The 72,089-nt window shown below is 39.5% G+C and overlaps 3 protein-coding genes across 4 annotated transcripts; 2 read left to right on the forward strand and 1 right to left on the reverse strand.

Moving 5' to 3' along the window:
- Positions 1 to 1,145: 1,145 nt before the first annotated feature.
- On the reverse strand, positions 1,146 to 8,071 carry hormad1 (HORMA domain containing 1). 2 transcript variants are annotated; one of them, XM_062991718.1, is made up of 16 exons: positions 7,974 to 8,071; positions 6,638 to 6,722; positions 6,381 to 6,525; positions 4,651 to 4,714; positions 4,492 to 4,528; positions 4,378 to 4,398; positions 4,248 to 4,274; positions 4,021 to 4,088; positions 3,786 to 3,937; positions 3,495 to 3,652; positions 3,321 to 3,410; positions 3,100 to 3,151; positions 2,845 to 2,897; positions 2,185 to 2,265; positions 2,039 to 2,083; positions 1,146 to 1,331 (listed from the first exon to the last, which is right to left on the reverse strand). In XM_062991718.1, the coding sequence occupies exons 2-16, from the start codon at positions 6,668 to 6,670 to the stop codon at positions 1,242 to 1,244; spliced, it is 1,116 nt and encodes a 371-aa protein (XP_062847788.1). In that variant the 5' UTR covers positions 6,671 to 6,722; positions 7,974 to 8,071; the 3' UTR covers positions 1,146 to 1,241. The 2 variants fall into 2 exon arrangements, with proteins under 2 accessions (XP_062847788.1, XP_062847789.1); XM_062991719.1 differs by lacking the exon at positions 6,638 to 6,722 and having other exon boundaries at positions 7,974 to 8,038.
- A 7,038-nt stretch (positions 8,072 to 15,109) lies between these two features.
- On the forward strand, positions 15,110 to 33,963 carry ensab (endosulfine alpha b). Its single transcript, XM_062991720.1, has 3 exons — positions 15,110 to 15,267; positions 33,228 to 33,350; positions 33,460 to 33,963. Exons 1-3 carry the CDS (start codon positions 15,214 to 15,216, stop codon positions 33,631 to 33,633), a joined length of 351 nt encoding a protein of 116 aa, XP_062847790.1. The 5' UTR covers positions 15,110 to 15,213; the 3' UTR covers positions 33,634 to 33,963.
- Positions 33,964 to 47,010: 13,047 nt separating this feature from the next.
- On the forward strand, positions 47,011 to 51,550 carry mcl1b (MCL1 apoptosis regulator, BCL2 family member b). The gene is made up of 3 exons (XM_062992478.1): positions 47,011 to 47,523; positions 50,504 to 50,754; positions 50,872 to 51,550. The coding sequence occupies exons 1-3, from the start codon at positions 47,148 to 47,150 to the stop codon at positions 50,986 to 50,988; spliced, it is 744 nt and encodes a 247-aa protein (XP_062848548.1). The 5' UTR covers positions 47,011 to 47,147; the 3' UTR covers positions 50,989 to 51,550.
- The last annotated feature ends 20,539 nt before the right edge of the window (positions 51,551 to 72,089 follow it).

Below are 72,089 nucleotides of genomic sequence, written 5' to 3' on the forward strand. Positions count from 1 at the left end.
TGTTGTAGAAAAGTGGACAACTTTAAATATCTGCACTTCCAGTTCGCTTATAACGTTGGTTTAGCGACTAACCTTTAGTATTTTCGACATACCTGGAATCCAGAGTTTTAATCATTGCTCTGAAAGCTTCTTTCTCGACTGTCTTTAGAAAAATATTATATAATTTGGTGCCTACTGAAGCCTACAGCTGTGCTACGGTATTAACTGTGCTACGATACGGCGGTATTTGAAAAATCCATATGGTATGAGAAATCATATATAATATACCAACTGTACCATCATACCGCCCAGCCCTACTACACGGCACAATAGAGTAAATATCAGATTGTGTATAGGCAACCCTTCAACTACAACAACTATATCTGATACTGATGTGTGATTACACCATTAGAGCCTGGATTTATATCATATACTCATGATGATGTGTTTATTAGTAGGAATGTCAAAACAGACCATAATAACAAAGATTTTATGTCAGTATCACTGGAACACAGGCAGAAAGCCAACCAAAGGCATCTCACAGTGGCATTCGGCTAACAGCGGCTCAGACAGATAACCACTAATGATTAGGTTTTACTGGTCAATACATTTCATTATCAGATCTGTATTAAACTGTTGCTGAATTGTTAGTAACTATGTATAAAGATCTGCCATGATACACAGAACTGTATGTGGATCATCTAGCAAGTGTGCTAGCTAATAACCAGCTTAAAAATGCCTAATAAGACAGAATACTAAAGCAAGGCCTGAACTGTACAGACGCAGACCGTTTAATTCAAGGCTGTTGAATAATGCTGTTGCGCCATCTAGTGGACGGTCGTTACCATGACCATTGCTGGCCAAAATGAAAGCATGAGCATTGGAAATAAGGATTTCTTTATTTATTGGAAATAAGGATTTCTTTATTTTTAAAAGGCTAAACTGTTTTAAAAACAGTAAATTTAACAGTAAATTAAAATAGTAAAATTAAACAGCAAGTGCTAGATATTGACTACAAAACGATTTGCTGAATAAAATGCACTTTATAAATATAAACTTTTAAAATCCATACACCACTCTAAGTTTGCAGCCACATCCCTTAAACATAAGCATTTACTTTTCACAACCATATTTTTTAAATAAGAGAAATTATTGCTATTAAAACATTTTTGGTTTAGAGTAATTTATTATATTATGTATGTTAATGCCTAAGGAATATAATTGAGCTCTTCTGGTCATACTGGTAAGTGGGCAGCAAACTGTCACTGGTTTTCTTTAGGCACACTAAACTTTCGCCTCTTTGGAGCAGCAGGCTGAGGATCTTGACTGAGTGGAAACCGAAACTGAGAAACCTACAAGAACAGGATACATAGATTTTAAAACGGTCAATAGCACCGATATGAACTGCTGTGTTAGCTGTGCTCATAGTTCCTGCCATGGCATCATATGGCATGAGTACTAAGAAAAACTAAGGCCTGTGTTTTCCCCCTTTATCTCCCAATCTGGTCATTTCCAATTCCCAATTATGAATCCACCGTCACTTGCACAACCCCCTGATCTGAGACCCGGATCAACACATGCCGTCATCAATATATCCACTCTGTGACCGCTTTTTATCACCTGTCAGTGTTAGGTTCCTACACAAATTTGTATCACATATAGAGGGAAGCAAGCTCCATGTGGCCTCCCTGAACTTGCGCAGGTCGAACGCTCAGCTAGGTCTGGTTCTGCTGAGATTCGAACTCGCCACCTAAGCGCCCATTACATTTTTAATCCACCTGGTGGGGTTGGGTGATAAGACACCATATCTAATCTGACATTATAAATTAAAATTAGAGTTTTGGACGCTGTATTTAAAAGTTTTTATGAACAAAAAAAACCCTACATCATGATATACAATCCCATTTCATTCACCAGGATAGAAGATTTTGGATATACTGCTTACACCTACTCATTGTGTTTTTTTAAATGTTTGCAAACTGCTCTGGATAAACCATATATGCCTGTTTTATGCTACTATTCTCCATTTCAAGGCTTTACCCGAAAGCTTAGGGCTTACCACTTTCTTTCCTGTGGACGGCGCCAATACATCAGCTTTTCCATCCTGCAATTTCAGAACGAACATTTAATTCACTTTCCAACAGACATAGAAAATAAGGAAATATATTAACCGTGATTAAAGTTGACTTATTAACTGTTTATTACCGAGTTCTTGATCACTCGGCCGCTTCGTGTTTTCCTAGTGGCCACCTCGAGTTCTACTGTATTCTTCACAAGGCTGTCCTCCTGTAACACAGGCACTAATCAATCAGATGATCCATTAGAAAGCTTCAGGTTCTGACCTTGACATTTAGTAAATAGTTAATGATAATCTTTAATAAAATACATTTATGCATAGTCCATTGCACTACTGGTAACAAAGTAATAGGAAAATGTCTAACACTTCACTTATTATACACACCTGCAATTCCAATGTTAAACATACCAGCAAACTTGTCCACTCAAAACACCGGGCACAAATACAGATCATAGCACAACACAGCAACGCGGCAGCAGCATAACGCATATAATTGTGTTCATTTTAAATATCAAAATGACTTAGTTTAGTGCATTAAACAGGCTGATTTGATAGTTTTCAAAGTATGGTGTAAAAACCTCCAGTGAACTGAATCTTGAATTTTGCTTCAACGATCAGAGTGTAGGGCCTGAATTTGTTATTAAAAGCATATATTCAGACGTATACACTCAGGAGTAGCTGATCATCTAACAGACAATGAATGAATGAATAAATAAATGCTGTTTTTTTCCATTTTTCAGGTAAATTTAACCTAATGTGTGGTGTTTAACCGCTTCTGTTAAATTTACCTGGATGAGATGTGAACTCATTTGGGAACAAAACATCTCCTCTTTGCTCAAGTCTGTTCATGTCAAAACACAAAAAGAACCAGGTATATACCAGATGTATAGTTACATTCGTATCCCTGTTTAAAACTTTTAAATTAACAATGACATCGGGATTAGGACAAATTTTAATGTGCTACAGATTTACATAGGTGACACATAAAACAAACATTAAACGAATGCACTTGTGTTTGGATCAAACAATCCGAATCGACGTACCTGAGTTTTCAATGCCGGTGTCAATAACAACATTTTCTTTGCCTAAATATTCCTATTTACAGAGATTACAGAGAGGGCAAATTTAAGTACAGTACAGATATAATCTTTAGTAAACACAGTAAAATCATTTTTAATAACTTTTCCAGGATTTCCAAGACAGTGAACATCATTTAACTCCTAAATCTATTAATACCAGATAATTAACATGCAGGAGCACTCACTTGCTGCATGTCAGACTCCGGTTCAATTTCTTCTTCATTCATTTTCAATGCCCATCTCTCTCTGGCACATACCGGCTCATCATCATCTACCTGCAAGCACACATACTCGAAAATCTCTTCTCTCATATTCAGTCCTAGTTCTATCAGAATGCCAGAGTAAAATTTCAGTATCACCTGTTCCAGTCTCTCTCTCTCAGTTGTGATGTCCACTCTGAGGGTGTGGAAAGGTGTGACAACTTCTCCCATGGTCAGATTTACAGGTTCCTTCTCGAACACCAGCGTGCTGTTCTCGCCCTCTTTAAAGCCAGGCGGCTGGTAGTCATGTGGAGTCACTGCCATACAAGTGAACAGATAAAAACAACCTTTCGAGACAGCACAACATTCAGTGCTACAAATATGGAGCAAATGCATTTAATGATTTCAAAGCAAACCAAATCAGATCACAAGGGTTGCCTTTTTATTCACCATCATCATAGTACGAGAGCTTCATGTTGATACACACGCTGTCAGGGAGCGGGCCGAGGTTCTGCATCAGCGTGTAGAGCTTACGCACCAGCAAAATGCTCGCTTTCTTTATATCGTTGCAGTCCATCTTTGTCACATGCTTCTGGTTTTTGCTGACAATAAAAGACTCATTTCAATAATTTACTTGTGTAAATGTTGTGTGGATAACAATGTTTGCATATGGTAAAATCATCACCTTTCCAAATTCAGCTGAGGCCCTTTTTCAGTGTATTGAATTCGGAACTGGTAACATTCTGTTACTTTCTACAATGACAAATATAAATGTAAACGAAAGGAAATAAATATTAGAGGAAATGGAAATCATTCATTTATTTTTATATATTGTTTTTATTTTAATACAAAATACAATCGCATGGCACCATAGTGCAACTAAAGAATAAAAAAAAAATGAATGGTTCATACATGTGGGTATTCTGGATCAGAGTACATCTAGGAAAATACAAACAGTGGATTTTAATGAGACAAAGTAACAGGAAACCTTAAATGAATTAGTAATAAATGATTAGCTATTCCATTATATAAGTGTACTCACAGATAACAAAATCACACGAAGCTGTTGAATACAAAACAGCAGCACATTAGTTCAATTACAGTATAATTAATATCATTGTTTAATCTTGTACTTTTAAAGCAATGACTAACTTACATATCGCTTCTGAAGTGCATCGAAGCATCCATGCAACCTGTAAATCAGAAAACTCTTTCTTGACATTGTTTTCATTTAACTCTTTTGAAACAGACGATATTAATCTAGTTTTCCGTTGTTGGGATGACATTATCAACGTTAAAACAACTTAATACTAACCACTGCACGATCTGACTCGCACCAGGGCACGTCCGTTCCTCTCGAAGGATCATCACTTTCTGTTCTGTTGTGGGTCAAACATATTGTTTAATTGACAACCTTGGTTAAAAACATTGTATCTCAATTTCAGCTTAGACTATGAGTGTATATAAGTATGACATGTTAAGAAACAGCCTCATACAAGTAGAATACTCATTTCCTTCATTTATAATCTATATTGCTTTTTGAGAAGGCACGGTGCAGTGGGTAGTGCTAGACTACTGGTGTCTATTAGTGGTTATTAGTGGCATACACCGTGTTTGACATTGAGATCAGGCACCAAATCACAATCAAGACACATCAAATGTGTTATTGCAGGCATCAAATAAAAAATGTGTTTACTCAGTCATTTTCTTATCCGCTAATCCAATCAGGGTCGCGGGGGTGGGGGGTGCTGGAGCCTATCCCAGCTTTTCAGTGGGCGCAAGGCACACAGTGACACCCTGGACGGGGCGCCAGTCCATCGCAAGGCAGACACACACACACACACATTCACCTACAGGGCAATTCAGTGTCTCCAATTAACCTGACTGCATGTTTTTGGACTGTGGGAGGAAACCGGAGCTCCCGGAAAAAGAACCCACACAGACACGGGGAGAACATGCAAACTCCACACAGAAAGGACCCGGACCGCCCCGCCTGGGGATCCAACCCAGGACCTTCTTGCTGCGAGGCGACAGTGCTACCCACTAAGCCACCGTGCCGCCCAAAATTTGTTTATATTTACAAAATACATTTAGGTTGGTCAGCCAAAACATCGTATACTTTTGACAGTAACATAGAAGTTCAAGAGAATTACTTCATCACAGATCGTTGTTTTGATTCAATTTTTTTTTTAAATGTCTCAAGTTTGTCTGAAAATTTGGTTTGTAGGAGACAAACAGGGTAAGACACCTGACTACTGACTGTTTTAAGTACACGTACATAAATTATGTTTATAATCAGACTGTATTATTAGTATTAGACATATACAAAGCAGGTGTTGCCTAGTGGTTAAGAAACTGAACTAGTAATCAAAAGCTCGCTGGTTCAAGCCCCACCACTGCCGGGGTGTCACTGTTGGGCCCTTGAGCAAGGCCCTTAACCCTTAGTTGCTCAGACATTATACTATCACAGTACTGTAAGTCGCTTTGGATAAAAGCGTCCGCTGAAAATGTAACATAACATTATGACCACCTTCCTAATATTGTGTTGGTCCCCCTTTTGCTGCCACAACAGCCCAGCAACTGTGATGCTCTGTGTATTCTGACACCTTTCTATCAGAACCAGCATGAACTTCTTCAGCAATTTGAGCTACAGCAGCTCGCCTGCCTCATCAATGAGCCTTGGCCGCCCATGACCCTGTCGCCGGTTTACCACTGTTCCTTCCTTGGACCACTTTCTAAAGATACTGACCACTGCAGACCGGGAACACCCCACTAGAGCTGCAGTTTTGGAGATGCTCTGACCCAGTCGTCTAGCCGTCACAATTCGGCCCTCGTCAAACTCGCTCAGATCCTCACGCTCGCCCAATTTTCCTGCTTCTAACATCAACTTTGAGGATAAAATGTTCACTTGCTGGCTAATATACCCCCCCCACTAACAGGTGCCGTGATTAAGACATAATCAGTGTTATTCACTTCACCTGTCAGTGGTCATAATGTTATGCTTCGACAGTGTGTATTGAGTGTGTCAGTGTTTGTTTCTTATACCTTCAACATATTTGCACCCGTAGGCTTTTTCGGGGAAAAGTCCTCGAAGGTAAGTGATGCTGGAGACACCAATTGCCAGTAGTTTCTTCACAACTACTAATGACTGCTGCTCTGTAGCCACTAACCGTGGCAGCATCTGTGAACTCTAAACATAAAGCATGGTTTGTTTCATTTTGGAACGCTTATTATATAATAACAGCAATGATACAAGAAGAAACATAGAGCTCAATAAATAAACAAGCTACTTAGCAGGATACCTGATTATTTCGGACTCGCTGCTCACAGGCCATGTTGATGATGAAGTGAATGAATGGTAACCAAGCGGGTCAACTGGCTTAATTTCTGACAAAAAAAGCCATGACATTAAAACCACCTCCTTGTTTCTACACTCACTGTCCATTTTATCAGCTCCACTTACCATATAGAAGCACTTTGTAGTTCTACAATTACTGACTGTAGTCCATCTGTTTCTCTCCATGCTTTTTAACCTGCTTTCACCCTGTTCCTCAATGGTCAGGACCACCACAGAGCAGGTATTATTTAGGTGGTGGATCATTCTCAGCACTGCAGTGACACTGACATGGTGGTGGTGTGTTAGTGTGTGTTGTGCTGGTACGAGTGGATCAGACACAGCATCGCTGCTGGAGTTTTTAAACAGCGTGTCCACTCACTGTCCACTCTATTAGACACTCCTACCTAGTCGGTCCACCTTGTAGATGTAAAGTCAGAGACGATCGCTCATCTATTGCTGCTGTTTGAGTCGGTCATCTTCTAGACCTTCATCAGCGGTCACAGGACGCTGCCCACGGGGCGCTGTTGGCTGGATGTTTTTGGTTGGTGGACTATTCTCAGTCCAGCAGTGACAGTGAGGTGTTTAAAAACTCCCACTCATACCAGCACAACACACACTAACACACCACCACCAAGTCAGTGTCACTGCAGTGATGAGAATCATCCACCACCTAAATAATACCTGCTCTGTGGGGGTCCTGACCATTGAAGAACAGGGTGAAAGGAGCTAACAAAGCATGCAGAGAAACAGATGGACATAACACTTATGATCATTAATTGAAAATGAATGATTAATAATTATAAGGCAGATTGGTGAAATATGACTAGCCAATGATCTGTTAGATTTGCCACATCTTAGTCAGAAATCATTATTTTATTAGGTAAAAGTTAGTAATGAAAGTCTGTTTTTACATTTATAGTCTAAAACACAATTTTACACGACTTAGATACTGTTCGTTTGGAATTTTAAACTGGGCATGCGCGGTAGATCACAGTATTCCGCACAGTCGACTTTTAGACAGAGGATTATAATAGTTATGATAAAACCGAAGAAAGACAATCAACGTGACTGAAATGTTCACTATTTGACCCGTCTATATCTAAAATTAAACTTGATTATAAAGATAAAGTGCACAGAAAACTGGAAAACTGTATGTACGTAACACTGTGACCACTTGCTAGTTGGCTCGATTATTGAGCTAAAACTCAGACCTGCCTCAACTTTTCAGTTTTATAACTAAATAATAACGTAAACAAATACAAATATAATATGAAAGCACTTTACACACGCATTCACCTTACCAAAATAGAAATTTACTCTTGTTTGAATGAGGATGCTAATTGCTTAAGGTTCCCGCCACAGTGAGACTAATCTCCTCTGCCGTTACTTACTCTCAACGGCTACATGAACAGCTTAACAGCCGTTGATCAGAATCTGTGATCTACAAATCATGCGCACGCACAATCGCTCTAAATAATGATATTAAGATCAGCGAAAATTGTTACGACACACATCGTGAGTCATATACGTCGCGAATCATATCAATTGACTCTGCTCAATTGAGTCGGTTCATTCGGCTCCCATTTCATATTTCCTAACTCTGAGAGCCAATCAATATTATAAACACAAAGGATTTGTTAATGCATTTAAATAACATTTACTACACCAAATTTGTACATCCTAATAAATAAAATACAATTATATTGCATTGTTTTGGCATGCAAACGAATTAAAATCCAATTTTGACCACCATGATGTAGAGATTTAATAATAGCATCACAGTGGCACAAAGCAACATGGGTCATCTGGACGTAGGCTTGAACCATTCCAGTTCCTATGTAGGTTTTGATGTTTGGTCCAGAGTGTATGTAGTTCTGCCCTGCATCCATTGTTTCCGGGCAGTGCCAGACTCACTGTGATCCTATCCTGAATAAAGTGTTTAGTAAATAATTATTTATTAATGGCATTTGGATGGCTCAGTGTAGCGCTGGGATCCAGTGATACCTGTGATATATAAACCAGACCCATCGTGACCCTGACCAGAATAAAATATATAAATATACTGATCAGCCATAACATTAAAACCACCTCCTTGTTTCTACACTCACTGTCCATTTTATCAGCTCCACTTACCATATAGAAGCACTTTGTAGCTCTACAATTACTGACTGTAGTCCATCTGTTTTTCTACATACTTTCTTTAGCCTGCTTTCACCCTGTTCTTCAATGGTCAGGACCCCCACAGGACCACCACAGAGCAGGTATTATTTAGGTGGTGGATCATTCTCAGCACTGCAGTGACACTGACATGGTGGTGGTGTGTTAGTGTGTGTTGTGCTGGTATGAGTGGATCAGACACAGCAGCGCTGCTGGAGTTTTTAAATACCATGTCTACTCACTGTCCACTCTATTAGACACTCCTACTTAGTTGGTCCACCTTGCAGATGTAAAGACAGAGACGATCACTCATCTATTGCTGCTGTTTGAGTTGGTCATCATCTAGACCAGGGGTGTCCAAACTGGTCATTCTCTCAGTGTCCTGTATGAAGGGAGACAATAGAAATAGGGGATGTGGCGCCACCAAGTGTTTAAACTAAGAAGTACAACACAGTTAAGCACAAATATTATGTGTGGGCCGTAGTCCATTATATTTTTTACTTTGATACGGGCTAATTAAAAATGGATGGCGGCTGGGCGGCTATGTACAACCAGAGCGGTAGAGAGAACAGAGTGGCGACACTCCCATAGGGAACCGTTGGAAAGGGGGCGGGACATTTTTTCTGTGCAGCTTCCGGGTTGTGGAGCTCTGTATAGTTCCAAACATCCCATAGAGCCCCATTCATTTCCACTACTTATCAAGCATTTTCAGCTGTATGTTGCTTTGTTTAAAAAAAATAATAAATTTAATGTCATTAATATACTTAATACTGTTATTGTTTAGCATTTGCTCAGCACTAAATGTTACATGTTTATCTTAATTAATAGGTATAACTGAATTTAGCTCAGTCAGTTAAGCTTAATTATTGACACAAGTCTTTTCACCTAAAATTGATTAATTAAAAGTTGATTAATCAAGAGTCTTGTTACAGAAATGATAATAAAACATCAGAGCCATAATAAATCATGCTACTTTTACTTTCATACTTCAGTACATTTGAAGGTAAATTTAGTTTAGTACTTTAATGGAGGTAAAGAGTATTTTACTTTTATTACTACTTTTACTGGAGTAATATTTCACCTTGGATATCTCTACTTCAACTCAACTACATGGTTTGTGTACCTTGTCCACCACTTACATTAGACAAAATGAACTAGTGCATATTAATTATGAATTAATTCATGTATTACATGTAGGAATAAATGATTACTTACTCATGAAATAAGATATGAATGAATGCTATTTCATGTACCTGCACTATAATGTTAAAGGTATTGGTACGGTAGTGTGTTTATGAATCTGTTCATTCAGTGCAGGTAAACCTTATGAATCCAGCCACATGGCTTAGTGTTTAACCAAAATGATTATTATTATGAATCCTCGGGAAAGTGAAGGGAGATTAGTTTATGTAAAAAACAAAACATAAAAAACTGTCTAATCTCTGTACTGTATATTGTCTCTACTACTTAATGATATCGCATTATGTAATGTATGCTAATATAATGTACTGTGTGTTAACAAGAACGACCTATTAAGTCATTATAAACATCAATCTTCCACTTCATATACCAAATTGATATTAAAGCAGATGCAGTAAATGTAAACGCAGGTGAAAATACCCAGAAATTGTACAAATGTTTATTATTTAATGTTTAATATTTCACTCACTGCTGCCTGTCCCATATGAGAACATGACAGCGCCGGGTTTGTTTGGAACTATTGGAGGGTTACATGAACCACGTGACCGCGTGGCGGCGAGATCAAGGAGTGTCGCAACTCTCTCACTCTCTCTCTACGGCTCTGTTTACAACGATTGGCCGGTTGTCCGGGTTGGGGGCGGGACTTGAGACCGTAGGGGATGCTCTCTCAGGAACGGGCCTCCGTGCACAGTACTCTGCCACGCTACACTCGTCAAGTGTGGGTGATAAGACGGTCGATTGGCTGTGCACGTTTCGGAGGCGCACTAATGAGAGCATGATAGATGGGATGAAATTGGACGCGCTAAATAAAAAAAATTAATGGATGTTTTTGGTTGGTGGACTATTCTCAGTCCAGCAGTGACAGTGAGGTATTTAAAAACACCAGCAGCGCTGCTGTGTCTGATCCACTCATACCAGCACAACACACACTAACACACCACCACCATGTCAGTGTCACTGCAGTGCTGAGAATGATCCACCACCTAAATAATACCTGCTCTGTGGTGGTCCTGTGGGGGTCCTGACCATTGAAGAAGAGGGTGAAAGCAGGCTAAAAAAGTATGTAGAGAAACAGATGGACTACAGTCAGTAATTGTAGAACTACAAAGTGCTCCTATGTGGTAAGTGGAGCTGATAAAATGGACAGTGTGTGTAGAAACAAGAAGGTGGTCTGGTGGTCTGATATATTCATATGTATAGTATATATATATTCATTGCTTCACTCCTCAGTTACTGAAATTCTCTGTGAAGTTTGTTCTAAAACTTGAGTAAATCAGCTTTTTTTTATAGTTTCACATATAAGAAGGTTATAAAAAAGTCTTTGGCTGCTTTAGGCTTTGTAGAATGTAGAAAACACACATGCACGGACACACACACCTTAAACCAATCAGCACAAAGCAGCATTTTACTAACAAATTAGGTGTTTGGGGCATGGCATTGAAAGGAAAACTGAAGGGCGTACCTAAATATATTTGCAACTACACTGTCTAAGCGTCCCTCTGTGGTGATCTTCGCTTGCTTGATGTAGAAGTGTAACAACTCACCATGATCATTTTTACGCACAATTATGACTGTAGTCCTATTACTGACCATTAATCACCACACACATCGACTCATACTTAAATCTGCTGAGCTCAGATCACCTCAGCATCCACCGTAATGGCTATTAAGGCCTCAGGTCACTATGACTAAATGAAAATACGTAATACTCTAGACTCTCTGGAGCCTGAGTATAAATTACAGAACTTCGTTTTGGCAGAACACCGAGTATACTAAGTATACAGTGGATATAAAAAGTATACACACCCCTGTTACAATGCCAGGTTTTTCTGATGTAAAACACTCAGACACAGACCAATCGTAGCAGAATTATTTTAGTTTTTTCATTTTTACCTATTAATGAGTTTCAATTGAATTTTACAGATTATAGGTCACATTAAAGGTGGAAATAAATCTGAAATGGTCTGTTTTTTACTTCACAAACACCTGGTATTTTAACAGGGCTGTGCAGTCATCCACTATACCATTTCCTATAAGAATATTGGATCACATAATGACAATCACAATGATCAAAAATGAATATATATATAAATATGTAATTAAATAATCATTATAAACATTATTATAACCATAATCATTATAAACATTATTATATAATCATTGAAACATTAGGAGGGAGCAGCAAATATATAATATAACATCAGGAGAGGATAACAGCGAAACCTCCCATAAACATACAGTACAGGTGTACTTGCTCGCCTGTATGCCCCATGATGGATTGGTGTCCTCTCCCGGGTGTGTTACAGCATTGTGTCTGGTAATTCTGGGGAAACCTGACCAACAACAGTCCTGACCAGGAAAAAGGGGCAGTAAAACATGAAAAAATAGGACAGAAATACATAACTCACCCTTTATTTATGTATTGTGTACTAATGGCTTTATCCTGGTCAGGTTTGCATACTGTTACAAATGATTGTATAGTAATTACATCTCATTTTAAGGAATCATATCCACTGGCTCAGCATTAGCATTATCTGTTTTTTTCTTTTTCTTTTTTGCTTGGGAAATTTGAAGGTAAAAAAGGAAGAGGACGGGCAGCGACAAGATGGATGGACACAGTTAAAGGAACTTAACTTAATTAATTGAAATGTTGAAGTATTATTGTTTTACTACGGGGCGGCACGGTGGCTAAGTGGGTAGCACCGTCGCCTCACAGCAAGAAGATCCTGGGTTCGATCCCCAGGTGAGGCAGTCCAGGGCCTTTCTGTGTGGAGTTTGCATGTTCTCCCCACGTCCGCGTGGGTTTCCTCCGGGAGCTCCGGTTTCCTCCCACAGTCCAAAGACATGCAAGTTAGGTTAATTGGAGACACTGAATTGCCCTATAGGTAAATGAGTGTGTGTATGTGTGTCTGCCCTGCGATGGACTGGCGCCCCGTCCAGGGTGTTACTGTGTGCCTTGCGCCCATTGAAAAGCTGGGATAGGCCCAGTGGTGAGCAGTAGTGCAGGGGCAGCCAGTGTCCAGGGAGACCTAGTTCAAATGTAATTGTACAACCAAAGGTTGTAATTTAGTAGTAGTATGTTTTGTCAGTCCTTATTCATGACTGTAAAATATAATGGTGGCTTGGTGGGTGGCACTGTCGCCTCACAGCAAGAAGGTCCCGGGTTCGTTTCCCAGGTGGTGTGGATGTTCTCTCCGTGTTTGTGTGGGTTTCCTTGGGGGCTCCGGTTTCCTCCCACAGTCCAAGGATGTGCAGTCAGGTTAATTGGAAATACAAAATTGTCCATGAGTATGTGTTAGAACATCAAGTTTTTTAAAGAAAAATCTTGCTGCTCAAATCCTCTACTCCAGTGTCATTTTCTGATTATGAGAAGGGGGGTTCTCAAGATCTTCAGTGCGCATGGAAAGGTACTCTTTAAAACTTTCAGTTTATTATGTGAATAAAGCAAGCTTATATAGTTGGTGTCTGGCGGCACGGTGGCTAAGTGGGTAGAACTGTCGCCTCACAGCAAGAAGGTCCTGGGTTCGATCCCCAGATGGGGCGGTCTGGGTCCTTTCTGTGCGGAGTTTGCATGTTCTCCCCGTGTCCGCGTGGGTTTCCTCCGGGTACTCCGGTTTCCTCCCACAGTCCAAAAACATGCCACCAGGCTAATTTGAAACACTGAATTGTCCTATAGATACCTAGCCGCTAGATGCACAAACCAGTGCATTGTAGTGCCGGTCCCAAGCCCGGATAAAATAGGGAGGGTCGTGTCAGGAAGGGCATCCGGCGTAAAAATTGTGCCAAATCGATGCGCGGATCATGATCCGCCGAAGAGCCGACCCCACAACCGAACGGGACAAAGGCCAAGGAAAAGAAGAAGATATAGTTGGTGTCTGTGTGTGAAATGTGAGCCTATGCCTAAAATTTTAATGGTGAGATAGCCTGAAGCTAAGTAAATGGTTAGGGAGCTGAGATTAGAGAGCTGTGGTTAACTATTGCTGGGATGTGTTACTATGTTGAACACAGCGGTCAAAGTAAGAACAAGTGACCAAAAGTTTATGGACACCTTCATATTCTATCTATCTATCTATCTATGTTTGACATTGAACTTGTGACTAACTTGTGAACCTTGTGTAACGAGTGACTTCCTCTCCTGTCATGAATTTCAGTCTGATTGAAAATCGCCCTGATTGCTCTCATAGACTCTCATATTAAGGCAATTTTTTTCGAACTGTAGGCACTGCAATACAATCTGTATGGGTTCCGGGTGGGCTCGCACTTACGTGCTTGCGTCACACGTAACCTGGTGTAGCGATAATTGGAGCAGCCAGCGATCTCGTCAACATGACTACCATTACCTTTGGATCTGCTGCACCTAAAATAAAATGCTATCTGATGAAGACTGAATTAAATTGTTAGGGTGAAGGCTTTACTTCATTTTATGATTGATGGTAAAGCTGCTCTCTCTCCATGTTCAAAGTTATTTGTGAGGGCAAACTGACAGATGACTTAAGATGTTTATTAGGATTCTAATGTCATGTTTTACACTTTGGTTACATTCATGACAGGAACGGTAGTTACTAATTACACAAGATTCATCACTTCTCAAGGTTATATTGAACAATTTAGTGTCTCCAATTCATCTCACTTGCATGTCTTTGGATTGTGGGAGGAAGGCACGGGGAGAACATGCAAACTCCACGCAGAAAGGACCCGGACCGCCCCACCTGGGGATCGAACCCAGGACCTTCTTGCTGTGAGGCGACGGTGCTACCCACTTAGCCACTGTGCCGCCCACTTAAGATGTTAATTATTTAAGCTTTAATTTACCCATTGAACGGGTCACCTTAGCCATCATCGCAACGATTGCCCCCCCCCTGAGATATTTGGCAGGAGCCGCCACTGTAAATCCCAAGATCATGGGGAAAAATCCCAAGGAGTGGCAACACAGCTCCAAACGTTAATCTGAAGGAGTCGAGTCAAAGAGTCGACTCAAAGAGCCGACTCGTTCACACATGACGGCTCGCTGGTGTGTAGTAGCTGCGCACTGAGATTCTCCGAGTGTTTTGCGTTGAGCGCTCAGCCGGGAGGCGGCTCGGTTACCCGCAGTCAGCACAGCGTGGGCGGCGGAGCATTCTGGATACGCTGCAGTTTTGCGTCTCAAACAGCCTGCTTTTTCTTTTCTGTTCAAGTTGACCAGCCATGTCAGATAACCAAGATACCGAGGCGTTATCGGGAGAGTGCGGGGACACACAGGTGGGCATTTAGAAGGCTCATGTTAGCTAGTTAGCTGGTTAGCAGGCTAGCACAGATTCTGCTAGATGCAGCTTTAGCTTGGTGGCTAACCTGGGTCATGCACACACCTCGGGATTGAGCGAGTCAGTGTTAACATGTTAATGTTTGTTCAAAATGTAGCTTAATAAGTGAAGATTAGTGGCAGATGTACAGGTTTGTTAATGCAGGTAATGATAAATGTTGACTGATGATGTTTTTGGATGAGGATGCTGGATGGTTGTGGTGCTGCTGCTGCAGTGATCACCAATCAAATCAGTGAGACAGGAGCTACCATCATAAAACTCTACTGTCCATAAAATCTAATAAATATTCATTCTTACAGCAACAGATCATGACTTTCTATAAATAACTGTACTACACATTTCTAGTTTATAAGTTCTAAAAACTCCAGATATCAATTTTGACGCATTATTACAGGATGTTTCTGCTTCAGTTATAATAATAAAAATAACAACAACAACGATATTAATATAGGATTAGTATTAAGGAGAACCTGCAAAATAACAACGATATTAATATAAGATTAGTATTAAGGAGAACCTGCAAAATAACAACGATATTAATATAAGATTAGTGTTAAGGAGAACCTGCAAAATAACAACGATATTAATATAAGATTAGTGTTAAGGAGAACCTGCAAAATAACAACGATATTAATATAAGATTAGTATTAAGGAGAACCTGCAAAATAACAACGATATTAATATAAGATTAGTGTTAAGGAGAACCTGCAAAATAACAACGATATTAATATAAGATTAGTGTTAAGGAGAACCTGCAAAATAACAACGATATTAATATAAGATTAGTGTTAAGGAGAACCTGCAAAATAACAACGATATTAATATAAGATTAGTATTAAGGAGAACCTGCAAAATGACAACACCGTTAATATAAGATTCGTATTAAGGAGAACCTGCAAAATAACAACAATATTAATATAGGATTAGTATTAAGGAGAACCTGCAAAATAACAACGATATTAATACAAGATTAGTGTTAAGGAGAACCTGCAAAATAACAACGATATTAATACAAGATTAGTTTTAAGGAGAACCTGCAAAATAACAATATGAATATAGGATTAGTATTAAGGAGAACCTGCAAAATAACAACGATATTAATACAAGATTAGTGTTAAGGAGAACCTGCAAAATAACAACGATATTAATACAAGATTAGTTTTAAGGAGAACCTGCAAAATAACAATATGAATATAGGATTAGTATTAAGGAGAACCTGCAAAATAACAATATTAATATAGGATTAGTATTAAGGAGAACCTGCAAAATGACAACACTGTTAATATAAGATTCGTATTAAGGAGAACCTGCAAAATAACAACGATATTAATATAAGATTAGTGTTAAGGAGAACCTGCAAAATAACAACGATATTAATACAAGATTAGTTTTAAGGAGAACCTGCAAAATAACAATATGAATATAGGATTAGTATTAAGGAGAACCTGCAAAATAACAATATTAATATAGGATTAGTATTAAGGAGAACCTGCAACATAACAACGATATTAATACAAGATTAGTATTAAGGAGAACCTGCAAAATAACAATATTAATATAGGATTAGTATTAAGGAGAACCTGCAAAATAACAACAATATTAATATAAGATTAGTATTAAGGAGAACCTGCAAAATAACAACGATATTAATATAAGATTAGTATTAAGGAGAACCTGCAAAATAACAACGATATTAATATAAGATTAGTGTTAAGGAGAACCTGCAAAATAACAACAATATTAATACAAGATTAGTGTTAAGGAGAACCTGCAAAATAACAACGATATTAATATAAGATTAGTGTTAAGGAGAACCTGCAAAATAACAACAATATTAATATAGGATTAGTATTAAGGAGAACCTGCAAAATAACAACGATATTAATACAAGATTAGTATTAAGGAGAACCTGCAAAATAACAATATTAATATAGGATTAGTATTAAGGAGAACCTGCAAAATAACAACGATATTAATCCAAGATTAGTATTAAGGAGAACCTGCAAAATGACAACACTTAATATAAGATTCGTATTAAGGAGAACCTGCAAAATAACAACGATATTAATATAAGATTAGTGTTAAGGAGAACCTGCAAAATAACAACGATATTAATATAAGATTAGTGTTAAGGAGAACCTGCAAAATAACAACAATATTAATATAGGATTAGTATTAAGGAGAACCTGCAAAATAACAACGATATTAATACAAGATTCGTATTAAGAAGAACCTGCAAAATAACAACGATATTAATATAAGATTAGTATTAAGGAGAACCTGCAAAATAACAACGATATTAATACAAGATTAGTGTTAAGGAGAACCTGCAAAATAACAACGATATTAATACAAGATTAGTTTTAAGGAGAACCTGCAAAATAACAATATTAATATAGGATTAGTATTAAGGAGAACCTGCAAAATAACAATATTAATATAGGATTAGTATTAAGGAGAACCTGCAAAATAACAACGATATTAATATAAGATTAGTGTTAAGGAGAACCTGCAAAATAACAACGATATTAATATAAGATTAGTATTAAGGAGAACCTGCAAAATAACAACGATATTAATATAAGATTAGTATTAAGGAGAACCTGCAAAATAACAACGATATTAATATAAGATTAGTATTAAGGAGAACCTGCAAAATAACAACGATATTAATATAAGATTAGTATTAAGGAGAACCTGCAAAATAACAACGATATTAATACAAGATTAGTGTTAAGGAGAACCTGCAAAATAACAACAATATTAATATAAGATTAGTATTAAGGAGAACCTGCAAAATAACAACAATATTAATATAAGATTAGTATTAAGGAGAACCTGCAAAATAACAACGATATTAATACAAGATTAGTGTTAAGGAGAACCTGCAAAATAACAACGATATTAATACAAGATTAGTATTAAGGAGAACCTGCAAAATAACAATATTAATATAGGATTAGTATTAAGGAGAACCTGCAAAATAACAACGATATTAATATAAGATTAGTGTTAAGGAGAACCTGCAAAATAACAACGATATTAATATAAGATTAGTGTTAAGGAGAACCTGCAAAATAACAACGATATTAATATAAGATTAGTGTTAAGGAGAACCTGCAAAATAACAACGATATTAATATAAGATTAGTGTTAAGGAGAACCTGCAAAATAACAACAATATTAATACAAGATTAGTGTTAAGGAGAACCTGCAAAATAACAACGATATTAATATAAGATTAGTGTTAAGGAGAACCTGCAAAATAACAACAATATTAATATAAGATTAGTATTAAGGAGAACCTGCAAAATAACAACGATATTAATATAAGATTAGTATTAAGGAGAACCTGCAAAATAACAACAATATTAATACAAGATTAGTGTTAAGGAGAACCTGCAAAATAACAACGATATTAATATAAGATTCGTATTAAGGAGAACCTGCAAAATAACAACGATATTAATACAAGATTAGTGTTAAGGAGAACCTGCAAAATAACAATATTAATATAGGATTAGTATTAAGGAGAACCTGCAAAATAACAATATTAATATAGGATTAGTATTAAGGAGAACCTGCAAAATAACAACGATATTAATATAAGATTAGTATTAAGGAGAACCTGCAAAATAACAACGATATTAATATAAGATTAGTGTTAAGGAGAACCTGCAAAATAACAACAATATTAATACAAGATTAGTGTTAAGGAGAACCTGCAAAATAACAACAATATTAATATAAGATTAGTATTAAGGAGAACCTGCAAAATAACAACGATATTAATATAAGATTAGTATTAAGGAGAACCTGCAAAATAACAACAATATTAATACAAGATTAGTGTTAAGGAGAACCTGCAAAATAACAACGATATTAATATAAGATTCGTATTAAGGAGAACCTGCAAAATAACAACGATATTAATACAAGATTAGTGTTAAGGAGAACCTGCAAAATAACAATATTAATATAGGATTAGTATTAAGGAGAACCTGCAAAATAACAATATTAATATAGGATTAGTATTAAGGAGAACCTGCAAAATAACAACGATATTAATATAAGATTAGTATTAAGGAGAACCTGCAAAATAACAATATTAATATAGGATTAGTATTAAGGAGAACCTGCAAAATAACAACGATATTAATATAAGATTAGTATTAAGGAGAACCTGCAAAATAACAATATTAATACAAGATTAGTGTTAGGGAGAACCTGCAAAATAACAACGATATTAATACAAGATTAGTGTTAAGGAGAATCTTAATACCTTAATATCTAGAGTGTATATATGTATGTATATATGTTTGTATATAAATGTATATACAGTGTATCACAAAAGTGAGTACACCCCTCACATTTCTGCAGATATTTAAGTATATCTTTTCATGGGACAACACTGACAAAATGACACTTTGACACAATGAAAAGTAGTCTTTGTGCAGCTTATATAACAGTGTACATTTATTCTTCCCTCAAAATAACTCAATATACAGCCATTAATGTCTAAACCACCGGCAACAAAAGTGAGTACACCCCTTAGTGAAAGTTCCTGAAGTGTCAATATTTTGTGTGGCTACCATTATTTCCCAGAACTGCCTTAACTCTCCTGGGCATGGAGTTTACCAGAGCTTCACAGGGTGCCACTGGAATGCTTTTTCACTCCTCCATGACGACATCACGGAGCTGGCGGATATTCGAGACTTTGCGCTCCTCCACCTTCCGCTTGAGGATGCCCCAAAGATGTTCTATTGGGTTTAGGTCTGGAGACATGCTTGGCCAGTCCATCACCTTTACCCTCAGCCTCTTCAATAAAGCAGTGGTCGTCTTAGAGGTGTGTTTGGGGTCATCATCATGCTGGAACACTGCCCTGCGACCCAGTTTCCGGAGGGAGGGGATCATGCTCTGCTTCAGTATTTCACAGTACATATTGGAGTTGGTGTCCCTCAATGAAATGTAACTCCCCAACACCTGCTGCACTCATGCAGCCCCAGACCATGGCATTCCCACCACCATGCTTGACTGTAGGCATGACACACTTATCTTTGTACTCCTCACCTGATTGCCGCCACACATGCTTGAGACCATCTGAACCAAACAAATTAATCTTGGTCTCATCAGACCATAGGACATGGTTCCAGTAATCCATGTCCTTTGTTGACATGTCTTCAGCAAACTGTTTGCGGGCTTTCTTGTGTAGAGACTTCAGAAGAGGCTTCCTTCTGGGGTGACAGCCATGCAGACCAAGTTGATGTAGTGTGCGGCGTATGGTCTGAGCACTGACAGGCTGACCCCCCACCTTTTCAATCTCTGCAGCAATGCTGACAGCACTCCTGCGCCTATCTTTCAAAGACAGCAGTTGGATGTGACGCTGAGCACGTGCACTCAGCTTCTTTGGACGACCAACGCGAGGTCTGTTCTGAGTGGACCCTGCTCTTTTAAAACGCTGGATGATCTTGGCCACTGTGCTGCAGCTCAGTTTCAGGGTGTTGGCAATCTTCTTGTAGCCTTGGCCATCTTCATGTAGCGCAACAATTCGTCTTTTAAGATCCTCAGAGAGTTCTTTGCCATGAGGTGCCATGTTGGAACTTTCAGTGACCAGTATGAGAGAGTGTGAGAGCTGTACTACTAAATTGAACACAACTGCTCCCTATGCACACCTGAGACCTAGTAACACTAACAAATCACATGACATTTTGGAGGGAAAATGACAAGCAGTGCTCAATTTGGACATTTAGGGGTGCAGTCTCTTAGGGGTGTACTCACTTTTGTTGCTGGTGGTTTAGACATTAATGGCTGTATATTGAGTTATTTTGAGGGAAGAATAAATTTACACTGTTATATAAGCTGCACACAGACTACTTTTCATTGTGTCAAAGTGTCATTTTGTCAGTGTTGTCCCATGAAAAGATATACTTAAATATCTGCAGAAATGTGAGGGGTGTACTCATTTTTGTGATACACTGTATATATAATACTTGTCACATATTTGTAAACAATACAAGATTTTAAACACCAGTATTGAGAATAATTAAAATTTTGTGTTTTATTAAGTTGCCACTTAAAAAATAAAACACAAAACCTACAGAAACTAAATAAGGTTGTTTAATACATTTGGCTAATGACAGATTCATATCACACATTTTGTAGATATTGACGTTTAAAAATGGTTTTGTAACCACATTTGTCCAGCACAAGCTGTAAGTCGATGATCGTTCACAGAACTCGCGAGTGAAGTTTGATGTGTCAGCCCTCGACAACCTTTTGACATTTGAGTCACAAAAAGTTACATCAAATCAGATCCCAAATCAGATCTCTTGACTTTATCTTTATATACCGGACAGCACATGTACTGAACTCTAAAATGAGCAACATGGCAGTGCAGCGGGTAACGTTATCACCACCCAGCCCCAGAGTCCCTGGGTTTTGTGCCTAAATAAAATATTTGTTATTTCTAACTTTACATAGACCACTGCAGTCGTGTCGTCATTTTGTAGTCCACGCCATGTTGTTATGCCCATATTTGGTAACCCGGGTCTAAGAGAAATTTTGAATGGGAAAGATGAATGGAGATTTCGCAAATTGCCTCTCTCGCATCCTGTAGTCATAAAAAATGCTCCAAAGCTGTTAGGTTTAGTTTTATGGAGATTCTTCTGTCTATTATCACTGGATCCTCTGAATTATGAAGTCGTTAAAGAGTCAAAATATGAATATTGCTACATGTAAGCTAATGCTACTGCGCACTGAATTGACGTCACTAGACTGGAAGCCTCTTAATGTTTTCTTTTTCTTTTCTTGTATAAGCCTCTTAAATAACCGCACGAAGCAGCGCGATTCACCGGTGTAACAGCGCCGTGATATTCACAAGTTTTGGTTGATATTTTTAGTAGCTAGCTACATTAAAGTAGAAAGCGAGGATGGTCGGGTGTTACGCCTTTGGTCGCACTCACCCAAAGCGAGCCGCTCGTTCCGTCGATTCGATTGGTGTAGTTCTGTGACGTCTAATTAATGCGCAGTAGCGTTAGCTTTCGTGTAGCATTATTAGTATTACGACCCTTTAACAACCTCGTAATTCAGAGGATCCGGTGATGTACAGGAGAAAAATTTACACAGGACAAAACGTACAGGGTTCTGAACATGTTTATTTAGCACAGGATGCGTTAGAGCCGATTTTTTGAAAACCCCGTTCATTTTTCCCATAGGAAATCCGAGTTAGACCCGGGTCTCCAAATATGGGCATAACGAGGACTACAGAATGACGCACGACTTCAGTGGTCTATTATGAATACACAAGGACTACAGAAACGTCAGAAGCGTTTTTTTTTTACCTCTTGCCCCTGCATTAGCAAAGCCATGTTTGCATTTCAGTAATGTTCTGTTGATCTGTTATAGATGATTTTAGGTGAACTATACACTTGATTAGTTTCAATTGTTTCAGCAATTTCGTTCCTCATGTTGTGTTGTGCTGTACAGACACGAATGTCTGTGTCTGAGGGAGGGAAGGCTGGATGGGAAGTCACTGCAGAAGATAATAGTGACTCCTATTGTCTAATGTTGGGTTTTTCAAACCCTGGGTTGCGAGGGTTTAAAAAAGTTTAATTGAAAGACACTGAATTGCCCTATAAGTGAATGGGTGTGTGTGTGTGTATGTGTGTCTGCCCTGCGATGGACTGGCGCTCCGTCCAGGGTGTTACTGTGTGCCTTGCACCCATTGAAAAGCTGGGATAGGCTCCAGCACGCCCCCATGACCCTGAGTGGATAAGCGGCATGTTACATCACTGTTCAGTTTTTGATTTCTTTGCTTCATTTAAAGCTTTTTATTTTCCTTCCCTGAAGTTAGAACTGGAGTATTTAAATATTGCAAGTCACCCAAATGTGGTCCAGAAGTAAGAGTAGATGTTTCAGTAGCATGCTGTCGGACTCCCATTTTATATAATCCAGATTAGAGTGTAGATTTAATCTACTTTTCTACACTGGTTGAAGCTTTGTGACTCTGTTTGCTTGATTCTGTCATGAACATGTTTGGTGACGAGGTCATGTGGTTTAAACCCTGGTTGAGTAGTTGAGTGAAGGTTGCTTTTCCATAGCAGTACTTCTCGTCTGTGTTTGAACTGCGTACAAGGCCGCCATTTGCATTTACGTCACACAGGTTGTGTCGTGATTTCCCTTTTGTTGTGGAAGTTTTTTAAAATATATTAAACGTGTACAAGCAACCTGATCACGTCGTGTAAATTCAGAAAAATGAAACCAGACGGTTTTTCAGTTAGACTGAATCAAAATCTCGTATCCTTTCTGAATTAACATACTCAGTGTTGGATTGTAAGAGTGAAGAACCCAGTAAATCTTCCTCTGCTGCTGTTATTTGAGCCGGTCAATTCCACAACTGGAAATCAACATTCTATTAAAACCTACATTTTAGAAGCTTCAAAATTAAATTGGCTGGTTTGAAAGGTTTTCCAGCTGATCTACTGTGATATATCTGATACCGTGAGTAGGTCTGCTGTTGCCTGTAATGAAACAAATGAGCCACCTGAAGATAGGAAACACCCACATGTACAGGGGTTGGACAAAATAACTGAAACACCTGATTTTAGACCACAATAATGTATTAGTATGGTGTAGGGCCTCCTTTTGCGGCCAATACAGCGTCAATTCGTCTTGGAAAGGACATATACAAGTCCTGCACAGTGGTCAGAGGGATTTTAAGCCATTCTTCTTGCAGGATAGTGGCCAGGTCACTACGTGATGCTGGTGGAGGAAAACGTTTCCTGACTCGCTTCTCCAAAACACCCCAAAGTGGCTCAATAATATTTAGATCTGGTGACTGTGCAGGCCATGGGAGATGTTCAACTTCACTTTCATGTTCATCAAACCAATCTTTCACCAGTCTTGCTGTGTGTATTGGTGCATTGTCATCCTGATACACGGCACCGCCATTGGATGCACATGGTCCTCCAGAATGGTTCGGTAGTCCTTGGCAGTGACGCGCCCATCTAGCACAAGTATTGGGCCAAGGGAATGCCATGATATGGCAGCCCAAACCATCACTGATCCACCCCCATGCTTCACTCTGGGCATGCAACAGTCTGGGTGGTATGCTTCTTTGGGGCTTCTCCACACCGTAACTCTCCCGGATGTGGGGAAAACAGTAAAGGTGGACTCATCAGAGAACAATACATGTTTCACATTGTCCACAGCCCAAGATTTGCGCTCCTTGCACCATTGAAACCGACGTTTGGCATTTGCACGAGTGACCAAAGGTTTGGCTATAGCAGCCCGGCCGTGTATATCGACCCTGTGGAGCTCCCGACGGACAGTTCTGGTGGAAACAGGAGAGTTGAGGTGCACATTTAATTCTGCCGTGATTTGGGCAGCCGTGGTTTTATGTTTTTTGGATACAATCCGGGTTAGCACCCGAACATCCCTTTCAGACAGCTTCCTCTTGCGTCCACAGTTAATCCTGTTGGATTAATGAAGATTGGCCACCAGACTGGTCCAATTTAGCCATGAAACCTCCCACACTAAAATGACAGGTGTTTCAGTTATTTTGTCCAACCCCTGTACATTTGCATCTGCGGCATTCAGCAGACGCTTTTATATGAAGTGACGTACAGTCGTGACTGAATACTAGTGGTGTGCAATACTGCAAAATGTGTTATCGATCCGATACCAAGTAAATACAGGGCCATGCTGATACCGATACTTTTTACTTAAATAGCAGCTTATTTACCTTCATGTAGGGAAGGGCAGTGTGTCATGATTTATGAAGTGAATGTATCATCAATATGCTTTGACGACTAAATGATTTTGTGTTAATTAGTTAATCATGTGCATGTGAAAACTCACTACAGTTTTTAGGCGAATAAAAAGTGATTTTATTAATGTGATAAGCTTTAATGAAGTCTGGGGTTTTTGTTCAGAAACAACTATATAATAAGAAAACATAATTCCCCCTCTCATTGCACTCTCTGGCTTTTTGTAAAATAAAGCACACAAAAATATTAAAGAACGTCAATTCTTGTTTCAGTGAAAGGTTTTTGTTCATAAACAATAATATAATAAAACTACATTTATTCCTTTCACTGCACTTTTTCTCTGGCTTAAAACAAAGTACAGTACAACATTATAACTGAAGAACAAATGTTTTAAAACTTAAGATACTGATGTTTTAATTAACTGACGGAAAATATCCACTTTTTCTCTCAGTTTCACTTACTGCTATATGTGCAGTATTTTCTCTCAGTGTCACTTAGTCACGTGACCCCTTTTCCACCAAAAAAAACCATGGTTCTTCAACCGGTTCTGTTCACGAACATCCATCTGTGTGAAATAACCATCAAATCCACTCTAAAATGTGTCACTGGATTCACTTCATGTGTGGTGTTTATGCAGCTCGGGGAGTTGAAAAAGCTTCACGCTTTATTTTTCACGTTAAGCGGTGTTCGTTCTGTCCGGGTCACTTTTATCACGTCATATCACACAATTCACCTTTTTAAAGGCGCTTTGAAAATAGCAGCAAACTGGCTCAAAATTTAATCAGGTGAAGTTTAAAAGATAAAAATGCAGCGTTAAGCTCCATACGAGACCCCAGCTGACGTCATTGTTGCTGTCGCTATGCTGTACAACATGACACGCCCACAGGTTACGTCACGGCTCGGGCTGAAAAACCAAGTATTCCGTGGTGCCAGATTGGCCCGCTAGTTCGCTGTCTGGAACCTCTTTTTTTCGGTGGAAACACGCGGAACCGGTTCAAAGTCAAGTTCGGGAACCGGAACGGGCTCCGTTCCGCGTCGGTGGAAACGTGGTAACGGTGGAGCAGGGAGGAGCAACGTGTGCTTGTAAGATGTTTTTGCACACACGTCTACTTTTTGATAAAACGAGAGGAACGTACTGAATGTAAACTAAAGTATCGATCCCATTCCAATACCAACGTTGGTATCGATACTGTTGATATTTGGATTGATCCGCCCAACACTACTCAATACAGTTTGAGCAATTGAGGTTTAAGGGTCTTGCTCAGGGGTCCAACAGTGGCCACTTGGCAGCAGTGGGGCTTGAACCAGAATCCTTCTGATTACTAGTCCAGTATCTTAACTACTACAGCGTAAACTGAACTTTACTAGATAATGCTTAAAGCATTTTCTGGTTTAAAAAAAAAGCAGCTATCAACTTGTGTCAGGCAAGTTAGGCCAAGAAAAACGGCTCTTTTTAAAAATGTACATTCACAACGAATAACACATTTTGTTGAGCTTAGAAGTGCAGTGTTGCCGCTCAGGTGGCGCAGCAGTGCAGTGTGTAGTAGAGATGTAACGACACAATCTACCCTTGATGCGATACGATTCTCGATACTGGGTTTATGATATGATTTTTTCCTGATTTTTTTAAACAAAATTAAATTGAAGACAAATTATGACAGTTTCCTTTTATTATTTCTCTTTAAATAAAACAAAATACTGTATTCATGCTTATCTTTTATTTATCTAAATAATGAATGTGCTTTTATTTCTGACTGTGCCAAATAATGCTTATTGTGTATAAAAACTTAAATGAAATAAATCCCACATTATATAAATAAATGAATAATACAAATAAAGAAAGTATCCTCACATAAATAAATTTGGCTGGAAAATCCCCTACCTGGCAACTTTGTGAGGTGCCGTCAACCAGGCAAGGTGAATAGCGCCAGCGCCCTCTGTTGTTTAAAGTGAATATCGATTCATCTTAAATGAATAACGGTGCACCGGTTTGTAACTGTCTTGTGGTGCATCGTTACAACCCTAGTGTTTAGTAGTCTTGGAGATGAAGGACAGTCCATGTGATGGTCAGTTAATTACATGTGTGTGCGACAATGAATTACAATCCAAGTCGTACATCCGAGTCATAGATTCTCGACAGGGCGTGACACAACAACACAGTCACTGTTGCCGCTGGTGAATGATGTGACTGTGTTTTTTGGGTGGTGTGTTTTTTATCTTAAAGCCTTACCACCGTTTTCAGACTGTGAGATGAGACAGACGTGTGTTAATCATACATTCGTCATTACACACTATTTAAGCTAAAACTGACTCATTGCTTTGACAACCGTCGTTAAACCGTTGTTAAAACCACTAATAAAAGCAGATTACTACCCGGCGTTGTCAGTTTTATTGAAAACATTTTTTTTTTGTTATTAGTTCTTATTAGCGACGTACCTTTACCATCTTAACTCGTCTAATATGAGATTAGAACCTAATTATCCAGTATTCATGGATACTGATACCTGTTCTATCCAACATTTTAAAATGTATATATAAATCCGGATTCTTGTACAATTCCGGTTTAAAAAGTTTAGTTTAAATGTTCTGGGTGACAAATAATGCTTAATCTAATCCTAAATGAATAAATCAGGGTTAGATGGCCAAAAATAATTTAAATTGTTCTGTATTGATCCGTCTTAAGCTCAATTTAGAATTTACTAACAGCTTTTTAAAATATCCTTCCTATGCTGTGTTCACTGAATATTTTAGGCACTTGTGGCCTAGCGATTAAGGTACTGTAATAGTAAGCAGAAGGTTGCTGGTTCAACCCCACCACTACCAGGTTGCACCCTCAGTTGCTTAGACTGTACACTGTAAGTTGCTTTGGATAAAAGCGTCTGCTGAAAATGTACATTTAAATATTTTACTGACAAGTACAGACAGCCACCTGTTATCAGTGACGGAATATGTGTACCTACTTGATGACCACTGGGGGCAGTAAAGTTTAACAATCGTAGTGGTGTGTGTTAGTATTTTAACGTCATGTTTTACACTGTGTTCCATTCATGACAGGACAGATAGTTACAGGTTACACATGAAAACCTTTACGAAGTATTGTGAGAGGAAACCCACGCAGACACAGGGAGAACATGCAAACTCCACACAGAAAGGATCCGGACCGCTTTACCTAGGAATCAAACCCACCACAGTGCTACCCTAAAACTAACAGAGAAAATCATTTTAGCATTAAACCAGTACAAATGAGGAATAGAATTGAAAGTGCGCCTGTCAGACATGACGTGATGTTATCAGTGTTAACATATTAACACTGTTACATAGAGATGGGACGATCGATCGGCTACGAATCGGTATCGGCCGATTTTTTATCAAAATATGCTATCGGCGATCGGCCGATATTTCCTAAAAGTAGCCGATCCGATCGTGTGATATATAAAAGATCACGTTAAGTTAACAGCTCAGTGGATTGATCCAGACTTTGAGCTACGAAGCACCAACCATCACATCAAAATTCGTCAACAAGCGTACAGAAACCATCGTGAAAGCTCTTCATGACCTAAAATAACATCATTAACGTTGTGCATCATACATACGATGTAATTTTGCTGATTGTAATATTTACTTTAAAAAGATAATTCAACCCGGTCACATCTGAGTCGATTCTATCAGCACGTTATATAAACTCCTGGTTCACTTTGGTAAATCGTGAGCGGTTCTTACTTGTGATGTAGATGAGAACAGAAAACGTTACAGAGCCAATCGGAGGCAAAAGTTTATTAATTACCAAATTTGTTAGTTCAGGATCATCTGCTGAACATTTAGGATCAGAAAACTTGTAGCTACTTAGACGAGTCTGACTCGGTTACAGATCTGTGGTAATAGCAGTTTAATTAAGCTTTTTAATGAAGCTTTTTAATGTAAGAGAGTCACACAAAATGTTCTGTAGTAGCTGGTGTTTATTTAAAACCACGACATTTAATTAACAACAGTAAACACGGAGAGATAACTGAGTAGAGAAACTTACGCTTCAAATAAAACGAATCAACTCACGAATCAATGAATCACTTATAGCGATACTGTGAACAAAGCGTCTCTTCTAAATGCACAAACACACACACACGCGCGCGCGCGCTGCTCCGGTTTATCTTCACTGTGAGGCTCTTTTTAAGTTTATTTATTTAATTTACTGCTACACAACCCCCCCGATCGGAATCGGCTATCGGCCGATGTCCCTGAAAGGAGATCGGAATCGGTGCCAAAAACCCCGATCGGTACATCTCTACTGTTACAGATACAGGCTTGGTGTCTGTGCAAGCCTACAGATTATTTAAAAATAATAGTAGAGCCAGAGTAAAAATGGTCTTTATATAATTCTCATACACTTCTACAGATGCCGCTGATTTGACCCTGGCCCTCTCAGACTGATCCGTTCGGTTAATGATGTGTTCTGGCATGCATCGTTGTTGGAATGCAACATGTGCAGTCTCAGCCCTCTTTAAGTCTTCAAATCATAAAGTCTGTCAGGTTCATCAGGTCTTGTACTAATGGTGTGTTCTAACAGTCCTGACAGCAGTAATGTGAACAGTTTGACTGTAAATATTATGGGTGGAACTGTACACTCAGCTCACACTTCACAACACTCATTACATGGGTTGATGTTCTTAGAATTCACTTAAACAACAACAACAACAACAAAATTTAAAATCACTAATGATTCAGTCCACTTATCCTAGGGCTTGGACTACTGATTCATCCATCCTTCCTTGCTGACATGAATCAGAATCTTGGGATCCGGGGTTCTAATTTTAACCGCTATTGGTCAGTCGGGTGTCTGCACAGTGTGGTGGAAGAATCGCACTGACAAAGTCTTACTTGGAAACTCATCCTTTATACTCTCATCAGTGACCTTTAGGACAGTGGAAGATTCCAGCTTTAACAGAGATTTCTTAGCTAGAACACCGGAGCCGATTTAAACCAGCTAGAACTGGGTTTTGGAGCTCATACAACATAATAGACGCACTTCTTGTCACGTACGCCACGTTCCAGTAACATTCCATTGTAGCAGTATTCTTGGAATATTGGAAAATCACTACTGGCAATCATGCCCTAAGAATACACCAATCAGCCACCTCCTTGTTTCTACACTCGCTGTCCATTTTATCAGCTCCACTTACCATATAGAAGCACTTTGTAGTTCTACAATTACTGATTGTAGTCCACCTGTTTCTCTGCATGCTTTGTTACCACCACAGAGCAGGTATTATTTGGGTGGTGGATCATTCTCAGCACTGCAGTGACACTGACATGGTGGTGGTGTGTTAGTGTGTATTGTGCTGGTATGAGTGGATCAGACACAGCAACGCTGCTGGAGTTTTTAAATACCTCACTGTCACTGCTTGACTGAGAATAGTCCACCAACCAAATATATCCAGCCAACAGTGGCCTGTGGGCAGCGTCCTGTGAAAACTGATGAAGGGCTAGAAGATGACCGACTCAAACAGCAGCAATAGATGAGCGATCGTCTCTGACTTTACATCTACAAGGTGGACCGACTAGGTAGGAGTGTCTAATAGAGTGGACAGTGAGTGGACACGGTATTTAAAAACTCCAGCAGCGCTGCTGTATCCGATCCACTCATACCAGCACAACACACACTAACACACCACCACCATGTCAGTGTCACTGCAGTGCTGAGAATGATCCACCACCTAAATAATACCTGCTGTGTAGTGGTCCTGTGGGGGTCCTGACCATTAAAGAACAGGGTGAAAGCAGGCTTAAAAGTATGTATAGAAACAGATTGACTACAGTCAGTAATTGTAGAACCACAAAGTGCTTCTGTATTGTAAGTGGAGCTGATAAAATGAACAGTGAGTGTAGCAACAAGGAGGTGGTTTTAATGTTATGGCTGATCAGTGTATCTACACGTTCTAAGTAGTAATTGACTATGTATGTGTGTGTGTGGGGGGGGGGGGTAGCCTTGCCATTGGGCCTACTATTTAATATAGTAGTCGAATGGAAACAATAATGGATCAATATTTACTATATTTATTAGGTTGTGGAGTCATAGTTGTGGCATGGTAGCTCTTTCAGTTGTTGGGAACTTGATGTATTTTAGGTTTGTTTGAACACATGATCATAATAGAGCTTTATAAACATACGTCAAACAGTAAGCCTGGTATAGGCATAGAAATTACCCAGGGTTCATATTACTTCACGTCATAAAAACGTTCACGTTTACAATACTCCACCTGGCTATATATATTTTGGAGATGCTCTCTAGCTTTATTTGACAGCCTACATTTATTCTGGGAAGCCTTTTCACCTGATTTTGAAACATGACTGCAGGGAATCATCAACAAGAACATTGCTGATGTCGAGCACTGATGTTTGATAAGGACCAACTCAGTCAAATGTATTCCAGTGGTTCTGAAGGGTCAGATTCTGTACAGAACACAGTAAACCAGTTCATTACGGCCTTGCTTTGTGCATGATGGTATTGCCATGCCTTCTTTTGATTACCGTCACAACGTTGGAAGCTGTGCATGTAGGCACTCATACGGACACGTAGCACTGTCGTCTCACAGCAAAAGGTCCTGGGTTCGATTCCCAGTTGTCATTTGATTCCCAGAGTTCTTTCTGTGTGGAGTTTCCGGTTTCCTCCCACAGTCCAAAGACGTGCAAGTGAGGTCAATTAGAGATAGACTGTGTTTGATATTAAAACTTGAACTAATGAATCTTGTGTAACCAGTATTGTTTGTTTATTAGGATTTTAACGTCATGTTTTACACTTTGGTTACATTCATGACAGGAACGGTTGTTACTCATTACACAAGATTCATCAGTTCACACGTTTATATCAAACACAGTCGTGTACAATTTTGTATCTCCAGTTCACCTCACTTGCATGTTTTTGGACTGTGGGAGAAAACCGGAGCACCCGGAGGAAAGTCACGCAGACACGAGGAGAACATGCAAACCTGAGGAATGAACCTAGGACCTTTTTGCTGTGAGGCGACAGTGCTACCCACTGAGCCACCGTGCCCCCCATGTAACCAGTAGCCACCTGTCCTGTCATAATAAATAAAAATCCTAATAAATACTCATTAGGGCTTCCGCGATTGGTCGACCTAGTCGATGGCATCAACGCATTTTTAGCGTATTTTAAGTCGATGCATCGTTTTTAAAACTATGCTTCTAAATGATCCTTTTAAATTTCTACAACGATTAACGATTTCTACAACAGAGGCCGACTGTAGAGAGCTTTAAAAAAAAAAAAGCTAAAAGTTTTTCAAGACCCAAATCATCAGAAGTTTGGTGATACTTAAAACTGGCACAAAATAAACAAGGTGGTTTGTACACTGTGCAAAGCTTTGATGGTACCACAGCAGCACTAGTGCCATGTTGCACGTCTATATTGTTTCATTAAGCTTCTTAATCACGGCGATCTTAGAATACCGTATTTCTTAGCAAGTTCAGTTAGGGCGCATTCGCACGCGCCACGCACTTGCTCCGTTAGGCTCGCAATTTTTACGGTTGCAGCAGTGCTCAAAGCGCAAAAAGCTTCTCATATGAATGAGCCCTAACGCTAACCACTGTGTTTACATCGCTTAGAATGTGAAGTGCATTTTGAGTGAATGTGGAGGTTAGAATATGGGCTCATTCTGTCATTACTGTAGGTTGGACTTAATGAGACGTGGCTACATCTCACTAGTTCATTTCTGCTGTAAGTTTAAGCACTTTGCTGTGTGTACGGACGCCATAAACACGTGCTGCACTTTGTTTAATATGGAGCACTTGAGAATTTGATAATATGAACATAAACCCTGGTTACATTTAGTTTTGTGTTATATTATTATGCCGTACAGTTTGTTGTTAAAATAAAAAAAGCTTAAATGAAATTCTGATATACATTTTTTGAAGGAAAATTAATCGTTAGATTAACCGACTAATCGATAAAATAATCTATAGATTAATCGATAGAAAAATTGTCATTAGTGGTAGCCCTAATACTCATACAGTATTGTCTCTAACAAGGGTGCAAAACCTGTGCAGCTGACTGCATTTCGCCCTGTGGTCCATGTTGTATTCTCTTCATCTATAATGCATTGTGGACCTTTCCATTGTACAGGAATCTCAGGATCCGAACTCAAATCCTGTAAGGACAGAAGAGGCCAAACTAAAAGCGAAGTATCCCAACCTGGGCCAAAAACCCGGAGGATCCGACTTTTTGATGAAAAGACTTCAAAAAGGAGTAGGTGTCCGAATGCTGCTACACACTCACTTTCGCACGTCCTTCTCCTTCGTTTCTCAGAATTGAAGTACTAACATGTAGACATGTTTTCTTTTTGATTCCTTTTCAGCAAAAGTATTTCGATTCAGGTGATTACAACATGGCCAAAGCAAAGATGAAGAACAAGCAGTTACCAGCAGCGACCGGCCCAGAGAAGAGCATCGTCACGGGGGATCACATTCCGACTCCGCAGGACCTGCCGCAGAGAAAGTCCTCCTTAGTCACGAGCAAACTGGTCGGCTAAAGTGCTACCTCAGATCCTGAGTGACTTCATCCCAAATCTTCTCAACTCCAGAGCTCCACCAAGGTTGTGCACTATTTGCTATATATTTTCAGTTGTAAATCTTAGGTTGTAGGTTACTTATCAACACCATATCAGCACCGCTGGCGTAATCCGCCACAGCCATCGCAACACAAGGCTAGGGAGTAATCATGTTAGTAACGGGACACTGGACTAATGCACTTTATGATCTATACACCTACACCTGCTCCAAAAGTTCCATTAGACATGTTGTGGAGGCCACCGAAGCAGAGGTTTGATTCTGAATCAGTTATACCAAAAACATTTAGAAGTTTATACAGATATTTAAAAATATAAATATGAATATATATATATATATATATATATATATATATATATATATATATATATATATATATATAGTTGGTACAGTTGAATGCAAACATGCACACCCAGTGCTTTTTGATTAGATAAGGGTATCTACCAAAAAGGAATCCCCAATTTTTCTCCAATTGTTTCCCCCAATTTTCCTAATCTAGTCTTATCTAATTACCCTGATTGTGTTACGCTTCACCTCTACTGATACAACCATCCTATGCTGACTGAGGAGCTCCCCAACTGACGCACGCCCCCTCCGACACGTATGCAGTACCGACTGCATCTTTTCCCCTGCACGGGGCGGCACGGTGGCTAAGTGGGTAGCACTGTTGCCTCACAGCCAGAAGGTCCTGGGTTCGATCCCCAGGTGGGGCGGTCCGGGTCCTTTCTGTGTGGAGTCCACGTGGGTTTCCTTTGGGAGCTCCGGTTTCCTCCCACAGTCCAAAGACGTCCAAGTGAGGTGAATTGGAGATACAAAATTGTCCATCTTGTGTAATGAGTAACTACCGTTCCTGTCATGAATGTAACCAAACAGTTTAAAACATGACATTAAAATCCTAATAAACAAACTTTTCACCTGCACGAGGCGAGTTCATATGCGGATCAGCCTTGTGTGCCACACCATGATCAGCATTATTTCCTCAACCCTGCACAGGCGCCATCAATCAGCCAGTTATGAGGAACCCTAGTCCGACTAGTCCCACCCTGTGTGAACAACAGCCAATCGTTGTTCATGTGGCCGCCCAGCCCAGCCGGATGGCAGAGCCGAGATTCGATACGATGCATCAGAGATCCCAGCTCTGGTATGCTAGCGTATTTTAGTATAAACCTCTTGATCTTTAGATGTAATTAACCACAAACGTTAAAAATAGGATGAAAAGTGCAGAAACCTTTTGAAAAGCCCTCATAAGGGGATGCTGCGTTTGCATTCAGCTGTATTATGTATTATGCATATTGTTGTTTATAAAAGCATATAGCTGATTGTTTTGCTGTAATTAGCTACTCTAGGCTACATTGCATGTTAGCCAGCTTTGTAACTTTTTGTGTAAATGTTTTATGAAATAACATCTGTGGTTTTGGAATCGAGTACTTGGATCTGTGCACTATATATATATATACAGTATATATATATATATATATATATATATATATATATATATATATATATATATAGTGCTTATTAGCATAAATGCTCATAGATGTAAATGACCGACAGTTTCACTTGTTCAGGAATCATCGAAGTACAATCATATGTATGTTGCGCAGGGACACCACGAGGACATAAAGCCAAGTGGACAAACCAATTACAGGTGATGTGTATCGAGTTCATTTAGCTGAGCATTGTGTTCAAAACATCTCGGGCCTCATTTATACAACTGTGTGCAGATGTCGTGTCTTGCGATTTAAGAAGGAATGATACCAGAACCTAAATATTAATATTAAAAGCTTTCTTAAATATTTTAAACAGATCTTTCCCCAAAGTTGGGCTTTTACTCACACTTTTAACACATACTTTTTTTTACTGTCCATCCCTTTGATTGATAGGCAGTGAAGAACCTGCTACTGGGGTTTCTGATGTTTATTTTTTGCTGCTCTCCAAAGCAATGCTTATGAAGCTTATCACAGCCTTAAAGCTGCAAAAACAGAAAATGAAAGTATGAGATCAAGGTAAAAATATAAACTGTTTTTAAAGTGGCAGCATGTAATTGCAGTACTTATTGCTGCATGTGATAAAAAAAACTGTCGTCATGCTTATTTGCTGGAGATCACAGTGAAACACAGTTGCTAAAGCAATGTGATCAAGGCAAGTGTGTTTTGGTAACAGCATCTGAATACACAGGACCGGGATGTCTTTTTTGTCAGGGCCGGTACCGGTCCGTGGGTCATATATTACCAGGCCGCACAGAAACAATAAATAATGTAAATCAGACCTGGGCATTGTACGGCCATCCCCAACCGGCCCGCGTGAGGTCAGTGGCAAGTAAAAATCAGACATAAATAAATGTACATCACACATGCCATATAACAGGATTGTTTTTATTTTGACGGGAGCGCTATTTCTTTACATTTCCGCAAATTTCGATTTACGTGTGCGAGACGAGTGTATCCAGCTCCACCTTAATGTGTAGGCGAACAGAACTGAGCGCGACTGACCGAGACGATAGAGTTTTTAACAAGACATGAACTTCAAAAGTCAGTCAGGTGTAAAGCTGTTTAAGGATCACAATTTAAATCCAGGGTTTACATCGCTGTTACGGTACTAAACACACAGAAATACAAGAACATGAACGATGCAGAGCGTCACATCTGAAGCTTCGCTAACTAAACTGCAAACCAACACTGACTTTTTATAGTCTTACACATCCAGGACCGGAGCGGTTAAGATCAGCTTTGTGATTTCCAAATAGCAGCAGCACTTTGTGTAGTCAATGCACATTTTGTTCACATTTGTTTTCAAGAAAGTTGATTTAATAGTGAAATAATAAAATAGTGAAATAGTTTTTCATTTTCTGATCGTAACATCTACTCTTAGCAGTAACAACTTATCAGAACTGTAAAATTTAGGCAATAAAAAGAAATCTTATTAATACTGAGCAGAATGAAGTTCACCCTATTGGTCCGGCCCTCCACAACAGTAACAGTTTCTTATGTGGCCCCTTGGAAAATTTAATTGCCCACCCCTGAATTAGAGATACATCAGCAAGGAAAACACTGCTTCCATTTCCAACACACGGGTGTTTATCGTCACCCCCAGGTGGAAGCAGCGTCTCGTTGCAGCGAAAAAAGCTCATTTGTGAGCAGTGTAGTCATTCTATTTTAAATCCTCCTGCCCCCGCCGGTCCATGAAATTATATTTTATATGAAACCGGTCTGTGGTGCAAAAAAGGTTGGGGACTGCTGCTCTAACAGATAACAAATAATTTAAAAAATGAAGGCAAGCAAATCTTTCACTACAGTAATGAGATATAATGTGAGCACTAAATGAAAGGTGAAAAGCAGGTCATTTAAGCTCAATTGTACATCTAATGAGCGGTAAACCATCTAACAACATCTAACTATCACATAGTAGCTTAAAGATGTCTGGGATCTCACTGAACTTGTGACTAATTTAAAAAGTAGCCTGTTTCCAGGAATACAAGTGTCATTAAAACCATTAAATAAACGGGCGTGGCTCTGGTTTATAAGGCCGGTGTCTTTGATGCCCTGTCTACATGAATTACGATGAAGCATTTTTTAAAAAGCTGTTCACCTACATGACAATGAGTCGTGTAAATGCATGCTAGCCCATTATGTGGCAATTATGCATTATCATAGTTGGTGAAAGATGTCTAGAGAAGGTTCTAAGCATGTGTACGCCACAGTATATAAACCAGTAGAAGGATTAGTGCATTACTGAGCTCAGCACATTGTGGCTCCTTTCTCTGACATTATACAGACATAGTAAAAGTATAAAATTTTAAAATGTAATTATAGAATTTACTGCACTACTTACTAATGACCTAAAAAATATGGCTGATCATATTCAGGTTTGTCCAGTTGGATTTATAGTATTTACAAAATACTAATCAAGGTGTATGTGTGAAGTGTGTTTATTTCCTATTGGTATAGAAACAAAGGAAACCTAGTTTTCAGAAATCATCACTCTGGGTGGTGTAGTCACCTTAAACACTGCTGTACGCCTGTACAGTTTCACAAGATGTTAGTATAACTGGGCCCAACTCAGCAGCACAATTTGCTGACAATCAGTTGGAACTTTAGACTGGTTAATAAGCCAGTTATCATCGTTGTCAAATAAACCTTTGTCTTGCCTTATATGTCTATTGGCAAAGTCTTTTAATAATGCTGAATTAGCCATTATATCCAATTTCTGCACATCATCTCAGCTCATTTAGCCTGCTTTACTGTGGGAATTACTCATTTTTAGTCTATCAGGATGTACTCGTGGGCCAATGTATATAAATATACACTTAATTCCATCACGTACTTTGAGAGGAAGGTTGCAAACCTGCATTTCAGATCTGACATTTATAAATGAGGCCCCTGGTGTTCATGTCTTTGTTCACAATGAGAAAAGCCTAGTTTTTGCTCTGTTTGTCAGTTTGTTTTTGACTGTCTTCATTAATCAAACCCTGGATTGTATTTAATTACTTCTTAATAGTGAGTAATGTAATTTAGAAACTGACATTGACTACAGACCACTTTAGAACGACTTTCAGTGTACGAGCCATGAATGGGAGTGATGTGAGAGTAACCTGTAGGAGAATTCGATTTTACTAGAACAAAATCAGGGAAAACACGTCAAGAACTTCAATCGTATCACAAACTGCATCATCACTGGCATTCTCTGTACAAGTGACGTGCATCTCGCACCCGTTGGTTTGGCATAGATTTGTCAGATGTGGACGTGGAAGAGGAAACGTGAGTGTTGGAGAGTTTGCATTTGAGTGTGATTATGATTATGAATAATGTGCATTTATTGTGAATATTGTATTATGTACAGTGTTGTACCATAACCTGTTTTAGCTGCTCCTGAAGTGTAAATAGATGGATGTGCATTTATTTGAATATTTGTACGTTTTATTTTAGTTTCTTTTTAAATGTTTTAAATTTTCATGATGCATCAATTGAGATCATTTTATAAACATTTTTCACTTCAACCTTTTCTGTTTAGTAATGCAGAAGAATTCTTGAAGCCCCATGAATCTATATTTTCTCATCATTTAAAGGTTTTATCAATTGGACTCTGTACAAGACAAGGGAAAACACTGAAAGCTGTGTATATTTCCATGATAACGTCACAGCCTGTACCTGTATTCTGATTTCAATACTTTATCTGGCACTTTTTTGAAATGACGGCTTTCAGGAACGCTCAGAGACGCCTTACTTAGGAAATACCACATTAGATTCAGGACAACCTGAATGCCTCGTGTGCAAATATTTCAGCTGATTTGTTTAGACCTTCTAATGTTTCGGAAAGTGAAATCAACTTCACAGCACCTCAGCTTAGTATGAACTGCCCTGTTCACTGCTTGAACTGTTTTGGAGTACCAAATACTGATGTTTACTGTGTGTATCTGTGAATTCAGTGCTTTACACGCACAGACAGACATGCATGCACCTTAACTCTGTGTGTATATGATTTTAAAAGACAACATATTATTTGATGGGTTTTGCCCATGTAATTGTACCAATAAAAGAAAAGGACACGACTGAGGTGTGGAGCAGTGTTTTAGGCTGCGGTGATGTTAGAGGTTCTGAAAAATCAGTGGGAAAAGAGCTGTTTGAATCTGAAATAAAGTTTTACATGATCATGATGTGGATATTAGTCTTATTTCAGTGTTTATGGCTATTACTGCTTGTGCAAAGATCTATGAATTAAGCTGTAATGCTTGCTAACATGCTTAAACTCCTGAATTCAACAATTTACAAGTGAAACAGCATCTGCATTTTAAACAACCAATAACTAAAAATAAATGTTTTAAGAAGATAAATGCTGGACAAAAAAGCTTATTTACTACTTAGTACTTTTTGTTGTTTATAATGAGTATCAGTTCACCACTGCACTTTAATACAAGTCCTAGCATATTTACCCAGACAGTACCAGCACTTTTATTCACTTTTACCTTATGTACAGATAATTTTTTAACATTATATACCTTGCTAACCATTACATGTATAAATACATATTCACATAAATGTAAGTGTTCACAGTTCACTTCCTAATAATTGACTGTGTTTCAGCTATTCATATGTGTAAAAAATATTTTAAATTATGATTCCAACATTGTAGTAATAGTTTAAGGAAGGCTCTTTCCAGTTCCAGCATGATTTTTTTTTTTTACAGAAAATATACACCAATCAGCCATAACATTAAGACCACCTCCTTGTTTCTACACTCATACTGTCCATTTTATCAGCTCCACTTACCATATACTTAGAAGCACTTTGTAGTTCTACAATTACTGACTGTAGTCCATCTGTTTCTCTGCATGCTTTGTTAGCCCCCTTTCATGCTGTTCTTCAATGGTCAGGACCACCACAGAGCAGGTATTATTTAGGTAGTGGGTCATTCTCAGCACTGCAGTGACACTGACATGGTGGTGGTGTGTTAGTGTGTGTTGTGCTGGTTTGAGTGGATAAGACTACAGTCTACAGTTTCGGTTAATATTAATGTTACAGTCAGTAATTGTAGAAGTACAAAGTGCTTCTACATGGTAAGTGGAGCTGATAAAATGGACAGTGAGTGTAGAAACAAGGAGGTGGTTTTAATGTTACGGCTGATCAGAGTAGTGTGTACTGTAATTTTTCACTATATGGCCGAGCGTATGTGAACATCATCCATGGTTGACTTTAAGTGTTTCAGCTATTCATATGTTTATACAAACCATTAAATTATGATTACAACATTGTAGTAATAGTTTAAGGAAGGCTCTTTCCAGTTCCAGCATGATTTCTACAGATAATATTATATACTTGGTTTGTAGTGCTGAAATCAAACAGAGAGAAAACACCATCTTGATGGCATGTGTAAACAGCAGTCATCCCTGGGCTAACCAAGAAACCTAATGTGTTTAAAACATAAAAAAACTCACAGCAATTGAGAAAACTCTTTATTAAACCCAGTTACAATAAAATAAATATAAACCCCTGAAATATTCAGTCTAACTACCAGTGTAACCAACTGTGGATTAGCTTATATGAAACCAGACTATCAAAACAAAGGTACAGTTCAACGTCATGTGAACATGTTTGAATTTGTAATATTTGGGGGTTAATATTTTAGGTGTTTTAATTAGTTTGAAAATGGAAAACAGAAAGTATATTAAGAATGTATTAAAAGAATAGACTTTAATCTTAAAGACCATTTAATTTATTATACCTTTAATATTTCTGTCTTAAAGATGCACTATATTTACAATCATGTTGGTAAAGATGCATACTTAGTACAAACCGGGCGGCACGGTGGCTAAGTGGGTAGCACTCGCCTCACAGCAAGAAGGTCCTGGGTTCGATCCCCTTGTGGGGCGGTCCGGGTCCTTTCTGTGTGGAGTTTGCATGTTCTCCCCATGTCTGTGTGGGTTTCCTCCCACAGTCCAAAGATGTGCAGTGAGGTGAATTGAAGATACAAAATTGTCCATGACTCTGTTTGACATTAAACTTGTGAAATAATAAATCTTGTGTAATGAGTAACTAGTAATTAGTTTCTGTCATGAATGTAACCAAAGTGTGAAACGTGACGTTAAAATCCTAATAAATAAATAAATAATCAGTATGAAATTGAAAAAGTAAAAAAAAGAAACCTTGTAATTTAGTACTATAGGGGGTATCATGACAAAACCTGATGATATTTTGTCTAAGATGGTATGTTAAAATGCATTAAAAGAATAGACTTTAATCTTAAAGACCATTTACTATATTATACCTTAAATATTTCTGTCTTAAAAGTACATGTACATGTTGGTAAAGATGCATACTTACTACAAACCCCAAGAGATAAACAGGATTTTTTTTAGTATTTATTTATTTGGGTTCTTATTTACTAGTGTTAACAGAATATTATAAACAGACATTCTCTACACTTTGTTTTGAACGTCTTAAGCAAGTTTGTAGATAACCACAGCTAGACGAGTTTGGTAGATGCCTGCATGATGTGGCTGTTTGGTTTATCTAATCTGTAATGAACACTGCTGATCTGTGTGTTTGCCTCAGAGTGTTTAACCAGAATGCTGAAGTATCTAGATAATGCACATTTTAAGCTTTTTCTTACTTTAATATATACTGTTTATTTATTAAAATGTGTTGCAAAAAATAGTGTGCTCATGCAAAATACAGCTACTTTTTTTAGCTGCAGAGAGGAAACCAGGGTGTGACTGTATGTAAATTCTAAAGTCACTAGAGGGAGCCACGGATAAAGACAGCTGCTATAGGGCTGTAACCCTGCACAGTGTAATGGAAAGTAAACAAATGAGTGAAAAGGAAAATACAAATGACTCATGATGTTGAATAAAGAAACACTCGACCAATCTGTTTGCAGCCAATAGGGCTGGACAATATATACATCTTACAGTAGAAATGTGAGCTGTTTTGTGGTACTTCAATTACACCGATCAGCCATAACATTAAAACCACCTCCTTGTTTCTACACTCACTGTCCATTTTATCAGCTCCACTTACCATATAGAAGCACTTTGTAGTTCTACAATTACTGACTGTAGTCCATCTGTTTCTCTGCATGCTTTGTTAGCCCCCTTTCACCCTGTTCTTCAATGGTCAGGACCCCCACAGGACCACCACAGAGCAGGTATTATTTAGGTGGTGGATGATTCTCAGCACTGCAGTGACACTGACATGGTGGTGGTGTGTTAGTGTGTGTTGTGCTGGTATGAGTGGATCAGACAGCAATGCTGATGGAGTTTTTAAACACCTCACTGTCACTGCTGGACTGAGAATAGTCCACCAACCAAAAACATCCAGCCAACAGCGCCCCGTGGGCAGCGTCCTGTGACCACTGATGAAGGTCTAGAAGATGATCGACTCAAACAGCAGCAATAGATGAGCGATCGTCTCTGACTTTACATCTACAAGGTGGACCAACTAGGTAGGAGTGTCTAATAGAGTGGACACAGTATTTAAAAACTCCAGCAGCGCTGCTGTGTCTGATCCACTCATACCAGCACAACACACACTAACACACCACCACCATGTCAGTGTGACTGCAGTGCTAAGAATGATCCACCACCTAAATAATACCTGCTCTGTGGTGGTCCTGTGGGTGTCCTGACCACTGAAGAACAGCATGAAAGGGGGCTAACAAAGCATGCAGAGAAACAGATGGACTACAGTCAGTAATTGTAGAACTACAAAGTGATAAAATAGACAGAGTGTGTGTAGAAACAAGGAGGTGGTTTTAATGTTATGGCTGATCAGTGTACATTGAACCATTAGGACGAATTTCCTTGCAGCAATTCTTGAGCTTGATAAAAGACCACGCTTCCATGTACTTTTTACAGTCAGACTAACCATATTTATATGGACACAAGTCATTGATTTATGTATTATTAAAGAATATTTCATGTTGTACTGGCTATGTAACTATCTGTCTAACCTGTTTGAATGTTAATTAGCTCTCGAGTTGTTGAGTCTTGTTAGTGTTTAACATGCTTGGGTGTAGAAACGTTCCGTCTTTAGAAAAGTAGAACCAGTATTTCCACATTTCGGACTGAAAATAAAAACATTCTGGGTTCTGCTTCATGCATTTCTCTCTTTATACATTTTACACAACAAAATCATTCATATTTGCACTGAATGCTTATGCACATATCCACAACATGTTAAAAAGACTTGGTATTGTTGTTGACAGCCTGTGTGCACATATCCATATAACTGTAAGTTTGTCCAATCCAATCACTAGGGTTTTTGTTGACGTTCAGTTAACAACTAATAATGTAAATTAATTAATAATAATACTAACTACAGCTACAATAACATCAACAACAGCAATATTGTGCAACAGCTGCAGAACTTCCGCTGTGCTGTGCTGTGCTGTGCATGCTCTACGTTAGCTACGTGCAGATCAGTTATTCTCGAACGAGTCGATTCTTTGAATCGGCTGTTCGGCTCAGTGAATCATCATGGAATATAAAATGAAAAACTGCACTTAAGTTTTGTACATTCCCATTTGATACATATATGTATGAACAGTCTGAGTAAACTACATTAAATAAAGCAATATTCGTAAGTATACAAGCACAGACATCCCAAGTTGCAAAAACTCATTCCAGGGAGGTACCCCCGGACCCGGACACCGAAATCCCAAACACCAAAGGATATGGGTGATAACAGAACTTTTAGGAGCTGCTAACTGAGCTACTTAGCTAACTGTTCACGTCACAAACACATTAATGTGTACTACATAGTGCACTAGATAGTGTGCAAGATAATAGATTTATGTTACATACATAGTGCACTAGATTGTATATTAGAAAAGAATTTATGTTCCTTACTTAGTGCACTACATAGTGTACTAGATAATAGACCTATGTTCCTTACATAATGCTTTAGGTAGCGTATTAGTTAACGGATTTAGGTTCCCTACATAGTATTTTAGATATGAATTTGTTTCCTACGTAGTGCACTAGATAGTGAATTAGACAATTGGTTTATGTTCCCTACATAGTGCACTAGATTGTATATCAGATCACGGATTTATGTTCCCTACATAGTGCACTAGATAGTGTGTTAGAAAACGCATTCATGTTCACTACATAGTGCACTAGAAAGTATAACTAGATGATGATTTGTGTTCCTTACATAGTGCACTAGATAGTGTATTACATAATTAAATATGTTCCCTACATAGTGCACTAAATTGTATATCAGATAACGGATTTATGTTCCCTACATAGTGCACTAGACAGTATATTAGACAATTGATTTATGTTCCCTACGCAGTGCGCTAGATTGTATATCAGATAACGGATTTAATACGTGATCGGGGAAAAAAGTCTGTGTCGCCTGCGTGCACGTTTGTGTCGCTCTTGGCCGCTCGTTCTAGATTCTGGGAGATTTTATCTGACTTGCGGGCATCAGGGAGCCGCTATGTATATGTGGGAGACTACCGGAACTTCCGGGAGACTTGGGATATCTGCAAGCAAGTGATTGATGAAGATTGGCACAGTTCATATACAATAGTAAATGAATCACAAGAGTAAATGAATCCGTGGATCAATGCGCAATTAAATCCTTGCAAAGACATGTATAACAGCAAGACTAGCTATAGTATCTATGATAATATGCACTTAATGGGCAATTTATTGATTTTTACTCACTGGTTCACCCTGGTCAATGGCGAAACCATTGATTGGAGAATTGTCTGCATAACATTGCAGACCATCACATATTTACACTTTTCACCCAGTAGCAATTTGGTGTTACCTGCTCACCATTTGCATGTTGCTGGGATGTGGGAGAACAACACAGTACCAGAAAAAATGTAAACAGGTGAAACTTCCAACAGGCAGTGATGAGAGGTGAGGATTGAACCCAGGTCTCTAGAACCCATGTTGCTACGTAGCACTCACTCCACCAGCTGTTTAACAGTGCCGCCTTACATTGAATAATAATATTAGATAAATACTCCCAGAAGTACGGTTAACTACATTGGAGTGTTGTTAATGTGTGCTGTAAATCTATTCATGAGCTGGTCATGGTGTTTGGACTGACCAAACTAAAGACAAGGTTTAGTGGAGGCATCCGTGCTGTCATATTTTGTAGTTGAGGTTGTAAATGATTTAATTCTAAGTTCCTGGTCACCATGCAGATCCAAAATAGTGCTTCAAAGGTTGGAACTTCAAACCTTCAACTAAGACAAACCAAAGAAACACACTCTTGACCAGGAATTCCTAATAGGAGGTTGAAGCAGTCTTTTCAATGTAAATTTTGCCACATGATGTCATTTTAACATGGTTGTTCACATTGTCAACAAGATAAAGTAGCATTAATCTACTTACAAATTGATTGAAAGATCAATAAACATACAGTTAGGCAAGGATGTAGCCATGATTTGATCAAGGGGGAAGGGGTTCTGCAATTCTAACAACATTTCTGCCACATATCAACAACTGATGTGAACACTGATGGATTTTTAAATTGTGGACTTTAAATCTATTGCTCATTCAATTCAATTCATTTATAACTGGGTTGGCACGGTGGCTAAGTGGGTAGCACTGTCACCTCACAGCAAGAAGGTCCTGGGTTCGATCCCCAGGTGGGGCAGTGTGGATCCTTTCTGTGGAGTTTGCATGTTCTCCCTGTGTCTGTGTGGGTTTCCTCCCACAGTCCAAAGACATGCAAGTGAGGTGAATTGGAGATACAAAATTGTGTGTTTGATATTAAACTTGCAAACTGATGAATCTTGTGTAACGAATAACTGTCATGAATGTAACCAAAGTGTGTAAAAGTCCTAATAAATAAATAATTAAACATTTATAACTGCACTGCAGAGACTTGTTTGTGTATGGCATGAGTCTTTTGTTGTGTTCTGTTTTTTTCCCGAATTTTTACTGTTGAATTTTTACAGTGTGTACCCTCATTGTTGTATAATGCTACTGGGGCTTTATACAACAATAATGCCTTATCTATCTGTCTTATCTATCTATCTATCTATCTATCTATCTATCTATCTATCTATCTATCTATCTATCTATCTATCTATCTATCTATCTATCTATCTAAGTACATATCTATCTGTCTGTCTATCTAAGTAAATATCTGTCTCTCTGTCTATCTATATATCTATGTCTGTCTATCTAAGTAAATATCTGTCTGTCTGTCTGTCTGTCTATCTAAGTAAATATCTATCTGTCTGTTGTCTATCTAAGTAAATATCTATCTATCTATCTATCTATCTATCTATCTATCTATCTATCTATCTATCTATCTATCTATCTATCTGTCTGTCTGTCTGTCTAAGTAAATATCTATCTATCTATTTGTCTGTCTGTCTGTCTAAGTAAATATCTATCTATCTGTCTGTCTGTGTCTGTCTAAGTAAATATCTATCTATCTGTCTGTCTGTCTGTCTGTCTGTCTGTGTAAATATCTGTCTGTCTATCTATCTATCTGTCTAAGTAAATATCTATCTATATATCTGTCTATTTGTCTGTCTGTCTAGCTATCTATCTGTCTGTCTAAGTAAATATCTATCTATCTGTCTATTTGTCTGTCTGTCCATCCATCCATCCATCCATCCATCCATCCATCCATCCATCTGTCCAAAGTAAATATCTATCCAATGAGCTGGTCAGGGTGTTTGGAGAGACCAGACTGAAGACAGGGTTTAGTGCAGTGTGGATGTTTTCATGTTATAATACTTGGTCAGTATCCGCTCCTGCTTCTCCACCTACTTTCGCTTTAACAGTTTCTCTCAGACACTCCCAGCTTTAGCGCCTCCCTTTCCTCCATTATAAACGGCCGCTTACAACCGACTTCCGCCTTCAAGTCGTGAGAGCCCGTGTTTAACTCGCTGGTTATAACACGATAGTTTTAACTTCTGTTTTGACGAAAATGTAACAGAGATCGAGTTTAAACTCTTACTCGTCTAGATCAGTTTCACTTATCGACTTTTTCCAAGATTTCGGATGCAAAAATCGGGACTTTTCACGATGCTACAGGGTCTGTGCTTAGGGAAATCTAATGGCGACTGCAGTAACGGCGGCTCGTGCAGGGAGAAGTCGACGCCTCACGCGCCTCTGCTCAACCGAAATTCTCTCACTTTGGAAATATCACCAGAATCTCATCGCGGTTCCGACGACGGTTCTTTACCGACTTCACCCGACTACAGCTCCGACGATTCTCTCGGTGCTGACGGCTGCTTCCTGGATCACAACACCAGAGACATCCTGAGCGAGTTCTTCTGCTCCGGTGCTCACTCCTGCCCTCAGCACCAGAAGGTTCTACTCACCATGAGGCGGGTTGTGGACAGTCTGCTGGTCAAACACCAGTTCACTTATAAAGGTATTTATTTATTCATAACCAAACAAAAGCACCTGGTGCAGTATAGTACAGTATAGTATTTTCAGTACAGTACAGTATTCAATTTACCGAGTGCGTAGCGAGCTTTGTTTATTTAAATAAGAGCGTCTGCACAGTGACTACACAAATCCACAGCGAGCTAAATTTGCTTTACTGCTCCTCAAGTGTGTGTGTGTGTCTGAGTGTGTGTGTGTCTGAGTGTGTGTGTGTGTCTGAGTGTGTGTGTGTGTGTCTGAGTGTGTGTGTGTGTGTCTGAGTGTGTGTGTGTGTGTCTGAGTGTGTGTGTGTGTCTGAGTGTGTGTGTGTGTCTGAGTGTGTGTGTCTGAGTGTGTGTGTGTGTCTGAGTGTGTGTGTGTGTGTCTGAGTGTGTGTGTGTGTGTCTGAGTGTGTGTGTGTGTCTGAGTGTGTGTGTGTGTCTGAGTGTGTGTGTGTGTGTCTGAGTGTGTGTGTGTGTGTCTGAGTGTGTGTGTGTGTGTCTGAGTGTGTGTGTGTGTCTGAGTGTGTGTGTGTGTGAGTGTGTGTGTGTGTCTGAGTGTGTGTGTCTGAGTGTGTGTGTGTCTGAGTGTGTGTGTGTCTGTGTGTGTGTGTGTCTGAGTGTGTGTGTGTGTGTCTGTGTGTGTCTGTGTCTGAGTGTGTGTGTGTGTCTGAGTGTGTGTGTGTCTGAGTGTGTGTGTCTGAGTGTGTCTGAGTGTGTGTGTCTGAGTGTGTGTGTGTCTGAGTCTGAGTGTGTGTGTGTCTGAGTGTGTGTGTGTCTGAGTGTGTGTGTCTGTGAGTGTGTGTGTCTGTGAGTGTGTGTGTGTGTCTGAGTGTGTGTCTGTGTGTCTGAGTGTGTGTGTGTCTGAGTGTGTGTCTGAGTGTGTCTGAGTGTGTGTGTATGTAAGTGTGTGTGTGTCTGTCTGTTTGAGTGTGTGTATGTATGTGTGTATGTATTTGTGTGTGTGTGTTTGTTTGCCTGCAAAAGGAACAGTCGCATTTTTTACACTTGTGGTCACAATTCTTTGACCATTAATGTTAAGATTTTTACTCTTGTCACTCACTTATCCCTTGAGCTAATATAAAGAACGTAACCTAGGGCTGGGCGGTATGGCGGTACAGTCGGTACACTGTCTTTGATTCCTCATACTGAATGGATTTTTCATATATCGGCATATTGTAGCAGAGTTAATACAACAGCTGTAGCTTCAGTAGGCAGCAAATTATATAATATTCCTCTATAGACGGTCATGAAAGAAGCTTTCAGAGCAATAATTAAAACACTAGATTCCAGGTTAGTCTATAAACCAATGTTATTAGTGAACCTGAAGTGCAGATATTTAAAGTCGTCCACTTTACTACAACAGACCAGTTGGCAAGTTGTACAGTGGAGTTTGCAAACATGGTTTTATTAGTTAAAGGGAGAGCTAAGGGTAATTGTACAATACTAAATGAAATATTAAATAAACAATAATAATTGTATTTATTGCAACAGTTTCACACTTGTACTGATTCCATCATATATTGTGTCATTTTGTGGGGCCAAGCAAAGCTTATATACATGGTGAAATTAAAACCTTTTATACTCTATGTACTTATGACAGTAGAATCAGCCACATACATATAAAAAGTCCCAGTCATACAAAAAATACCATGATACAAACAGTTTAACTTAACCAGGAGAAGAATCATTCGTGGAATCTTGTTAATTGAAAGAAAACAGAGTTTTTATAAACGTGTGTGTGTGTGTGTGTGTGAGCAATTGAGTGTGTGTGCGGGTGAGTGTGAGTGAGTGTGGGTGTGTGGGTGAGTGTGTGTGTGGGTGAGTGTGGGTGGGTGGGTGAGTGTGTGTGGGTGAGTGAGTGTGTGTGTGTGTGTGGGTGAGTGTGTGGGTGAGTGTGTGTGTGTGTGTGGGTGAGTGTATGGTACTAGGCCTAAAACCATAAGTTTATGGACATAAGTGTAACTAACATCTAACAATTAAGAAGGGCTCACAGCATTGGGTTCACACTGGATCACACTGGGCTGATGTTTGTTCCAGTTTACCTTTGCTGATATATAACATTAAACTGTATAAACGAACTTCAGAAAGAACAAAAGATGCTGTTTGTAGTATTTTTTTTTTGGTTTGTTTGTTTAATTGATCTGAATATTTTAATAATTTAATATTTTTTCTGGCTATGTGTGTTTGCACTTTGCATCACATCTTAGATATTAAGAATGTATCTTTTTTATTTGCTTTTATTGCTCCCTTTTGTCTAGACTATTTTAGAGTTAATTATTTTTGACACTTAATTGACTAGTCTTTAGTTTATATATTGTTAATAAAATCCATATACAGGTGTATGACAGTTTATTTCTTCAGTGACTTGTGTCCTTGGATAGTGTCCCCCCAAATTAAGAGTTATTTTGACTAATGATATGATCAGACATTTTCATCCTGATAGGATGACTTTTTTAGGATGTTAATGTCACCACTAGTTGGCTACCATTGGACTGACCTGCTGGACAGCCATGCACCACCGTCCTTTAACCACATGGAAATATTGTAATAGCGTCCCTTCTTCTAGTGCATGAGCGTTCTAGGTACATTAAAGCTGTACCTGCAGCTCAGTGGCCCCAAGCATATACACAAGACAATTTGTTCATCTGTTTATACATCAGTAAGCTGTCCTTTCATCTGCTGGTTTTAAAATGACCAAAATTATTGCAAGTTTAAACTTAATTTAATTTGCTTTATTTTATTCATTGTTCATATATCCACTGTATTTATAAAATCTAAACTAAATTGTATAAACATTAATGAGGAACAGGAAGTGAGATTCAGACTGGAAACCTCTGATCATCTAGGCTGTAAATGCATAGTCAAATTTTTAATGCTAGTCTGTCTAGTTCTCCTTTCAGTTGCAGCTCCCAGTATGTACAATTTAGATGATGTATTTTTGCAGCCGACTGACGCTGAAAAACCTGTCTAACTTGTATCACCCAGGTATGCTCACCAAGATAAGTTTGGGTCGGAGGGAAGGTGACATGACGCTGGTAAGCTCAATGGCGAAGGAGGTTTTCAGCGACGGAATCACAAACTGGGGCCGCATCGCCAGCCTGCTTGCCTTCGGTACCGTTGTGTGCCAGTACGAGAAGGAGAACGGCCGTGGGAACAGTGCTAGTCTCGTGGCAGACGAGATCTCCTCCTACCTCCTTTCTGATCAAAGGAAATGGCTGGTGAAAAATAAAGCGTGGGTGAGTTGCTTTGAATATAAAAACAGGGCAGAGAGAGCTCACTAACAAAATAACATTTACTTCATGGTTGTAAAATTAGACAGGGTCACATAACTCTTCTTTTCCCCTTCTTTTTAGGACGGCTTTGTGGAGTTTTTTCATGTTCCAGACCCTGAATCGACAGTCAGATCAGCATTAATGGCCTTTGTTACTGTGGCAGGTATTGGGGCTTCAATTGCATTTATGGCAAGATAAGATTATTTGGACCTTCTGAATGACCGTGGACTTTAATGAGGCCTGAAATTCCTGGCCTGATGTCTAAACAAAGAATGTAAATACAGTAAATAGCAAAATTACAACTATTTTTACCTTGCTCATGTTTGTAAAGATTTATTTTTATGAGAATGTTATAACACTATGTGACACTAGTAAAAAAAAATCGAACGAACCACGAGGAAAAGTACTGAACGTCTTGTAAATAAAACTGAAATCACATTTCTTTTAATTTTATTAAAATAGAAGAATTAAATCTCTGATCATGTGGGAAAACAACCAGCTACAGGCAGTTTTTGCTGGCGATTTAGTGGATGTGCATAATTTACTTCTAATCTACTTAACATTATTAATTGCTGATAAATCTGTAATCAGATCATCATGATTATAAATGTACCTGATACGCTGTTTCTACTTGGCACAATTACATGCAGAATTTTACACTTTTGTGAGATTGCCTTACCATTCACAAAATGTAATTCTTAACTCGTTTCCACTCTGCTATGCATTGGCTTTGTAGATAATAAATAGTTATTTAATTCTTTATGTAGTTTGTTATTTAAAGTGTTTTAAATTTGTGCTTAACATCATATGAATGTGCTCCTTGTGCCTAGTCAGAAGTGACTGGGTCAGTGCTGTTCTATATTTTGGAGGATGACTGCATTACAGAAAAGCATCCAATATGTCTTTTGTTATCTTGTTTGCTTGTTTGTTTATTGAAATTTTAAGGTCATGTTTTACACTTGGTTACATTCATGACAGAAACGGTAGTTACTCATTACACACGGTTATATCGAACACAGTCATGGACAATTTAGTTTCTCCAATTCACCTCACTTGAATGTCTTTGGAGTGTGGGAGGAAACCCATGCAGACACGGGGAGAACATGCCCACGCCCCACCTGGGGATCGAACCCAGGACCTACTTGCTGTGAGGCGACAGTGCTACCCTTCGAGCCACCGTGCCGCCCTCTTTTATTATCTTAAGCTTCATGTGGAATGTTCAAGCACCTTCAAGTTCAAGTAATTTTCACTGTATCACAGGAGAAATGCATCTTTACTTTGCACACACGTATTTAAAATAAATCAGAACACTTACTCTGTACCATTTACTCTGGTCAGAATAATAAAACAAAACGACCTGGGTTAGTAATCGGATCATGTTTGTAGAAAGAAGCATCATGATATGTGGTTGTGCCTCTGCAAGCAGGGTCAGTGTGGGAAGCATGAATGGAATGATGTATCTGGGCTATTAAAAGAACTTTGATCTCAAGAAATAAAGAAAAAAGGGTGTTTAAAACTTACCAACACACATGGCATAGCTGAACCGCTGACTTGAATCCCTTTTAATATTTTATAAATATATTAGGGAACTGAAGACTCAGTTTGAAAGCAGATGTCGGAGTTGTTGTGAAAAATAACAACTGGCTTTATCCAAAACTAATTTTAGTTTGTAGAATTGTTAGATTTTAGACACATCTTTGTTAATGCTTGTACAGTAAATACACATTTCAATCTTATGGTTCAGTACAAAGTTTAAAGACGGGTGAAGGTGATTTATACTCTAGAAGTGTACTACATAAAACAAATATGGTTAAATAATAGTTTTTTCTTAACATACAGAAAGCTTTAGCTAAATGTGACAATTCATCTGGCAAAGTTCTCCTGGGGTTTAAATACCACTCATATGTGTTCTTCGCATTAGGGAGTGTTTGTACTTTGTTGCATCAGACACGTCAGTGTACAGAACACCAAGAGTTGCTCAGAAACCAGTTCGGGTCTTTATAAATAACTATGACTCAGTTAGTTACTCACCAGTGGTCACATTTACATCAGGAACTGGCACCGAAACTCTACAAGTGTTAGTAAAGGTCTATAGAACAATACATTGTACATTAATCAGCCATAACACCACCTCCTTGTTTCTACACTCACTGTCCATTTTATCAGCTCCACTTACCATACAGAAACACTTTGTAGTTCTACAATTACTGACTGTAGTCCATTTGTTTCTTTGCATGCTTTGTTAGCCCCCTTTCATGCTGTTCTTCAATGGTCAGGACCACTACAGATATATCTTATATAGGTCGTGGATCATTCTCAGCACTGCAGTGACGATGTGTGTTGTGCTGGTATAAGACACAGCAGTGCTTCTATATGGTAAGTGAAGCTGATAAAATGGACAGTGTGTGTTGAAACAAGGAGGTGGTTTTAATGTTATGGCTGATCAGTGTATGTATTGTAACTGCAATATGTAAAATATGGGAATCGCTTGTAACTTTTATTAATATTAGCAATTTGGTAACATAAAACTGGTGGCAGGACATGACAAGTCAACAAACATTCGAGTTTCATTTCAGTTTTATGCCTTACGAGTCTTAAAACTGGAGTTACTGAACAACACTGTATTAAATGTCTTTTCTCTCTGACTTCCTGTGTGACAGAAGTTAAGGAACCATTTTAAACAAACAAACTTTATGGTTCTGGGTCTGGATGAAGTCTAAAAGGAACTGGCTTATTAAGGAGGAGGCGAGGTGAACTTTAGGCTCGTATTTTAATCTAATGTTTGCTTTTCTCTGCCATGTGATTCATGCTGCACTCGAGGGAGGCGAAGCTATTATTATTTCCTAGCAAACAAGCACACTGGGGCTTTAGGGTCCTCCTAGTCTACAGCTTTATCCAATCATCAACCGTCTGGTATCCTTGGAAGCGGTGCTGGTGTTCCTCTGAACCTCTGAGACCTTAATGTCACTCTGTTCTCTAATTTCATCAGTTTATGAATGTTGGAAGCTTTCAGAATGCAAATCTGACAAATTTGCCTGGATGTATTTGACTTGACATGTGGTTTGAAGAACCTGAACCTGTTCGTGCCAGTGTCTCAACCCAACGCCAGCCAGTGTTAAAGCAACAAGGAATGAATTTCTCATCATATCTGCCCCGAACACAGCTCATCGAGTCTGGTGAGCATAGCAGCAGGGTTCAGATAAGGTCGGGGTTTACTGTATTTACAGTATAGGTTTGAGCTAAGACCGCATTCTACAAATAACATTTCACAAAGACTCAATTCTTGCCAAAACTTCCTCACACATTTTCACACAGCAGGTGTTTCCATGTCCCTGCTTTGAGACAAGCAATGCTAACCGCCCCCTCTCAGCGTCCCCTGTTTTGTACAGTGCAGAAAATACTCCACATCCTCTTGGTATCATGTTTTGAAGATATGGATCCTGTTACATCTGACTAAAGTCATCACAGCATTTCACAATACGAACCACCATGCCAGCAGTCAAACATGGAGCCGGTGGTGTGGTGTGGTGGTGTGGTGGTGTGGCTTTGCTGCTTTAAGATCTGAATGACTTACTATAATTGGTCATGAATTCTGCTCTTTAACCAAAAACATTTTAAGCATGTAAGTCCTTCAGTTTTGGTTTTAGGACCTTCAACAGGCTGTTTATACTCAAATGCCCTTGCAAATGAAAGTAACTGGGCAAATATTTTTTTATAGTGATGTGATAGGCTGCTCTCTGGTTATCTGAAGCATTTATTTATAGTTATTGGTGCTATAGGTGGGGCAACCATTTATCAAGATCAGAGGGCCAATTTACCTTTGCAAATATAAATCTTCTATTCATGACAGGAACGGTAGTTACCGGTTACACAAGATTCATCAGTTCAAGTTTTTAATGTCAAACACAGTCATGGACAATTTTGTATCTTTAATTCACCTCACTTGCACGTCTTTAGACTGTGGGAGGAAACCCATTCAGACACAGGGAGTACATGCAAACTTCACACAAAAAGGACCCTGACCCCTCCACCTGGGAATCAAACCAGGACCTTCTTGCTGTGAGACAGAGATGTTCACAAGTCACAAAATACGAGTCTGAGTCAAGTCACGAGTCTTTAGGCTAGAGTCCGAGTCAAGTCACGAGTCTTTAGGCTAGAGTCTGAATCAAGTCACGAGTCAATAAATAACATATATTGGAAATGTAGTGTTGAAATAAACAAATTAGCTGTATGTTCAGATAAAAAACAACAACAGATTAGTGACTGTTTTTTGCTGTTTTACTTTCCTAGATACCAGTTAAAAGCTTAAACTGGTACGTTTTGTTTGTGTTGCAAAAAACAAAAACGTGCGATAAATCACGGCACAGCGGCCAAAATCCAAAACACAGCAAAAAAAATCCATAATACTGCTTACCTTAGCTTATGTTCTTGCAGATGCTGTTAAATTTATAACTGTGTGTCCCATTAGGAATAGAATCCGTTATTTTGTAAATGTGCTTATAATTAAAAACCTCCAAACTTTTCCCGGTTGTGAAGTAAAACACGAACTCGTTAGAAAGCCAATCAAGCGTTTCACTGACACGTCGTCTTTGTGACGCAAACTGAATAAATGCAAATAACAGCATTTTTTACTAAAAATTACAATCAAAAGGTCTGATTGATTCAGAAAGCGCTCTTTCAACCATTAGCGCCAATTCTGTGAAGTGTTTCATTCACACCAGTTGTTCCTGTGAAGTGCACTACGTAGGGTATTCCACCATTTTATGTGAGATTTCAATCCAAAGGAGGGAGTAGGGAGCGACGCTTCATCACTACGCCGGAAGCTGGCTGGAACATTTACCCAATGTGTGTGTTGCGGGTTAAAACGGCCGGAGCATTATTATTAGAGATTGTGATAACACGATCAGAATGATGTCAGATCATATATATATACTGTATATATATAATTGTCACACGTAACTTATGTTAACACATGCTGACTTTTGTTGTATACAAGTCATTTCTTGCGAGTCACGAGTCACGAGTCCGAGTCATTTCAAACGAGTCCGAGTCGAGTCTGAAGTCACCGTGTGTGCGACTCGAACTCGAGTCCCCATCTCTGCTGTGAGGCTACCCACTGAGCCACCGTGCCGCCCGAACATTGGCAATAAAGCTCCCCAGACCTGCGGCCATGGGTGGCTATGTTATCATTTGAGAGGAATCTGATGATCTCCGTGTTTTGATTTTGATACTTAAAACAGAAATCTGTAAAAAAAAATACTTTTGGTTAGAAATTACTGTCAGTTTACCTTTTTTTTAGTTTTTGTTGTCATATTGTCAAATGATTTATCTCTTCTACTCTTCAGTAGTTGATATTTCCACAATAATCAAGTTTTTGAATCATGTTTTTCTAGAAGATAGTTTGAGTTGATACTTTTAATATATATTTAGTTTTACTTCTTAATTTTAATGATTATATACACACATACAGTGTATATTTAATACTTTGTACTTTTTTAGAATCAATTACAGCTGCGCTTCTTAAATATGTTAAATATAAGCTTCGCACCCCTGGGTTTGGGCAGTTTATTCAATTTTTCATGGCAGACCCTCCCAAGCTCTATATGTTTGAATGGTAAGCAGGGCCAGCTGTAGCCTAGTGGTTAAGGTACTGGACCAGTGATCAGAAGGTTCTGGTTCAAGCCCCACCACTGCCAGGTTGCTGCTGTTGGGCCCTTGAGCAAGGCCCTTAACCCTCAATTTCTCAAACTGTATGCTGTAACTTTAATGTAAGTTGCTTTGGATAAAGGCGTCTGCTAAATGCTGAAAATGTAAATGTAAGCATCTGTGACCTACCATCTTTAGGTCTTTCATCAGATGTTTGATGGGTTTGGTCTAGACTTTGGCTTGAAGCCACTCCAGTGTTGTTTTTTGCTGTATGCTTTGAGCCATTGTTATGTTAATGTGAATTTTAGTGTCAGTCAGACTCTCTGTCCCTGCGTCACTATGTTTCACTGAAAATCTAGGACTATCCAGTTAATGTGCAGTGTCTGTACAACTGTCGACTCAATAGATCAGATACTTGACATTTAGCAGCTATTTATTCCGCTGTATGTAGTCAAAAATAACTGGATGCCTATCTTTATTAGTGAGTTTTAGTTACACACATGTACACTGATCAGCCATAACATTAAAACCACCTCCTGGTTTCTACACTCACTGTCCATTTTATCAGCTCCACTTACCATATAGAAGCACTTTGTAGTTCTACAATTACTGACTGTAGTCCATCTGTTTCTCTGCATACGTTTTTTTTTTTAACAATTGAAGAACAGGGTAAAAGCAGGCTAAATAAGTATGCAGAGAAACAGATGGACTACAGTCAGTAATTGTAGAACTACAAAGTGCTTCTATATGGTAAGTGGAGCTGATAAAAAAAAAAAACGGTTAGTGTAAAACAAGGAGGTGGTTTTAATGTTATGCCTGATCGGTGTATATAAATCTATATAAAATAAATAATATGCCTTTAACCTTCTGGCAACAGTTTGCTGTTCCAGTCATGCTTCTGTTTGATCCAATAAGGAATGGTTTGACTAGTCTAGTGTGTGGAGGGTATAATGTGGTAAACATGCCCCTGTTCAGCCATCAAATGTAAAATTTGTGTATGTATACAAATAATGTGAAGCTGAAACTTTATATATTTTGTCTTTGTACTGCTTTCATCTGAATACTGACCAAATGAGATTTGCAAATCATTGCTGTCTGTTGTTATTAACATGTTTATTAATGCCCAGACTTTTTTGGAATTGGTTTTGTAAGTTACCTGTGTCAGCTGCCAACATTACTGAGCTGTTGGTGGTTTTCCATAAAGATCAAGTACCAGTGTTTGTTTGTTTGTTTGTTTATAGGATTTTAACTTCATGTTTTACACTTTGGTTACATTCATGACAGGAACGGTAGTTAGATGAATCAGTTCACAAGTTTAATGTCAAACACAGTCATGGACAATTTTGTATCTCCAATTCACCTCACATGTTTTTGGACTGTGGGAGGAAACCGGAGCTCCCGAAGGAAACCCACGCAGACACGGGGAGAACATGCAAACTCCACACAGAGAGACCCAGACTGTTCCACCAGGACCTTCTTGCTGTGAGACGACAGTACTTCCCACTATCATGCCGGAGTACCAGTGTAAGCAAGGAATTAAACTAAAGCTCCTGACAGATTCCTTATGAAACAGTTTTGAAATCAAAGACATATGATATTTTTACATGATTCAGCACATTGCAGTCTATTGGGTGGTTTACCACTTTCCAACTGAGCTGTTGTTTCCAATTCACAATCTTAGCACTGTGGTTGAATAGTGTGCAGATGTTCTGTCTTATATAATAATGAACTGACCTAATAATGTGACGTGGCATGACGTGACCAATTCTATTGGTATTACTAGATTTATGGAAAAGCAGATCCAAGATTTACTTATCTGGGGACCTGGGTTTCATTCTTGCCTTTTGTTTGGCTTTATCATAAATTATTATCATTATTATTAGCTCAGACTACAGTGTTTTCCCCACACCACTTGTGTTTAGCTGTGCTTCTTATTAAGCATTGACCAAATTGGCCATGTTTGCATTTGAAGCTGTAAAAAATGTGGATTTAACGACCCTTAAAGAGTGTCTAGAGTGTGAGCGGTGTAAAACCATCCCTCACCAGTGTTTATTCTGACGCCTTTTGACTTAAAGGCCACCATGCTCATTGTTGTTATTTTAAGTTTGCTTCGTGGTGTTTTTCTTAGACATTCCAGCTGATTTGTGATAGTAAAATAGTGACCAGTTTGCCTTTTAAACTAGAGCTTGCACAATCATTTTTGCATGTGCTATTCTTATCTGTGTGGTAAGAGGTCACTACAGTGATTCATTCATTCATTCGAAAGGTAGGAAACACCCTGGACAGATTGCCAGTCCATCTCAGGGCAAACACACAGGTAATTCAGTAGCCTCATCAAACCAGACTGCATGTCTTTGGACTGTGGGAGGAAACTGAAACTTCCAGAGGAAACCCACGTAGACCCGGGGAGAACAACTTGCTGTGAGGGGACAGTGCTAGGCATAACATTATGACCACCTCCTTGTTTCTACACTCACTGTCCATTTTATCAGCTCCACTTACCACATAGAAGCACTTTGAAGTTCTACAATTACTGACTGTAGTCCATCTGTTTCTATACATACTTTTTTAGCCTGCTTTCACCTTGTTCTTCAATAGTCAGGACTCTCCGAGGACCACCACAGAGCAGGTTTTATTAAGGTGGTGGTGTGCTGGTATGAGTGGATCAGACACAGCCACACTGATGAAGTTTTTAAACATCTCACTGTCACTGCTGGACTGCGAATAGTCCACCAACCAAAAATATAGCGCTCCGTGGGCAGCATCCTGTGACCACTGATGAAGGTCTAGAAGATGACCGACTCAAACAGCAGCAATAGATGAGCAATCGTCTCTGACTTTACATCTACAAGGTGGACCAACTAGGTAGGAGTGTGTAATAGAGTGGACAGTGAGTGGACACAGTATTTAAAAACTCCATCAGCGCTGCTGTGTCTGATCCACTCATACCAGCACAACACACACTAACACACCACCACCATGTCAGTGCCACTGCAGTGCTGAGAATGATCCACCACCTAAATAATACCTGCTCTGTGGTGGTCCTGTGGGGGTCCTGACCATTGAAGAACAGCATGAAAGGGGGTAACAAAGCATGCAGAGAAACAGACGGACTACAGTCAGTAATTGTAGAACTACAAAGTGCTACTATATGGTAAGTAGAGATGATAAAATTAACAGTGAGTGTAGAAACAAGGAGGTGGTTTTAATGTTATGGCTGATCGGTGTATATTATAATAATATGAATATTCCAGTGTATGGGAGTGACGATGATGGACAGGATTAGGAATGAGATTATTAGAGGGACGGCACAGGATGTTGTGGAGGCAAAGGTAGGGAGGAGACATTGAGATGGTTTGAGCATGTGCAGAAGAGGAATGAGAGTTATATGGGCAGAAGGGTGCTGAGGATGGAGCCGCAAGGCAGGAGGAGGAGATGAAGGCCAAAGAGGAGGTTTATGGATGCAGTAAGGACAGGGCAAAATGGCAATGAATGATTTACCATGGCAGCAGCTGCTGAAAGAAAAAGATGGGCGTTGAAGCCTTTTTGCATATTTTTAATGCCTTTTGTAGTAAATCATATTGTGATTGACATGAAAATGGGAGCTGTTTATTTAAAGCAGAACAAAAGCAGCCCTTTGGAGTTCTGGAGAAGACAACCTGTAAGGCATGTTGGCCCAGTGGGTGGTGCACAGCAGAGTGTGTTCTGGGTACCTGGGTTTGATTTGTTTTGCAAATTCCTCCCTTGTCTGCATGAGTGTAATCTGTATACCTAGGTGTCCTTCCGTCTTCCAAAAGCATGCAGAATATGGAGTGGCTAGGCTGCTTTTATATAATACACAGTCAAGTCAAGTCAAGTCAGCTTTATTTATATAGCGCTTTTTACAATAGACATTGTCTCAAAGCAACTTTACAAAATCCAGGACCAACAGATACAAAAAACCCCTGTTGAGCAAGCCGAGGGCGACTGTGGCAAGGAAAAACTCCCTGAAAATTACAGGAAGAAACCTTGAGAGGAACCAGACTCAGCAGGGCCCGTCCTTCTTGGGTGGCCAGGAGGATACTTTAAATAAATACACGATTTACACAGAGCATACGAACACAGAATTAAATGATCTAAAAGTTATAACTGGTAATAAATAGATAAATAATAATAGAGTTGTTCTTCGGTGTAGTCTTCAATAATGTCTGTAGTGATTTCTTGTCATTCTTGGTGCAATTACTCCAGACCAGTCACATCCGGCAGGAGCAGCATAGTTGTCACGGCAGTCTCGACTTTAATCCTTAACCTCGGCGGGTGAACAGGTTTCCATCAGAATGCCTTTGGAGTAAAACAACAAAGAATGTAGTTAATAATGTACAATGCTAGTTGAGTAAAACAGTTTTACAGAGAGTTTTAGACTCCGGCAGCCCTAATTATTACAGCATAACTAAAAGGGAGAGCGAGCAGGTAACAAGGTCATGAAGGCTTTCACAGGACATCAGCGCCCACCTCTCCTACCCAAACCGGAGTGATTGGACAAGAGAGGCAGAACGACAGCAACCCAACATCCCTGATCACCACAAGTTTCTATGACCAAGAACCCCCAAGCTCTGCGCCTTTGTCTATACTAATCAAAAGCCTGAGAAAATAAATAGGTTTTCAGTCTAGACTTAAACATTGAGACTGTGTCCGAATCCCGAATAGAGGCAGGAAGATTATTCCAGAGTTGTGGAGCTTTGTAAGAAAATGCTCTTCCACCAGCTGTGGTCTTTTTAATTTTAGGAACTATAAGTAACCCTGCATCTTGTGAACGAAGTGGACGCGCTGGATTGTAGTGATTAATAAGTTCACTCAGATACTGTGGAGCCAGACCATGTAGCGCTTTATAGGTTAGTAAAAGTATTTTGTAATCAATGCGGAATTTAACTGGCAGCCAGTGTAGAGATGATAGAACAGGACTGATATGATCAAATTTTTTAGTTCTAAAACTAAAAAACTGCTTTTGCGCTGACTGTGATACCATGCAAGGCACACGGCACACATTATATGCTTTGATGCTCGGTTTTTACCACTTGCCACTGCGCTCAAAGTTCCATTTTAACTTAGCTAAGCACAGACATGGCAGGTAGAAATTAATGCATGCTGTTTTACAAAACCCCAAACTGTTGAATTCCACTTCAAATTAGAACCATGAAAAATACGGCATGGTGACTCAGCATGTCTGCGAGATATCTCACAATAGATGTCAGCTCATCACCTTAAACTCAATCCCAGCAAGACAGAGCTGTTACTTATTCCTGGAGATCAATCTCCAACCCAGGACCTACTCATCTCTCCTGATGAGTCCCAGATCAGACCATCTGATAATGTAAGAAGCCTTGGTGTTGTCCTGGACAACCAGCTGACCTTCTCTCCTCATGTAGCCAGCATGACGAGATCGTGCCGGTTCCTCCTCTACAACATCAGGAAGATTCGTCATTTCTCTCCATGGAAGCCACTCAGATCCTTGTGCAGTCACTTGTAATCTCATGGTTGGACGACTGCAACTCCCTCCTGGCAGGTGCTCCCATGTCCACTATTAAACCCGTGCAGCTCATTCAAAATGCAGCTGCCTGTCTGGTTTTTAACCAACCTAAACATGCCACATCACCCCACTGCTGCCACACCATCACCCCACTGCTGTACACCATCACCCCACTGCTGCATTCTCTTCACTGGCTTCCTGTAGCTGCACACATTCAGTTTAAAACACTGATACTCGTCTACAAAGCCAAAAATGGACCTGCCCCAAGTTACAGTGTATCACAAAAGTGAGTACACCCCTCACATTTCTGCAAATATTTCATTATATCTTTTCATGGGACAACACTATAGACATGAAACTTGGATATAACTTAGAGTAGTCAGTGTACAGCTTGTATAGCAGTGTAGATTTACTGTCTTCTGAAAATAACTCAACACACAGCCATTAATGTCTAAATAGCTGGCAACATAAGTGAGTACACCCCACAGTGAACATGTCCAAATTGTGCCCAAATGTGTCGTTGTCCCTCCCTGGTGTCATGTGTCAAGGTCCCAGGTGTAAATGGGGAGCAGGGCTGTTAAATTTGGTGTTTTGGGTACAATTCTCTCATACTGGCCACTGGATATTCAACATGGCACCTCATGGCAAAGAACTCTCTGAGGATGTAAGAAATAGAATTGTTGCTCTCCACAAAGATGGCCTGGGCTATAAGAAGATTGCTAACACCCTGAAACTGAGCTACAGCATGGTGGCCAAGGTCATACAGCGGTTTTCCAGGACAGGTTCCACTCGGAACAGGCTTCGCCAGGGTCGACCAAAGAAGTCGAGTCCACGTGTTCGGCGTCATATCCAGAGGTTGGCTTTAAAAAATAGACACATGAGTGCTGCCAGCATTGCTGCAGAGGTTGAAGACGTGGGAGATCAGCCTGTCAGTGCTCAGACCGTACGCCGCACACTGCATCAACTCGGTCTGCATGGTCGTCATCCCAGAAGGAAGCTGACGCACAAGAAAGCCCGCAAACAGTTTGCTGAAGACAAGCAGTCCAAGAACATGGATTACTGGAATGCCCTGTGGTCTGACGAGATCAAGATAAACTTGTTTGGCTCAGATGGTGTCCAGCATGTGTGGCGGCGCCCTGGTGAGAAGTACCAAGACAACTGTATCTTGCCTACAGTCAAGCATGGTGGTGGTAGCATCATGGTCTTGGGCTGCATGAGTGTTGCTGGCACTGGGGAGCTGCAGTTCATTGAGGGAAACATGAATTCCAACATGTACTGTGACATTCTGAAACAGAGCATGATCCCCTCCCTTCGAAAACTGGGCCTCATGGCAGTTTTCCAACAGGATAACGACCCCAAACACAACTTCCAAGATGACAACTGCCTTGCTGAGGAAGCTGAAGGTAAAGGTGATGGACTAAACCCAATTGAGCACCTGTGGCACATCCTCAAGTGGAAGGTGGAGGAGTTCAAGGTGTCTAACATCCACCAGCTCCGTGATGTAATCATGGAGGAGTGGAAGAGGATTCCAGTAGCAACCTGTGCAGCTCTGGTGAATTCCATGCCCAGGAGGGTTAAGGCAGTGCTGGATAATAATGGTGGTCACACAAAATATTGACACTTTGGGCACAATTTGGACATGTTCACTGTGGGGTGTACTCACTTATGCTGCCAGCCATTTAGACATTAATGGCTGTGTGTTGAGTTATTTTCAGAAGACAGTAAATCTACACTGCTATACAAGCTGTACACTGACTACTCTAAGTTATATCCAAGTTTCATGTCTATAGTGTTGTCCCATGAAAAGATATAATGAAATATTTGCAGAAATGTGAGGGGTGTACTCACTTTTGTGATACACTGTACCTTCAAGGTCTAATAAAACCCCGCTCTGTACCATTTAACCTCTGAGCCACTAGTCTCGCTCGACTTGATCCTCCACCCAGGACTCGAGGAAGACGAGCATCAAGGATTTTCTCTGTACCAGCACCCAAGTGGTGGAACGAGCTTCCTCTGTCTGTCCAAATATCTGAGTCTCTCACTGTCTTTAAACAATGATTAAAAACCTTCATCACCTCTTTACTAAGCACTTAAGCTGACATGTACTTACTTACTAACGCTCTTATTTATTTCTTGCAAAAAAAAAAAAACAAAAAAAAACACTTGGTTCTAATTGAGTTTTTAGCAGATTTGTGTTCTTGGACTGGTGTCTATTTAAACTAGAGTAATGAAATGTTCGCTATGGAAGCACTTCTGTAAGTCGCTCTGGATAAGAGCGTCTGCTAAATGCCGAAAATGTAAATGTAGTAAGCTGTGAGTCAGGGATAGCAAACTCATGTTTCCTAATCCTGGAATGACTTGTCGCAGCTTTGTATCTCATTAATAATTTACATTTATGGCATTTTACAAACGCCTGTATCCAAAGAGACTCACAGTTGTGACTAATACACAGTAATGCACACAATCCTTTCTGCAATGACCATCACTTCATTCATTAAGGGGTTGCGGTGGGTACGATTCACTGGGCAAAAGGCAGGACACACCCTGGACAGGTTGCCAGTTCATCGCAGGGCAACACACACACACGGCAATTTTGTATCTCCAGCTTACCTCACTTGTATGTCTTTGAACTGTGGGAGGAAACCGGAGCTCCCAGAGGAAACCCACACAGACACGGGGAGAACATGCAAACTCCACACAGAAAGGACCTGGACCGCCCCACTTGGGGATAGAACCCAGGACCTTCTTGCTGTGACGTGACAGTGCTGCCCACCGAGCGACCGTGCCGCCCCAGAAAAGTTTCATATGAACTTGTATTTAGATGTTTTGTTGCCAGGGCACTGTGGCTCAGTGGGTAGCACTGTCGCCTCACAGCAAGTAGGTCCTGGGTCCGGGTCCTTTCTGTGCAGAGTTTGCATGTTCTCCCTGTGTCTGTGTGGGTTTCCTCCGGGAGCTCCGGTTTCCTCCCACAGTCCAAAAATATGCAGTCAGGTCAAATGGAGACACTGAATTGCCCTATAGGTGAATGGGTGTGTATATATGTTGTATGTGTGTCTGCCCTGCGATGGACTGGTGCCCCGTCCAGGGTGTTACTGTGTGCCTTGCGCCTATTGAAAAGCTGGGATAGACTCCAGCACCACCCCACAACCCTGAATGGATAAGCGGTTAAGAAACTGAGTGAGTTTTTGTTGCCAGTCACTTTTATATATAGTATTGACTGTATCTCCATGTTGTTGAATACTGATGTATTTTGTTACATGAAATGGATTAAATCTTTCACTGTTAGGTTTTGTTTTAGTTTTTCTTATCAAAAGATGATAAGAACAACTAACCAATCATTAAACAGGAAGTCGGAAACAATAAAATGCTTATATCACTTAAGTTAATAATCATGCACTGTTGTTATTATTATGTCAGTGTATTTATATTATCCACAATTGTTTTAATCTTATCCAGTCTGCACTAAAACCTGGAGCTGGAAAACCTGCACATGGAAAGATTGTTCAGATCTCCCACAGGTCTGCCGGTCCCAGTCTGAGAGCTCAGTGGGATGTACATGTGTTTTTGTTTGTTCAGATGTGCTATGTCTCTGGTTACAGGTCCGTCTGTAGAGGCCTCATGAGGATTAGCTGTGAAAGGTGCATACAGAGCTTTCGGGTTCACCAGCACCTGCTGTGGTTACCTGAGACAGACCCCACGCGGTTATTAAGCACCGCGGAACACAGGTGACAATTATGTACTGTTGTACAACACAGTGTTTAGCGGCTGTGAAATAAGCATCTTAAATGTTTACCATATAGTAGAAGTTACAATTTTATGGCATTAAGATTGAGTCTTGAGTCATTTTATCAGCTCCACTTACCATATAGAAGCACTTTGTAGATCTACAATTACTGACTGTAGTCCATCTGTTTCTTTGCATGCTTTGTTTGCCCCCTTTCACTCTGTTCTTCAATGGTCAGGACCCCCACAGGACCACCACAGAGCAGGTATTATTTGGGTGGTGGATCATTCAGCACTGCAGTGACACTGACATGGTGGTGGTGTTTTAGTGTGTGTTGTGCTGGTATGAGTGGATCAGACACAGCAGTGCTGCTGGAGTTTTTAAATACCGTGTCCACTCACTGTCCACTCTATTAGACACTCCTACCTAGTTGGTCCACCTTGTAGATGTAAAGTCAGAGACGATCGCTTATCTATTGCTGCTGTTTGAGTTGGTCATCTTCTAGACCTTCATCAGTGGTCACAGGACGCTGCCCACTGGGCGCTGTTGGCTGGATATATTTGGTTGGTGGACTATTCTCAGTCCAGCAGTGACAGTGAGGTGTTTAAAAACCCCAGCAGCACTGCTGTGTCTAATCAACTCATACCAGCACAACACACACTAACACACCACCACCATGTCAGTGTCACTGCAGTGCTGAGAATGATCCACCACCTAAATAATACCTGCTCCTGTGTGGTCCTGATCATTGAAGAACAGCATGAAAGGGGGCTAACAAAGCATGCAGAGAAACAGACGGACTACAGTCAGTAATTGTAGAACTACAAAGTGCTTCTATATGGTAAGTGAAGCTGATAAAATGGACAACACTACAGCCTATATTAAAAGGAGCTTTTTTACTTGGATGACAGCTTCTTAAACACATGACATAATTTAGCTTGTTTAACTCTGGACAGTGTCACCCTTGTTCTAGTACAGTTATCTTTCTGTACTGAACTGCCAGTCCTGTCTTTCTTGCTTTAAAAACACTGAAGTAATGCAAGACACATAATCAGAAAATAGACGTGCTTCCTTTTTAGTATCACAATTGTAATCTCACATGTCTATAAGCCACCGATCTCGTGTGCTGAAACCATTTGGGCGATGCTATAGTGTTACATTCTTAAAATTCCTGTGTTGCTCAATACTGTGGCTATTCAGGAAGTTACACTAAACGAAACTAATCACGCACATTGTTTAACATAACTTAAAATATTAAAGTCTGAATTATAGCATATATTTATTTATTTAGCTCCAGAATCATTGCGACCCTTTAACCAATTAGATGTTTAACATATACATTCAACTAAACTAAATATAATAAAAATAAAAAGGTTTTCGATAAAACACAAACCAAACTACTGTAGATCTGTTGCAGTTATTGGTATCCCTAAAAATCCTAACCTGCTTGTTTCTACACTCACTGTCCATTTTATCAGCTCCACTTACCATATAGAAGCACTCTATAGTTCTACAATTACTGACTGTAGTCCATCAATTTCTCTGCATGCTTTGTTAGCTCCTTTTACCCTGTTCTTCAATGGTCAGGACCCCCACAGGACCACCACAGAGCAGGTATTTTTTGGGTGGTGGATCATTCTCAGCACTGCAGTGACACTGACATGGTGGTGGTGTGTTAGTGTGTGTTGTGTGTTTTTAAACACCTCACTGTCACTGCTTGACTGAGAATAGTCCACCAACCAAAAATACCCAGCCAACAGCGCCCCATGGGCAGCGTCCTGTGACCACTGATGAAGGTCTAGATTAGAAGATGACCGACTCAAACGGCAGCAATAGATGAGCGATCGTCTCTGACTTTACATCTACAAGGTGGACCAACTAGGTAGGAGTGTCTGATAGAGTGGACAGTGAGTGGATACGGTGTTTAAAAACTCCATCAGCGCTGCTGTGTGTGATCCACTCATACCAGCACAACACACACTAACACACCACCACCATGTCAGTGTCACTGCAGTGCTGAGAATGATCCACCACCTAAATAATACCTGCTCTGTGGTGGTCCTGTGGGGGTCCTGACCATTGAAGAACAGGGTGAAAGCAGGTTAAAAAAAGTATGTAGAGAAACAGATGGACTGCAGTCAGTAATTGTAGATCTACAAAGTGCTCCTACAGTGTATCACAAAAGTGAGTACACCCCTCACATTTCTGCAAATATTTCATTATATCTTTTCATGGGACAACACTATAGACATGAAACTTGGATATAACTTAGAGTAGTCAGTGTACAGCTTGTATAGCAGTGTAGATTTACTGTCTTCTGAAAATAACTCAACACACAGCCATTAATGTCTAAATAGCTGGCAACATAAGTGAGTACACCCCACAGTGAACATGTCCAAATTGTGCCCAAATGTGTCGTTGTCCCTCCCTGGTGTCATGTGTCAAGGTCCCAGGTGTAAATGGGGAGCAGGGCTGTTAAATTTGGTGTTTTGGGTACAATTCTCTCATACTGGCCACTGGATATTCAACATGGCACCTCATGGCAAAGAACTCTCTGAGGATGTGAGAAATAGAATTGTTGCTCTCCACAAAGATGGCCTGGGCTATAAGAAGATTGCTAACACCCTGAAACTGAGCTACAGCATGGTGGCCAAGGTCATACAGCGGTTTTCCAGGACATGTTCCACTCGGAACAGGCTTCGCCAGGGTCGACCAAAGAAGTTGAGTCCACGTGTTCGGCGTCATATCCAGAGGTTGGCTTTAAAAAATAGACACATGAGTGCTGCCAGCATTGCTGCAGAGGTTGAAGATGTGGGAGGTCAACCTGTCAGTGCTCAGACCATACGCCGCACACTGCATCAACTCTGTCTGCATGGTCGTCATCCCAGAAGGAAGCTGACGCACAAGAAAGCCCGCAAACACTTTTGCTGAAGACAAGCAGTCCAAGAACATGGATTACTGGAATGCCCTGTGGTCTGACGAGACCAAGATAAACTTGTTTGGCTCAGATGGTGTCCAGCATGTGTGGCGGCGCCCTGGTGAGAAGTACCAAGACAACTGTATCTTGCCTACAGTCAAGCATGGTGGTGGTAGCATCATGGTCTTGGGCTGCATGAGTGTTGCTGGCACTGGGGAGCTGCAGTTCATTGAGGGAAACATGAATTCCAACATGTACTGTGACATTCTGAAACAGAGCATGATCCCCTCCCTTCAAAAACTGGGCCTCATGGCAGTTTTCCAACAGGATAACGACCCCAAACACAACCTCCAAGATGACAACTGCCTTGCTGAGGAAGCTGAAGGTAAAGGTGATGGACTAAACCCAATTGAGCACCTGTGGCGCATCCTCAAGTGGAAGGTGGAGGAGTTCAAGGTGTCTAACATCCACCAGCTCCGTGATGTCATCATGGAGGAGTGGAAGAGGATTCCAGTAGCAACCTGTGCAGCTCTGGTGAATTCCATGCCCAGGAGGGTTAAGGCAGTGCTGGATAATAATGGTGGTCACACAAAATATTGACACTTTGGGCACAATTTGGACATGTTCACTGTGGGGTGTACTCACTTATGTTGCCAGCTATTTAGACATTAATGGCTGTGTGTTGAGTTATTTTCAGAAGACAGTAAATCTACACTGCTATACAAGCTGTACACTGACTACTCTAAGTTATATCCAAGTTTCATGTCTATAGTGTTGTCCCATGAAAAGATATAATGAAATATTTGCAGAAATGTGAGGGGTGTACTCACTTTTGTGATACACTGTATATGTCAAATGGACAGTGAGTGTAGAAACAAGGAGGTGGTTTTAATGTTATGGCTGATCAGTGTATATAACTACAGGTTTATTCTTCACTTCAAATACTAAATGGCTATTTACAACACTGTGAACAAAAATGTTCAGCCCCCATTTCAAATGAGATGTTTTCAGCTATTAACCAAATCAATAAACCAATCAGCTAAACACAATTACTAGAACAAGTGGTTTCTCCAAATTCAGTTCAGTCTGAGAAATATTCAACTCCTTGAATAATCCCTCTTAAGAGCGCATATTTGCAAATCAAATAAAAGAGAAAGGTCTACACATCCCTGTTAAAATGTGAGGCTTTTGGGATCAGAAATCATTTCGGATTTATGTCCACATTCGATGTGACCTATTTTCTGTGCAATTTAATGAAAAAAACACAAACTAAAACCTTTTAAAACAATTATGTGATTGCACGTAAGTGTGCACACTCTTGTATAATTGAGGGTGTGTGGCTGTGTTCAGAATGAACCAATTGCATTTAAGCTCATGTTAAATAGTTTTCAGTTCCTGCTATCAGTTACAGTGACTCTGATGAATCTTGTATAAAGTTCAGCTCATTTAGTAGGATTTTCCTGACATTTACTTTGTTATATCTTACAGTAAAAGTCGTATATTCTCATATATTCTTATATATTTGTATATTCTTGTATATTCTCATATATGCTGAGAATATACATTGACTTTTATCCAAAGCGACTTACAGTACTGTGACAGTACACAGTCTAAGCAATTGAGGGTTAAGGGCCTTGCTCATGGGCCCAGCAGTGACAACCTGGCAGTGGTGGGGCTTGAACCAGTGACCTTTTGATTACTAGTCCAGTGCTTTAACTGCTTGGCTACAGCTGCCCATATACCATGAAATATGAATTATATAAATGACAGCAGCAGACTAATGCTGGGATCTAGTGTTCGAATCACCAGAGGTATCCAGTCAAGCAACTACATACTGACATGATTGGTAATGTCTGAGGAAGGGGGACCCACCATGACCCTGATTAGGATACAGTGGTGGTAATACATGAAAATGACCCAGAAAGTACAATTGCCCCCTTAGAATACAGATCCAACCCTATTCTTGGATTCCGACAGTCTATCTGCTTTTATTATTTATTTTTTATATAAACAACTCACTTATCCACAATTATACTGCATTTTTATAACACATATCAGATGTAACGAAGACTTGTCTCCACACGCTGTGCCTGTAGGGGTTAATGGGAAGTGAACTATTTCTGTTTTGTGTCTTTCCAAAATTTCGCAAGTCCAAAGTCATCTGCTGTAACTCGGTGAAATGTCTGTTTACATCCCTACTGACACATCTATCTATCTATCTATCTATCTATCTATCTATCTATCTATCTATCTATCTATCTATCTATCTATCTATCTATCTATCTATCTATCTATCTATCTATCTACCTACCTACCTACCTACCTACCTACCTACCTACCTACCTATATTTGGGACAGGTTTGACCCCTTAAAGCAGACGAACTTAAGAGTTTACATAGACATGAAATAGACACGTGTGCCATTGCAGTCCTTGGATTTCAATGATGGTTCAATAAACTACTTCTTTGCCCTTTACGTACTCTAGGTCCCGGACTGTCCACGCTAGTGACCATGGATGTTGGGTTGCTGTTGTTCTGCCTCCCACATACGAAAATTCAGGTGTGATGACAGTGGTGAAGATGGGTGCTGATGTTGTGAGAGAGCCCTCATGGCTGTGGTACCTTCTGGTTCTCATTTTTATTTATGCTGTAATAATTAGGGATGTTGGTGTCTTATGCTACACTCTGCCAAATGGACTTATTAATGTAGTATTAATGTATTAATGATTTAGTTTTTAGGTCTTTCACCCACCGAAGGCCTGTAGGTTTGAGGCTGCCATGAGAGAAATGCCAGTCCTGCTTCACTGCTGAGAATATACATTGACCACTCACAATGTGTAACTCAAAGGATTTAATATTACATTTAATATATTTAATAAAACTGTAAGTCATTCAAATTACTCTCTTGTAAGTAAAAAAGTCCCTGTTGCCTGTTGGGTCCCTGTTGAGTCTGGTTACTCTCAAAATATTAAATAAATAATTAAAATAAATAATATTTAATATATAAAATAATATATAATATTTATTTTATATATAAAAATATAAATATCAAAATATTTAATAGATAATATAAATAATATTTAATATTTAAGAAGTTTATTCCTTGCCGTTGTTGCCCTCAGCTTGATTTTGGCTGGTATATGACAATGTGTTCTGATGTTACTGTAAATGACAATTATATACTATAAATATATTATAAATATATATATTGTAAAAGTTCTAAATTGTATAAGAAATAAAGCATTCGACCACATTTTAAGGAACCTGATTCCCGTGTGACACAGCGGTCAGCAAGTCCAGGCATGTTTGGGAAGAAAATGTGATGTTTAGGTTGTGAAAAGCGTTTAGGTAAATGAGGGTCGTTTAGTTAAAACACACTCGTTGTAACACGTCACACATGTTGACAAAACAGTGGCCTCCCGATGTGAAACAAAGGGCTATGATAAATATTTACAATTCTAAGCATTTCTACAGCTTCTGTTAGGAATCGCTTAAACAGTGCTACAG

Source organism: Trichomycterus rosablanca, chromosome 3, assembly GCF_030014385.1.
Source record: "Trichomycterus rosablanca isolate fTriRos1 chromosome 3, fTriRos1.hap1, whole genome shotgun sequence".
Taxonomy (NCBI): Eukaryota; Metazoa; Chordata; class Actinopteri; order Siluriformes; family Trichomycteridae; genus Trichomycterus; species Trichomycterus rosablanca.

What these genes read in the sequence shown, in the direction of transcription:
- hormad1 (XM_062991718.1), bottom strand. Translation starts at nt 6,670, where the DNA reads ATGGCCTGTGAGCAGCGAGTCCGAAATAATCAG. An exon ending in GCGAGTCAGATCGTGCAGTG is followed by an intron (nt 4,529 to 4,650) that starts GTTAGTATTAAG and finishes TCTGATTTACAG; the next exon opens with GTTGCATGGATGCTTCGATG. An exon ending in ATGCACTTCAGAAGCGATAT is followed by an intron (nt 4,399 to 4,491) that starts GTAAGTTAGTCA and finishes TGTATTCAACAG; the next exon opens with CTTCGTGTGATTTTGTTATC.
- ensab (XM_062991720.1), top strand. Translation starts at nt 15,214, where the DNA reads ATGTCAGATAACCAAGATACCGAGGCGTTATCGGGAGAGTGCGGGGAC. An exon ending in GAGAGTGCGGGGACACACAG is followed by an intron (nt 15,268 to 33,227) that starts GTGGGCATTTAG and finishes TCCATTGTACAG; the next exon opens with GAATCTCAGGATCCGAACTC. An exon ending in TGAAAAGACTTCAAAAAGGA is followed by an intron (nt 33,351 to 33,459) that starts GTAGGTGTCCGA and finishes ATTCCTTTTCAG; the next exon opens with CAAAAGTATTTCGATTCAGG.
- mcl1b (XM_062992478.1), top strand. Translation starts at nt 47,148, where the DNA reads ATGCAAAAATCGGGACTTTTCACGATGCTACAGGGTCTGTGCTTAGGG. An exon ending in ACACCAGTTCACTTATAAAG is followed by an intron (nt 47,524 to 50,503) that starts GTATTTATTTAT and finishes TGTATCACCCAG; the next exon opens with GTATGCTCACCAAGATAAGT. An exon ending in TGGTGAAAAATAAAGCGTGG is followed by an intron (nt 50,755 to 50,871) that starts GTGAGTTGCTTT and finishes CCTTCTTTTTAG; the next exon opens with GACGGCTTTGTGGAGTTTTT.